Source organism: Nomascus leucogenys, unplaced genomic scaffold, assembly GCF_006542625.1.
Source record: "Nomascus leucogenys isolate Asia unplaced genomic scaffold, Asia_NLE_v1 000523F_271578_qpd_obj, whole genome shotgun sequence".
In the NCBI taxonomy this organism is placed as follows: domain Eukaryota; kingdom Metazoa; phylum Chordata; class Mammalia; order Primates; family Hylobatidae; genus Nomascus; species Nomascus leucogenys.
The window spans coordinates 139,163-208,784 of NW_022097213.1; the positions used below are offsets into that span (position 1 = coordinate 139,163).

At 53.4% G+C, this 69,622-nt stretch overlaps 3 long non-coding RNA genes, 1 other non-coding gene and 1 pseudogene across 5 annotated transcripts; 4 read left to right on the forward strand and 1 right to left on the reverse strand.

Annotated features, from left to right (window-relative positions):
* Window positions 1-5,024: 5,024 nt before the first annotated feature.
* On the forward strand, window positions 5,025-9,995 carry LOC115834198. The gene is made up of 2 exons (XR_004029221.1): window positions 5,025-7,460; window positions 9,212-9,995. It is a non-coding gene; the product is annotated as an uncharacterized LOC115834198 (long non-coding RNA).
* Window positions 9,996-17,241: 7,246 nt separating this feature from the next.
* Window positions 17,242-23,348, forward strand: LOC115834199. The gene is made up of 3 exons (XR_004029222.1): window positions 17,242-17,414; window positions 22,890-22,896; window positions 23,314-23,348. It is a non-coding gene; the product is annotated as an uncharacterized LOC115834199 (long non-coding RNA).
* A 1,371-nt stretch (window positions 23,349-24,719) lies between these two features.
* Window positions 24,720-25,699, reverse strand: LOC100582826 (annotated as a pseudogene).
* Window positions 25,700-31,139: 5,440 nt separating this feature from the next.
* LOC115834197 lies at window positions 31,140-37,373 on the forward strand. 2 transcript variants are annotated; one of them, XR_004029219.1, is made up of 2 exons: window positions 31,140-31,216; window positions 37,014-37,373. It is a non-coding gene; the product is annotated as an uncharacterized LOC115834197 (long non-coding RNA). The 2 variants fall into 2 exon arrangements; XR_004029220.1 differs by lacking the exon at window positions 31,140-31,216 and adding an exon at window positions 33,587-33,628.
* On the forward strand, window positions 33,810-33,996 carry LOC115834201. The gene has a single exon (XR_004029223.1). It is a non-coding gene; the product is annotated as a U2 spliceosomal RNA (small nuclear RNA).
* Window positions 37,374-69,622: the final 32,249 nt, after the last annotated feature.

A 69,622-nucleotide genomic window follows, 5' to 3' on the forward strand; every position in this document is an offset into this window, starting at 1 on the left:
GGGGACCCCACCCCAGATCTTCTGATTCAGTCCTGGAGGGACCCCACCCATGATCTTCTGATTCAGTCCTGGGGGACTCCACCCCAGACCTTCCGATTCAGTCCTGGAGGGACCCCACCCCAGATCTTCCGATTCAGTCCTGGGGGGACCCTACCCCAGATCCTCTGATTCAGTCCTGGGGGACCCACCCAGACTTCGATTCAGTCCTGGGGGGACCCTACCCCAGATCTTCTGATTCAGTCCTGGGGGGACCCTACCCCAGATCTTCCGATTCAGTCCTGGTTCGGCCTGAGAATTTGCATTTCTAACATGTCCAGGGACCACAGCTTGAAAACCTCCATGGCAGACATGTAATGGGATGACATGGTCCAATAAATGAAGGAAAAATAACAGGTGGCAACCTCAGGCAGCTTCATCCCAACCAGTAAGAAAGTAAATCCTTTTGTAAACTAAGAGGAAGTATTAATACGGGCGTTTGAGCAAATATTTGTGTTAGGACAAAGAATTAAAAACTAGCACAGGCACCCCTGAAGCATGATAGGATGGCAACAGAAGGGCTGATTTAGTTTCTGAGAAATAACTGACAGGCAGTGTTGTGTGTGTGTCCACTACTTAGGAACCCAAAACAAACCTTCAGACCATTTTCATGAGTACTGAGACCAAGAAAACCACTGGGCAGTGGGTGGTCTGGAAATGTAAATGTTGATGGAACTCCACTAATGAGTCATGGAACAATGCTTCATATTGAAAATGTTTTGTAAATGTGAGTTTCAAGGTTTCAATGTGAACCCGTATGTGTTAGGAGAAAGGACACACCAAAGAAGTAAAATAATTGGGTCAAGATAAAAAGTAGAATATTGCCCAGAGAGAAGATGTGGGTAATTCCTAACACGGTTCAAAGGCACCAAAAAGGTGAGCTGTGAGTAAGATATTCAGACCTGCACCGCCCCTGCAGTAGACACAGACAACATCTTGGTAGGCAACTGGGTGAAAATTCAGAGACAACCCTAGAACTATGAGGATGAAAAAAAGTTAGCATTCATGGGATGAGGCACTGAAGAACCTGAAAAGCTGGAATAACCCCATGAAATAATGAGAATAATTGTAGTACCCTGAACTGAGGTACGGGACACAGGGCTGACGTGGAAGGCGGCACGAGACTACGCGCGCGGGAAAGACCCAGGGATCACAGTGGCCCAAAGCTGGACACTTCCCAATTCTGGGGATTTGTGCTACAGGCACTCCAGGCTCCACGGTAGAACTGTGTCCAGCACGAAGGCAGTGCTGTCTCGGGGGAGACAGGGCTGCACCACCACTGGGGCAGGAAGGGGCCCCGCAGGGAGGCGCCCAGTGTTTCCAACTGCATGGGGTCGGGGGTGGCGCTGATGCAGAGCGTGAGGGTGCAGGTTAAACCTAAAGGAGGGAAGCTTTTTGGGGCAGAACAGACAACGGAGAACGCTGCACACTGCCTTTCCCATCCGAATTGTGTTTTGCCTTTTTTTTTTTTTTTTTTTGAGATGGAGTTTTGCCCTTGTTGCCCAGGCCTGGAGTGCAATGGCCTGATCTCGGCTCACTGCAACCTCCGCCTCCCGGGTTCAAGCAATTCTCCTGCCTCAGCCTCCCAAGTGGCTGGGATTACAAGCGTGCGCCCCCACACACGGCTAATTTTGTATTTTTAGTAGATATAGGGTTTCTCCATATTGGCCAGGTTGGTCTCGAACTCCCGACTTCAGGTGATCCACCGGCCTTGGCCTCCCAAAGTGCTGGGATTAGAGGCGTCAGCCACCGCACCCGGCCTGATTTTCTTTTCTTTTTTTTTGCAGAGTCTCGCTGTCCACCGGGCTGGAGTTGCCATGATCTCGGCTCCCTGCAGCCTCCAGCTCCCAGGCTCAGGCGATCCTCCCGCCTCAGCCCACGGAGTAGATGGGACCACAGGAGCCCGCCACCACGCCCGACTACTTTTTGTAATTTTTGTAGGGATGGGGTCTAGCCACGCTGCCCAGGCTGGTCCCAACTGCTGGGCTCAAGAGCTCCGCCCGCCTCCACCTTCCAAAGCGCAGGGATCACACGTGTGAGCTACCGCGCCCCGCCCAGAGTTTCCGACTGTTAGCGGGAATCATATTCACGTCAAAACTTCTTTTTATACAAGAACTAAAAGGCAAATTAAATCCCTGCTCCATCACTACCTGTCCCGGGTCGCTGCGCGGGACATTTTCTCCAAGCGCCTTCCCGGCCCCGCCCGCAGCTGGTCTGCGCGGGACGATCCCGGACAACGCACATTTCCTGCGGCCCTGGAAGTGGCGGTAACGCCAGACCCTGCCCCGGACACAGGTGGAAGCCGAGTCGCCCTGAGAGGTCTCCCGCTGCCGCAGGCGCCTCAGCCCTGCCGCGCGCCTCGGCCCTTGGCTGCCTACTCCTACCGCCCTGGCCCCGGGCGGGGCGCTGCCCGACCAGAGCTTCCTGTGGAACGTCTTCCAGAGGTGCGGGCTGGCACTGCCCCGGCACCCCCCGCCTCCGCCGCAGCCGCCCCTGACCCCTGCCCCGACCCCCGTGGCCGACCCCGACCCCTACCCCCGCGGCCGCCCCCATCCCCTGCCGGGTCCCCGCAGTCTCCCCCGTCCCCTGCCCGGTCTCCTGTGGCCGCCCCTGCCTCCTGCCCGGTCCCTGTCCTGTGCGTCGGGCCCTTCCTAAGGTGCAGAGTGCAGCCACTGCAGACCCGAGGTCGCGGCCACCGGCTCCTGGGCTAGGCCCTTTTTCTCGCCTCAGGAGCCACCAGAGGGAGGGTCTCCAGGGTGCTTGTTTGGGGAAAGGGGAAACAGACTGCCTGGGCCGCTGTTAAAATGTCAGCAGCCAAGGAAGAAGCAGCGACCTGGCGTCTGGTCGGGCCAGGTGACCTTTGTGGCGGCGCCTTCTGTCCCTGGTCGCTTTTCCACTGAATGAATGACCGAAACTGTAGTAACTCATGGCCAGGGAATGGCTTAGTTATCTGAGGGAATCTTTTCTTGTTTGTGAAAAAGGGAAACTGGTACAAATGCGAATTCAGACAGGCCAGGAGGGGAAGGAAGGGAAGGATTGAGGTGGGAAAAGAGAGAAAGATGATTGACCTCTTAGGGGAAGACCACACTTGGACGTCGGCTCCTGGGGCACTTCCCTGATTCCCCTGCACTCCTCAGCGGGATGGGAGAGGCGGAGGTTCCAGGAGGGAGCCTTCCAGAGTCGGTGCAGGGTTGACAGGAGACGTTTGTTTTGCTTTTCCTGAACTTTCGATCACCAGCTTATTTGGTCTTGATGTTGTAGGGTTGATAAAGACAGCAGTGGAGTGATATGGACACCGAGCTTAGCAAGCTGTCTCCAACCGTGAGTGGGCCAGTGGGACCTGGGCCTCCAGACCGAGAAGCCGCGAGCCTGCCCTGCTCACAGTGGGTAACTTTCTTTCTGAAGTTGATTTTCCAAGGACAAAGGAATCATTAGGACAAATTATTATTACTGCTTCATGGTGGAGATGCTTCTGGTTTATTTTGTGGCCACCACTGTTACTGCTTGGAGTGCCTCACCCAGCCAGCTAACAACTGCGTGCGTGAGCACAGGGAAAGGCTTCTTGAGAAATGAAAACTAGGCTGTAGGCTTGGGAGGGGAATAGGAAGGTTAGCTCTGTACAGCCGAAAGCCTTTTGGTAGGTTGGAGGTCCTTGAATTTCCTCGGTGACTGCATCTTGGTGACTTCTCTGAATAGACCTTCGAGGGCACTGGGGGGTGATTGTTGGAGGGCTTGGGGAGCTCAGGCAGCATTTGTGTGGGAACGTGGCTGTTACAGGAACTGCAGAAACTGGGACTGGATTCCTGGGGAAAGGATTGGGGGTGTTGGAGGTGCTGGCAGGGGAGTTATGGGGAGGTGTTCTTATCAGTGTGCGAATACCTGGCGTTCAGGCAGCGGAAAATCCGGGTCCTTGCGTGTTGTGAGCTCCCTGGAGTTACGTTCTTGCCAATTTCAGCTCAATTGATTCCCCCTCCCCTGAGCTATCATTGGATACATTTTACTTCATTGAATACCTGACTGCTGCTTTTTCTGTAATCCCTCCGGGCAGTCATCTTTTCTGATTCTGTGTATAGTTTGCCTTTCCAGATCCGTGCCATTTAAGCTAGAAATGGGGTCAGTTTTGAGATGATGTGAAAATGTTGAAAGGCTCCTTGTTATTAGTGGGAAGTATCTGATGTTGCCAGAGACTGGACCTGGGGCACGGGGAGCACTACGGCTGCTAGACACTGCCTCACTGCGCTGTGGGTAGGCGGTGCTGGATTCAGCCTTACTGCCTAATGATTTGTGAGGATTTGTGTTTTCAGAGTAACATGTTTACCTTATATTATGACATCAGTTCCTAATATGTGACGTGTGGGCCACAGATGCTGGTGTATTATTTCACATGCATTTATATAGATTGTTTTCAGGGAATTCAGAAATTCTGTTATCTCTACGCCAGTGATTGTGCTTTCTTGATTTTTCTCTTTTCATTATTCTTAAATCCTCCTTTTTATATTTGCATCTCAGTTCATTTATACTCAGGAAGTGCAAGACGTGGCTACTAGAAAGAGATGTCAAGAGAACCTGGAATCCAGTAGGCTACAATTTGGCAAATCTTAGCTTAAAACTTCCTAAATGTTGACCACAGTGGATGCAAATGGCTCTGTGCATCATCTGTTAAATATGGTCAGATGACCACCCAGGTTCAAGTGGTTTGTCACCAGGGTGATACGAGCCACACGGAGTGCCCTCCTCAGAGGCCATGTCTCAGAGACATTTGAGTGGTTTTCCAGTGAGTGATGCAAGATTTATGATCTATTTTAACAGCCTGCTTTTCATGCATTTGTTCAGATTTTTAGATTTTAGGTTTTCTGTCATACTTGCTCAACTAGGAGTGGTGGTCAAATACTGGACCTCATTAGCATGATAGCCTGCCCACCTTGGCAGGCTCCACTGGAGTGCTTGGGGCCTGCCTGGATTCTAGTCCTGGCTCTACCAGGTTTGTGTCCTCGCCGTTACTGGGAGGGAGTATTGAGGAAATGCATGCGAGGTGCTTCCCGTGATTCCTGGCACAGAGCAAGTGCTCAGTAATTGTCAGCTGTGAGTATTAGTAGTAGCTAATACACTACCATTATTCTTGGCTAAGAAGCCAGCTCAAAGCTTTGATGGTTTCCATTACCTGATGATGGTGATGATGGTTTCCACGTACTGAACACTCACACCTCTGGGCTAGGCGCTTAACCCAAATCCAAGGTCAGCATTATTGTTTGGGGTTCGGGGGAGACACCTCCTGCTCTGACTTGTGTGTTTGGGTTCCCGTATTTTCACCAGAGAGTGTTAGTCCTGCCCCAGTTCAGCTGGTCCTCAAAGCATATGTAGCTCTTTAACCATCAGCAAGTGTCAGTCAGAACATAATCTTGATTTCAGCTGGTACTAAATATCTACCAGGAGCCTGCTTGAGAGAGAGAATTGCCTGACAGGTGCTGAGTCCACCATTCCTGAGATACTTTGAAATCAGTGTCTGGCTTAACCCAAGCTGTGTATCGGGACCCTCTCACCGTGGCCCCAATGGAGTCACTTTACTTAGGCGCCCCCTTTTGCCTTGGGCTCTGAGCTTCCTCTGCCTTTCATCTCTGCAGAATGAAGCCCCACCTGCCCTTCAGGATGCAAAGCCCCCCTCTATAAAGTGCGTGCGGGGCCAGGTGCAGTGGCTCACGTCTGACCTCCCAACACTTTGGGAGGCTGAGGCAGGGGTATCGCTTGAGCCCAGGAGTTTGAGACCAGCCTGGGCAACATTGTGAGACCCTGTTCCTTGAATTGCCCTGGGAGATTTCCTCAGCTTGTGCTGGAGGCATGTGGCCCCATGAAGCCCGTAGTCACGGTTCACCCTGAGAGACGCTGGCTTTGGGGCTCACATGCCTGCTGCGGGGCAGCCCCAGGAGATGGCCACCCTGTTTCTCCTGGAGCTGGAGCTGCGCGTCTTCTCAGCAACTGTGGTGGCTGTTCTGTTTTATTTGCATCTTATAAACCGTTTGCCTGATTACATTTTCCTCTTCAATTTAGCTGCTAGAAAATTTTAAGTCAGATTGGTGGCTCGCCAGTAACGAGAGTTTAGAGGTAAACTTTATGACATAGTCTTAGACTCTTCACTTTCTCCTCAGCCAACATGATTCACAGTTACTTTATTTTGCTGTACTGTGAGTGTCTTTGTGTTTCCTGAATTCCTTCTGGAATAAGGCAGGTTGTTAGTAAGCACAGGTTTCTGGTCCATCTCGTAGCCTCAGGCAGTGGGCGGTGCCATCTGCTCCCTTTCTGGGTTACCTGTGGTAGCTCTCAAGTTGCAGGGCTGCGATTTGAAGCCTGATTTAGTACACCGTGTTTCTGTCGTGTTCTGTGGTGGTTTGCTCCTCACGTGTGAGCATTCACCCCGTGGCCCTGTTTCTCCACCGCACCTCTGCCTGGTGGCATCCTACTGGATGTCTCAGCCGAGCCACTCTGTTCTGAAGACGCCCTTGTCCTCCACCCCTTTGCTTTGGGCTCTGAGCTTCTTCTGCCTTTCATCTCTGTAGGATGAAGCCCCACCTGCCCTTCAGGATGCCAGCCTTGGCAACATTGTGAGAGCCTGTTTCTACAAAAACGAAACAAGTGTAGTGGTGCACGCCTGCAGTCCCAGCTACTTGGGAGGCTGAGATGGGAAGATCACTTGAGCCTGGGAGGTTGAGGCTGCATTGAGCTGAGATCAAGCCACTGCACTCTAGCCTGGGAGACAGAGCGAAACCCCATCTCAAAAAAACAAAGAAAGTGGATGTGCGCTGCTCCTGCCATTGGATCATCGCAGCATTTTTCTTTTCTCTGATGTGCGCCTTTTTCCTCACCGTGGGGGCTCATGTTTTCGTAGTTCCCTCTCGCTACTAGATTGTGAGCTGTGTGGAGGAAGGTTCATAATTGTGTTGTATGTACAGACACACAAAATTTGTCCTTGGATAGACACATATCAATCCGCTTCCTTCTCCTCTCTGAATTTCTTTATTTAAAAAAAAAAAGAGATGGAGTCTCACTGTCTTTCCCAGGCTGGTCTCAAACTCCTAGGCCCAAGCGATCCTCCCGCCTCTACTAATATGAATTATTAGCCTGTACTATTTGAATTCCTATACTAATATGATTGAAATTAGTTTGACTTGTATAATAATTGTTCTCCCAGATTGGGCTTCTGTTTTGATAGTAGAACTAAATTATTAGGCTATTTCAAGAAATTAATGTATTATTGGTAGAAAAACTGAAGCTACAAAATGGCCGGGTTTCTCACTTCAGTTAAATTTGTGCTTCTGAGTGCTTGTATTCTAGGTGAAACCGCACTGAGAAGGTATTTGTGGCCTGTTTGCTGAATCATTGATTAGACTTCTTTGCACAGGAGAGCTGCTAAAAATTACTGCGGTGAACAGGTATGAAGAAGAAGGCTGTTCTCTGCCCTTCTTTTTGCAATAAAATGTTACAAACTATCTTGAGTTTGATCCCTTTTCAGGTGTTTGGGTTTTTTTTAACATTCACATGTTTCTTGGAATTATAAGAAATTAACTTTGTGCTTCTGAAGTGGGTTTGCCTTAATATAACACTGATGTATTTGTAAGGGGCATTTTTAAAGCTGTACTTTAAAAAATAATAATTCTTACATTCGTTTGAAGGTTTTTTGTTTGTTTGTTTGTTTTTGAGATGGAGGCTCTCTCTGTCACCGAGGCTGGAGTGCAATGGCATTGATCTTGGCTCACTGCAACCTCTGCATCTGGAGTTCAAGCGATTCTCCTGCCTCAGCCTCCTGAGTAGCTGGGACTACAGGCACCGCCACCATGCACAGCAATTTTTTGTATTTTTAGTGGAGACGGGGTTTCACTGTGTTAGCCAGGATGGTCTCGATCTCCTGACCTCATGATCTGCCCGTGTCAGCCTCCCAAAGTGCTGGGATTACAGGTGTGAGCCAAGGGGCCAACATGGTGAAACCCTATCTCTACTAAAAATACAAAATTAGCCAGGAATGGTGGTGTGCGCCTGTAATCCCAGCTACTCGGGAGGCTGAGGCATGAGAATCACTTGATCCCGGGAGGCAGAGGTTGCAGTGAGCTGAGATAGCGCCACTGCACTCCTGCCTGGGGGACAGTGAGGTTCCATCTCAAAAAAAATATAGAATAACTTTTGTTTAGGTGTTACAAAATCCAGGCCAGACAAATCTAAACTTTAATCTCACACCCAGTTCCTAGATTAGTCCCTTCTCCAGCTCAGGTTCGGCCTAAGCCTCAGGGTTCCTCACTTGGTGGGCACCACCTGCTCCCTTCCCCACCTTTGTTCCTCTTTTTCCTCTGCTGGCTCCTCCGGGGTTGGGTGTGTTCAGTGGCGGAAACAGGCTAAAGGTCTTTGGCTTTTAGGTTCTGTTGATGGGTGAGTTCCAGATACTAGCTTTCTCTTGTAGGATATTTCATTTATTCATCAAAAATATTAGAACACACCATTCATGTGCCAGACCCTGTTCCAGGCACTGGGGCTAGGGTGATAAATGAGATCAACAAAAATACCTGCCCACATTAATCTCCTGTTCTAGGGAAGACCAAAAAGAAAGAAAATACACGTGTCCTTAGTACATTAGAAGTTTGCAAGTAGTGTAGAGAAAAATAAAGTAGGTTGGACTCGGTGGCTCACACCTGTAATCCCAGCACTTTGGGAGGCTGAGGTGGGAGGATTACTTGAGCTCAGGAATTTGAGACCAGCCTGGGCAACATGACAAATCCTGTCTCTACAAAAAAAAAAAAAAAATTAGCTGGGTATGGTGGCATGCACCTGTAGTCCCAGCCACTGGGGAGGCTGAGGAGGGAGAATTGCTTCAGCCCTGGAGGTGAAGGTTGCAGTAAGCCGAGATCGTGCCATTGCACTCCAGCCTGGGTGACAGAGCCAGACCCTGTCTCAAAAAAAAAAAAAAAAACAAAAGGAAAGAAAGAAAATGAAAAAACAAAGCAGAGATGGGGAAGCAGAGGAGAGGGCTGGTGCTGGGGTCACAGGGGAGGGGCTGGGGATGCACGGGAGGGGCTGGGGATGCAAGCTTTCCTGAGTTCCCACAGTTCTCTGCCCCTCTCCTGTCTCACGGGCAAGGGCCACCTGGGGCTTGCGGTGGTTTTACACCAAGCTAATATCTTGTTCTTCCCAACAGACAGAGGCCCATTGAGGCTTCTCTGTCCTCCATGAGGAATAGCATTGGCCTAAACCTGCAGACAGCATTGCAAAGAGAAGTCAGGCAAACCCGCTGATGAAGAATGATTCCAGTGTGCTGACGGAGGCTGACATTTCTTGCCATGGGTGATTTAATGTTGGGCCTCAATTTTTCACTCCCCCCGTAAGAGTATGACATAGCCACAACCTTGCCAGGGCCCGAGGGAGGGTGGATGGACTTATCCATGCCATAGGTGGTGCTCGTGGCTGGGTGACTTGCTTCTGCCAGTGAGATTTTCACAGACACGGCACAAGCAGAAGCCTGGAATGTGTGGGCACTGCCAGGCCTGCCCTCTGAGGCTCTTGATTTTCCCCACGAGATGCGCGTGCCCCAGGGAACGGCGGCTCTGGCTGCGGGATGAGAGGCGTGTGGAGCAGGCATGGTTCCCATCCTTAGCCTGCAGTCAAGCCCAGACTAGATCAGCCTAAGCCCAGCCATGCCACGGGTGCAGGAGTGAAGAGCAAATGCTAACTGTCCATGGAATTGACTTTCAAAGGGGCGTGTCATGTGCCTCATCCCAGCAACAGTGAAGGCATTTCCCTATCAGTCAGTTGGTAAATGATTATTGACAAACAATGTGCTGGGAAGGTGGAGTGATTTGAGTAGATTTGGCCTCTATTCTCATGGGGCTTCCTTTCTAGAGGGGCAGGCAGATGATGGATGGATAAATATAAATGATTCTAATAGGTTGGTGCAGCAGTCATTAAAAGGAATGGCAAAAAAAGAAAAGAAGAAATGGGGAGGAGCCGCTGCTGCAGTTCATTAATAGTAATGGCAAAAACCGCGATGACTTGTGCCCCAACCTAACACAGTAACCACGGGTGTGCAAAATGTGGCAATTGGGAAGTTCCGAGTGCTAGGAGAGCATCTAGCTTCCCGGCGTCAGGACACGGGGGTTGGCAACCTAACCAAGGTTAAGTCCAAGTGAGGAGGGTGGGCAGGGAGCGATATTTCAGTGGAGACTCCAAGGATGAATGGTATTTAGAGATTAAACCCCGATAGAGAGGGTGTGTGTCTGGCACAGAGAAGAGCCTGTGCAAAAGCCGGCGGGGCGAGAGGATACCGTGTGTTCATCCACCTGAGGGGCGACCAGCAGGCTGGAGCTCAGCGGGTTGAGAGGAGGATGCAGAGCCCGGGAAAGGCACCCTAGGCAGAGGGCACAGCAGGGCAAAGGCCTGGAGTCGGGCCCGAGCCTGTGTGGTTTGAGGAACGGACAGAGGCCTGTCTGGCAGGAAGGGAACGGCACAGGGGAGAGACCTTAGGCCAGAGCAGAGGGCAGGGCTGTGCTGGGCACTGTGGGCTGTGGATGGTGCTGGCATTTCAGAGGGGAGACCATAGACCAGGGCAGAGGGCAGGGCCGTGCCGGGCACTTTGGGCTGTGGATGGGAGCTGGCATTTATGCTCAGGTGATGGGAATATGTTAAAAGATTTTAAGGAAGGGAATAGCAGTTGGGATTAATGTGTATTCTGGGAATCTCAAGAAAGTAAATTCATAGTTCGAATTTTCATGAGACTTCTGCACAGGGAGAGAGAAATAAGATCGCGTCTACAGCTGTGTGATGATTTTATGTAAAAATACTACTAAGTTTTTAAACGTGATTTCAAATGGTGCGTTTCTGTTTCACATGGGACATAAGTAGGTTGCAAGGCTAATGGAAAATAGAAAAGTTAACTCATGAACATAAAAGAGATACCGATTTGAAAACAAAACATTTATTCATTTACTTCAGCTGCAGTTTTGTTGACTGCTGAATTTCATGAGAAGGGATTGTTCCGGGAGGGTCGTGGGGCTGAAGACCTGGAGAGGAGCTGGTGCTACCGCTGTTCAAATCTGAGGGTGGTGGAGATGGGGCCTTGGGGAGCAACAGGTGCTGCCTTTTAAGTCTGAGAGTCATTGAGCTGGACGTCCAGGGAGGAGCCGGTGCTGCCGCTGATGTCTTAGGTTGAGGAGCTGAAGACAATGAAGGAGCCAGTGTGGCTGTTGTGTGAGGGTCGTGGAGCTGGAGATCCAGGTGGGAGAGGTGTTCTAGCTCGGGGAGTAGCTGATGTTCTACCGTGAGGTCCCTGCAGCTGCAGACCCGGAGAGGCATTGATGTTGTAGATTGAGGGCCGTGTAGCTGGAGACCCGGTGAGGAGCTGATGTTCCAGTTTGAGGATCTTGCAGCTGCAGACGTGGAGAGGAGCCGATGTTCTAGTTTGGGGGTCTTGCAGCCGAAGACCTGGGGAGGAGCTGATGTTCCGGTTTGAGATCTTGCAGCCGCAGACCCGGGGAGGAGCTGATGTTCCGGTTTGAGGGTCTTTGCAGCCATAGAACGGGGGGGCCGGTGAGGTCCGCAACGCGGACCGGGAGAAGCTGATGTTCCGGTTTCAGAGTATTGCAGCCGCGGAGCCGTGGAGGAGCTGATGTTCCAGTTTGAGGGTCTTGCAGCTGCGACCCGGGAAGGAGCTGATGTTCTGGTTTGGGCGTCTTGCAGCCGCAGACCCGGGGAGGAGCTGATGTTCCAGTTTAAGGGTCTTGCAGCCACAGACCCGGGAGGAGCTGATGTTCCGGTTTCAGGGTCTTGCAGGCGCAGACCCGTGGAGGAGCTGATGTTCTGGTTTTAGGGTCTTGCAGGCGCAGACCCGGGGAGGAGCTGATGTTCCGGTTTCAGGGTCTTGCAGGCGCAGACCCGGGGAGGAGCTTATGTTCCGGTTTTAGGGTCTTGCAGCGCAGACCTGTGGAGGCGCGGATGTTCCGTAGTTTTGGAGGGGATGTTTGCAGGCCAGCCAGACCCTGAGAGGGCCGGTGTTTCAGTTTGAGGTTCGTGCAGCCAAAAACCCGGGAGGAGCCGATGTTCCAGTTTGAGGTTCGTGCAGCCACAGACCTAGGGAGGAGGTGATGTTCCAGTTTGAGGGTCGTGTAGCCGCAGACGCGGGGAAGAGCTGATGTTCCAGTTTGAGGGTCGTGCAGCCACATTCCCGGAGAGGAGCTGATGATCCAGTTTGAGGGTCGTGCAACCGCAGACACGGGGAAGAGCTGATGTTCCAGTTTGAGGGTCATGCAGCCGCAGACCCAGGGAGGAGCTGATGTTCCGGTTTGAGGGTCGTGCAGTGGCAGACCAAGGGAGGCAGTGATGTTCAGGTTTGAGGGTCGTGCAGCCGCAGACCCGGGGAGGAGCTAATGTTCCCGTTTGGGGGTCTTGAAGCCGCAGACCTGGGAAGGAGCTGATGTTCCCATTTGGGAGTATTGCAGCCGCAGACCCGGGGAGGAGCTGATGTTCCGGTTTGGGGGTGTTGCAGCCGCAGACCTGGGGAGTAGCTGATGTTCCGCTTTGGGGGTCTTGCAGCCGCAGACCCGGGGAGGAGCTGATGTTCCGGTTTGAGGGTCTTGCAGCCGCAGACCCGGGTAAGAGCTGATGTTCCGGTTTGAGGGTGGTGCAGCCATGGACCCGAGGAGGAGCTGATGTTCCGGTTTCTGGGTCTTGCAGCCGCGGATCCAGGGAGGAGCTCATGTTCCGGTTTGAGGATGGTGCAGCCGCGCACCCGTGGAGGAGCTGATATTCCGGTTTGAGGGTCTTGCATCTGCGGACCCGGGGAGGAGCTGAAGTTCAGGTTTGAGGGTCTTGCAGCCGCAGACCCGGGGAGGAGCTGATGTTCCGGATTGAGGGTCTTGCAGCCGCAGACCCGGGGAGGAGCTGATGTTCCCGTTTGGAGTATTGCAGCTGCAGACCTGGGGAGGAGCTGATGTTCTGCTTTGAGGGTCTCGCAGCTGCAGACCAGGGAGGAGCTGATATTCGGGTTTGAGGGTCTTACAGACCCGTGAAGGAGCTGATGTTCCAGTTGGACGGTCCTGCAGCCATGGACCTGGGGAGGAGCTGATGTTCCGGTTTCAGGGTCTTGCAGCTGCGGACCCGGGGAGGAGCTGATGTTCTTGTTTGAGGGTCTTGAAGCCGCGGACCCGGGGAGGAGCTGATGTTCCGGTTTGAGGGTCTTGCAGCCGCAGACCCATGGAGGAGCTGATGTTCCGGTTTGAGGTTCTTGCAGCCGCGGACCAGGGAGGAGCTGATGTTCCGGTTTCAGGGTCTTGCAGCCGCAGACCCGTGGAGGCGCGGATGTTCCTGTTTGAGGGTTTTGTAGCCACAGACCCGGTTAGGTGCCAATGTTCTACATTGAAGGTCGTGCAGCCGCAGACCTGGAGAGGAGCCGATGGTGTAGTTTGAGGATCTTGCAGCCAAAGACCCTGAGAGGCGCCGGTGTTTCAGTTTGAGGTTCGTGCAGCCGAAAACCCGGGGAGGAGCCAATGTTCCAGTTTGAGGGTAGTGCAGCCGCAGACCCCGGGAAGAGCAGATATTCCAGTTTGAGGGTCGTGCAGCCGCAGACCAGGGGAGGAGCTGATGTTCCAGTTTGAGGGTCGTGTACCCGCAGATCCAGGGAAGAGCTGATGTTCCAGTTTGAGGGTCGTGGCAGACCTGAGCCAGACCCAGGGAGGCGCTGATTTTCCAATTTGAGGGTCGTGCAGCCGCAGACCTCGTGTGGAGCTGATGTTCCAGTTTGAGGGTCTTGCATCCGCAGACCAGCGGAGGAGCTGGTGTTCCAGTTTGAGGGTCGTGCAGCCGCAGGCCCGGCGAGGAGCTGATCTGCTTTGAGGGTCGTGCAGCCGCAGACCCGGGGAGGAGCTGATGTTCCGGTTTGAGGGTCTTGCAGCCGCGGCCCCGTGGAGGTGCTGATGTTCCGGTTTGAGGGTCTTGCAGCCACGGACCCGGGGAGGAGCTGATGTTCCGGTTTGAGGGTCTTGCAGCTGCGGACCCGGGGAGGAGCTGATGTTCCAGTTTGACGGTCTTGCAGCCGCAAACCCAGGGAGGAGCTGACGTTCCAGTTTGAGGGTCTTGCAGCCGTGGACCAGGGAGGAGGGATGTTCCTGTTTGAGGGTCTTGCAGCCGCAGACCCGTGGAGGCGCGGATGTTCCTGTTTGAGGGTTTTGTAGCTGCAGACCCAGAGAAGTGCCAATGTTCTACATTGAGGGTCGTGCAGCCGCAGACCTGGAGAGGAGCCGATGTTGTAGTTTGAGGATCTTGCAGCCGCAGACCCTGAGAGTCGCGGTGTTTCAGTTTGAGGTTCGTGCAGCGAAAACCCGGGGAGAAGCCGATGTTCCAGTTTGAGGGTAGTGCAGCCGCAGACCCGGGGAAGAGGAGATATTCCAGTTTGAGGGTCGTGCAGCCGCATTCCCGGGGAGGAGCTGATGTTCCAGTTTGAGGGTCGTGTACGCGCAGATCCGGGGAAGAGCTGATGTTCCAGTTTGAGGGTCGTGCAAACGCAGACCCGGGTAAGAGCTGATGTTCGGGTTTGAGGGTGGTGCAGCCATGGACCCGAGGAGGAGCTTCTGTTCTGGTTTCTGGGTCTTGCCGCCGCGGATCCAGGGAGGAGCTCATGTTCCGGTTTGAGGATGATGCAGCCGCGGACCGGTGGAGGAGCTGATATTCCGGTTTGAGGGTCTTGCATCTGCGGACCCGGGGAGGAGCTGAAGTTCCGGTTTGAGCGTCTTGCAGCCGCAGACCCGGGGAGGAGCTGATGTTCCGGATTGGGGTCTTGCAGCCGCAGATCCGGGGAGGAGCTGATGTTCCCGTTTTGGAGTATTGCAGCCGCAGACCTGGGGAGGAGCTGATGTTCTGCTTTGAGGGTCTCGCAGCTGCAGACCAGGGAGGAGCTGATATTCGGGTTTGAGGGTCTTACAGACCCGTGAAGGAGCTGATGTTCCAGTTGGACGGTCCTGCAGCCATGGACCTGGGGAGGAGCTGATGTTCCGGTTTCAGGGTCTTGCAGCAGCGGACCCGGGGAGGAGCTGATGTTCTGGTTTGAGGGTCTTGAAGCCGCGGACCCGCGGAGGAGCTGATGTTACCGGTTTGAGGGTCTTGCAGCCACAGACCCTTGGAGGAGCTGATGTTCCGGTTTCAGGGTATTGCAGCCGCAGACCTGGGGAGGAGCTGATGTTCCGGTTTGAGGGTCTTGCAGCCGCAGACCCGGGGAGGAGCTGATGTTCCGGTTTGAGGGTCTTGCAGCCGCAGACCCGGGGAGGAGCTGATGTTCCGGTTTGGGGGTCTTGCAGCCACGGACCCGGGGAGGAGCTGATGTTCGGTTTGAGGGTGGTGCAATCACGGACCCGGGGAGGAGCTGATGTTCCGGTTTGAAGGTCTTGCAGCCGCGGACCTGAGGAGGTGCTGATTTTCCGTTTTGAGGGTCTTGCAGCCACGGACCTGGGGAGGAGCTGATGTTCCAGTTTGAGGGTCTTGCAGCCGCGGATCTGGGGAGGAGCTGATGTTCCGGTTTGAGGGTCTTGCAGCTGCGGACCCGGGGAGGAGCTGATGTTCCGGTTTGACGGTCTTGCAGCCGCAAACCCAGGGAGGAGCTGATGGTCCGGTTTGAGGGTCTTGTAGCCGGGACAGGGAGGAGCTGATGTTCTGGTTTCAGGGTGTTGCAGTCGCAGACCCGTGGAGGCGCGGATGTTCCTGTTTGAGGGTTTTGCAGCCGCAGACCCGGGGAGGTGCCAATGTTCTACATTGAGGGTCGTGCAGCCACAGACCTGGAGAGGAGCCGATGTTGTAGTTTGAGGATCTTGCAGCCGCAGACCCTGAGAGGCGCCGGTGTTTCAGTTTGAGGTTCGTGCAGCTGAAAACTCGGGGAGGAGCCAATGTTCCAGTTTGAGGGTAGTGCAGCCGCAGACCCGGGGAAGAGCAGATATTCCAGTTTGAGGGTCGTGCAGCTGCATTCCAGGGGAGGAGCTGATGTTCCAGTTTGAGGGTCGTGTACCCGCAGATCCATGGAAGAGCTGATGTTCCAGTTTGAGGGTCGTGCAACCGCAGACCAGGGGAGGAGCTGATGTTCCAGTTTGAGGGTCGTGTACCCGCAGATCCGGGAAGATCTGATGTTCCAGTTTGAGGGTCGTGCAGACCACAGCAGACCAGGGGAGGAGCTGATGTTCCAGTTTGAGGGTCGTGTACCCGCAGATCCGGGAAAGATCTGATATTCCAGTTTGAGGGTCGTGCAGCCGCAGACCCGGGGAGGAGCTGATGTTCCAGTTTGAGGGTCGTGCAGCCGCAGACCCAGGGAGGCGCTGATTTTCCAATTTGAGGGTCGTGCAGCCGCAGACCTGGGGAGGAGCTGATGTTCCGGTTTGAGGGTCTTGCATCCGCAGACCAGCGGAGGAGCTGATGTTCCAGTTTGAGGGTCGTGCAGCCGCAGGCCCGGTGAGGAGCTGATCTGCTTTGAGAGTCGTGCAGCCGCTGAGGCGGGGAGGAGCTGATGTTCCTGTTTGAGGGTCTTGTAGCCGCAGACTTGGGGAAGTGCTGATGTTCCAGATTGAGGCTGTTGCAACCACAGACCCGGTGAGGAGCTGATGTTCCAGTTTGAGGGTCGTGTAGCTGCAGACCCGGGGAAGAGCTAATGTTCCGATTTGAGGGTCGTTCTGCTGCAGACCAGGGGAAAAGCTGATGTTCCAGTTTGAGGGTCATGCAGCAGAGACCCGGGGAGGCGCTGATGTTCCAATTTGAGGGTCGTGCAGCCGCAGACCTGTGGAGGAGCTGATGTTCCGGTTTGAGGGTCTTGCGGCTGCAGACCCAGGCAGGAGCTGATGTTCCGGTTTCAGGGTCTTGCAGCCGCAGAACCGGGGAGGAGCTGATATTCCGGTTTGAGGGTCTTGCAGCCGCCGACCCAGGAGGAGCTGATGTTCCGGTTTGAGAGTCTTGCAGCCGCGGAGCCGTGGAGGAGCAGATGTTCCGGTTTGAGGGTCTTGCAGCCGGACTCAGGAAGGAGCTGGTGTTCCGATTTGAGGGTTTTGCAGCCGCGGACCCGGGGACGAGGTGATGTTCCTGTTTGGGGTCTTGCAGCCGCGGACCCGGGGAGGAGCTGATGTTCCGCTTTGAGGGTCTCGCAGCCCGAGACCAGGGAGGAGCTGATGTTCGGGTTTGAGGGTCTTACAGACCCGAGGAGGAGCTGATGTTCCGGTTTGAGGGTCTTGCAGCCGCAGACCCGTGGAGGAGCTGATGTTCCGGTTGGACGGTCTTGCAGCCGCGGACGCGGGCAGGAGCTCATGTTCCAGTTTGGGCGTCTTGTAGCCTTGGACCCAGGGAGGAGCTGATGTTCCGGTTGGAGGGTCTTACAGCCGCGACCCGTGGAGGAGCTGATGTTGCGGTTTGAGGGTTTTTTTTTTTTTTTTGGTTAGAAATAATTTAATTCAACTTCCTTTGATTTACATATGAAAAGATTGAAGTTTATCCAAGGCCACACAGGTAATGTTTAGAATCCAGAACAACAATTGGATTTTCTGCTTTCCAGGATCTTTAGCTCATCTTTCTTCCTTTCTACTTATGTATAATGCAGGAGCTGGGAAGTAGAGCTCTTTTAACTCTGTTTTGTTGTCGCTGGGTTGGTTGGTTGGTCTGTTGTATTTTTCATATGTTTCGCCATGTTGGCCATGCTGGTCTCGAACTCCTAGCCTGAAGTGATCAACCCGCCTCGGCCTCCCAGAGCGCCGGGACTACAGGCATGAGCCACCACGTCGAGCCCCCACATTGCTTCTGGCCTCCGTGGTAGACCTCCCAGACGGGGGGTCGGGCAGAGGCACTCCGCACATCCCAGACGGGGCAGCCGGGCAGAGGCGCTCCTCACTTCCCAGACGGGGCGGCCGGGCAGAGGCGCTCCTCACTTCTTCCCAGACGGGGCGGCCGGGCAGAGGCGCTCCTCACTTCCAGACGGGGCGGCCGGGCAGAGGCACTCCTCACTTCCCAGACGGGGCAGCCAGGCAGAGGCGCTCCTCACTCCTTCCCAGACGGGGCGCCGGGCAGAGACGCTCCTCACTTCCTAGACGGGGTGGTGGCCGGGCAGAGGCGCTCCTCACTTCCCATACAGGGCGGTTGGGCCGAGGCGCTCCTCACTTCCAGACGGGGCAGCCGGGCAGAGGCGCTCCTCACTTCCCAGACGGGGCGGCCGGGCAGAGACGCTACTCACTTCCTAGACGGGGTGGTGGCCGGGCAGAGGCGCTCCTCACTTCCCATACAGGGCGGTTGGGCCAAGGCGCTCCTCACTTCCCAGACGGGGCGGCCGGGCAGAGGCGCTCCTCACTCCCAGACGATGGGTGGCCGGGCAGAGGCGCTCCTCACTTCCCAGACGATGGGTGGCCGGGCAGAGGCGCTCCTCACTTGCCAGACGGGGCGGCCGGCAGAGGCGCTCCTCACTTCCCAGACTTAGCGGTCGGGCAGAGGCACTCCTCACTTCTTCCCAGATGATGGGCGGCCGGGCAGAGGCGCTCCTCACTTCCCAGACGATGGGCGGCCGGGCAGAGGCGCTCCTCACTTCCCAGACGGGGCGGCCGGGCAGAGGCGCTCCTCACTTCCCAGACGATGGGCGGCCGGGCAGAGGCGCTCCTCACTTCCCAGACGATGGGCGGCCGGGCAGAGGCGCCCCTCACTTCCCAGACGGGGAGGCCGGGCAGAGGCGCCCCTCACTTCCCAGACGGGGCGGCCGGGCAGAGGCGCCCCTCACTTCCCAGACGGGGCGGCCGGGCAGAGGCGCCCCTCACTTCCCAGACGGGGCGGCCGGGCAGAGGGGCCCCTCACTTCCCAGACGGGGCGGCCGGGCAGAGGGGCCCCTCACTTCCCAGACGGGGCGGCCGGGCAGAGGCGCCCCTCACTTCCCAGACGGGGCGGCCGGGCAGAGGCGCCCCTCACTTCCCCGACGGGGCGGCCGGGCAGAGGCGCCCCTCACTTCCCCGACGGGGCGGCCGGGCAGAGGGCCCCTCACTTCCCGACGGGGCGGCCGGGCAGAGGCGCCCCTCACTTCCCCGACGGGGCGGCCGGGCAGAGGGGCCCCTCACTTCCCAGACGGGGCGGCCGGGCAGAGGGCCCCTCACTTCCCAGACGGGGCGGCCGGGCAGAGGGCCCCTCACTTCCCAGACGGGGCGGCCGGGCAGAGGGGCCCCTCACTTCCCAGACGGGGCGGCCGGGCAGAGGCGCCCCTCACTTCCCAGACGGGGCGGCCGGGCAGAGGCGCCCCTCACTTCCCAGACGGGGCGGCCGGGCAGAGGCGCCCCTCACTTCCCAGACGGGGCGGCCGGGCAGAGGGGCCCTCACTTCCCAGACGGGGCGGCCGGGCAGAGGGGCCCCTCACTTCCCAGACGGGGCGGCCGGGCAGAGGCGCCCCTCACTTCCCAGACGGGGCGGCCGGGCAGAGGCGCCCCTCACTTCCCAGACGGGGCGGCCGGGCAGAGGCGCCCCTCATTCCCAGACGGGGCGGCCGGGCAGAGGGGCCCTCACTTCCCAGACGGGGCGGCCGGGCAGAGGGCCCCTCACTTCCCAGACGGGGCGGCCGGGCAGAGGCGCCCCTCACTTCCCAGACGGGGCGGCCGGGCAGAGGGGCCCTCACTTCCCAGACGGGGCGGCCGGGCAGAGGGGCCCCTCACTTCCCAGACGGGGCGGCCGGGCAGAGGGCCCCTCACGTCCCAGACGGGGCGGCCGGGCAGAGGGGCCCCTCACGTCCCAGACGGGGCGGCCGGGCAGAGGGGCCCCTCACGTCCCAGACGGGGCGGCCGGGCAGAGGGGCCCCTCACGTCCCAGACGGGGCGGCCGGGCCGAGGCGCCCCTCACGTCCCAGACGGGGCGGCCGGGCCGAGGCGCCCCTCACGTCCCAGACGGGGCGGCCGGGCAGAGGCGCCCCTCACGTCCCAGACGGGGCAGCCGGGCAGAGGCGCTCCTCAACCATGGTCTGGGAAGTGAGGAGCGCCTCTGCCTGGCCACCCATCGCCTGGGAAGTGAGGAGCGCCTCTGCCCGGCCGCCACCCCGTCTGGGAAGTGAGGAGCGTCTCTGCCCGGCCGCCCCATCTGGGAAGTGAGGGGCGCCTCTGCCCGACCACCCCGTCTGGGGAGAAGTGAGGAGCGCCTCTGCCCGGCCAGCCATTGTCTGGGAAGTGAGGAGCGCCTCTGCCTGGCCACCCATCGTCTTGGAAGTGAGGAGCGCCTCTGCCCGGCCACCCATCGTCTGGGAAGTGAGGAGTGCCTCTGCCTGGCCACCCATGGTCTGAGGAGTGAGGAGCGCCTGTGCCCGGCCACCCATCGTCGGAGAAGTGAGGAGCACCTCTGCCCGGCCGCCCCATCTGGGAAGTGAGTAGCACCTCTGCCCGGCCACCCATCGTCTGGGAAGTGAGGAGCGCCTCTGCGCAGCCGCCCCGTCTGGGAAGAAGTGAGGAGCGCCTCTGCCCGGCCATCCATCGTCTGGGAAGTGAGGAGCGCCTCTGCCCGGCCACCCCGTCTGGGAAGTGAGGAGCGCCTCTGCCTGGCCACTCATCGTCTGGGAAGTGAGGAGCGCCTGTGCCCGGCCACCCATCGTCTGGGAAGTGAGGAGCACCTCTGCCTGGCCACCCATCGTCTGGGAAGTGAGGAGCACCTCTGCCCGGCCGCCCCATCTGGGAAGTGAGGAGCACCTCTGCCCGGCCACTCATCGTCTGGGAAGTGGGAGCGCCTCAGCCCGGCCACCCATGGTCTGAGGAGTGAGGAGCGCCTGTGCCTGGCCACCCATCGTCGGGAAGTGAGGAGCACCTCTGCCCGGCCGCCCCATCTGGGAAGTGAGTAGCACCTCTGCCCGGCCACCCATCGTCTGGGAAGTGAGGAGCGCCTCTGCGCAGCCGCCCCGTCTGGGAAGAAGTGAGGAGCGCCTCTGCCCGGCCACCCTGTCTGGGAAGTGAGGAGCACGTCTGCCTGGCCGCCCCATCTGGGAAGTGAGGAGCGCCTCTGCCTGGCCACTCATCGTCTGGGAAGTGAGGAGCGCCTGTGCCCGGCCACCCATCGTCTGGGAAGTGAGGAGCACCTCTGCCTGGCCACCCATCGTCTGGGAAGTGAGGAGCGCCTCTGCCCGGCCGCCCCATCTGGGAAGTGAGGAGCGCCTCTGCCCGGCCACTCATCGTCTGGGAAGTGGGGAGCGCCTCTGCCCGGCCACCAATCGTCTGGGAAGTGAGGAGCACCTGTGCCCGGCCGCCCCATTTGGGAAGTGAGGAGCGCCTCTGCCTGGCCACCCATCGTCTGGGAAGTGAGGAGCGCCTCTGCCCGGCCGCCCCGTCTGGGAATTGAGGAGCGCCTCTGCCTGGCCACCCATCGTCTGGGAAGTGAGGAGCACCTCTGCCCGGCCACTCATCGTCTGGGAAGTGAGGAGCGCCTCTGCCCGGCTGCCCCTTCTGGGAAGTGAGGAGCGCTTCTGCCCGGCCGCCCCGTCTGGGAATTGAAGAGCGCCTCTGCCCGGCCGCCCCGTCTGGGAAGAAGTGAGGAACGCCTCTGCCCGGCCACCCATGGTCTGGGAAGTGAGGAGCGCCTCTGCCCGGCCGCCCCGTCTGGGAAGTGAGGAGCGCCTCTGCCCGGCGCCCCATCTGGGAAGTGAGGAGCGCCTCTGCCGGGCCGCCCCGTCTGGGAAGTGAGGAGCTGTTTGAGGGTTTGCAGCCGCGGACCCGGGGAAGAGTTGATGTTCCGGTTTGAGGGTCTTGCAGCTGCAGACCCGGGGAGGCACTGATGTTCCAATTTGAGGATCGTGCAGCCACTGACCCGGGGAGGAGCTGATGTTCCAGTTTGAGAGTCGTGCAGCTGCAGACCCGGGAAGGAGCTGACGTTCTGTTTTGAGTGTCGTGCAACCCCTGACCCGGGGAGGGGCTGATGTTCCGGTTTGAGGGTCCTGCAGCCGCATACCCCGGGAGGAGCTGATGTTCTGGTTTGGGGGTCTTGCAGCAGCGGACCAGGGGAGGAGCTGATGTTCTGGTTTGAGGGTGGTGCAGCCGCAGACCCGGCAAGGAGCTGATGTTCTGGTTTGAGGGTGTTGCAGCCGCAGGCCCGGAGTGTAGCCGATGTTCTGCTTTGAGGGTCGTGCAGCCGGAGACCCGGCGAGGAGCTGATGTTCTGGTTTGAGGGTCTTGCAGCTGCAGACCTGGAGAGGACCTGATGTTGAGCTGATATTCCAGTTGCAGTTTGAGGGCCGGGGAGCTGATGTTCCAGTTTGAGGGCCGTGCAGCTGGAGACCGGGGTTGGAGCTGATGTTCCAGTTGTAGGGCGGTGCAGCTGGAGACCCGGGGGGAAGCTGATGTTGCAGTTGTAGGGCCGTGCTGCTGGAGACCTAGGGGTGGAGCTGATGTTCCAGTTTGAGGGCCGTGCAGGATGACCCGGCGGGGAGCTGATGTTCAAGTTTGAGGTCTGTGCAGCTGGTGACCCGGGGGGAAGTGAGGAGCGCCTCTGCCCGGCCACCCATCGTCTGGGAAGTGAGGAGCACCTCTGCCCGGCCACCAATCGTCTGGGAAGTGAGGAGCACCTCTGCCCCGCCGCCCCATTTGGGAAGTGAGGAGCGCCTCTGCCCGGCCACCATCGTGTGGGAAGTGAGGAGCGCCTCTGCCCGGCCGCCCCATCTGGGAAGTGAGGAGCGCCTCACTTCCCGGGGGAGCTGATGTTCCAGTTGTAGGGCTGTGCAGCTGGAGTCCCGCGGGGGAGCTGATGTTGCAGTTTGAGGGCCGTGCAGCTGGAGACCCGGCAGGGAGCTGATGTTCCAATTTGAGGGCTGTGCAGCTGGAGACCTGGCGTTGAGCTGATATTCGAGTTTGAGGACCGTGCACCTGGAGACTCAGCGGGGAGGTGATGTTCCAGTTTGAGGGCCGTGCAGCTGGAGACCCGGTGGGGAGCTGATGTTCCAGTTTGAGTGCCGTGCAGCGGAGACCCGGTGGGGAGCCAGTGTTGCAGGTTGAGGGCCGTGGAACTGGAGACCCCGGGGGAGCTGATGTTCCAGGTTGAGGGCTGTGTTGCTGGAGACCCAGCGGGGAGCTGATGTTGCAGTTTGAGGCGGTGCACCTGGAGGCCCAGGGGGGAACTGATGTTGCAATTTGAGGGCCGTGCAGCTGGAGACCCTGTGGGGAGCTGATGTTCCTGTTTGAGGGCCATGCAGCTGGAGATCTGGTGGTAAGCCGATGTTCCAGTTTGAGGGCCGTTCAGCTGGAGACCCGGCGGGGAGCTGATGTTCCGGTTTGGGGGTCTTGCAGCCGCAGACCCCGGGAGGAGCTGATGTTCCGGTTTGAGGGTCTTGCAGCCGCAGATCTGGGCAGCAGCTGATGTTCGCTTTGGGGTTCTTGCAGCCGCAGACCCGGGGAGGAGCTGATGTTCGGTTTGGAGGTCTTGCAGCCGTGGACCCGGGGAGGAGCTGATGTTTTGGTTTGGGGGTCTTGCAGCCCAGACCCTGCGGTCAGCTGATCTTCCGGTTTGAGGGTCATGCAGCCACAGACCTGGGGAGGAGCTGATGTTCGGGTTTGAGGGTCGTGCATCCGCATACGCAGAGAAGAGGTGATGTTCCAGTTTGAGAGTCGTGTAGCCACAGACCCAGGAAGGAGCTGATGTTCTGGTTTCACGGTCTTGCAGGCGCAGATTCATGGAGGAGCTGATGTTCCGGTTTGAGGGTCATGCAGCCGCAGACCCAGGAAGGAGCCGATGTTCCGGTTTGAGGGTCGTGCAGCCGCAGTCCCGGGTTGGAGTTGATGTTCCGGTTTGAGGGTCGTGCAGCCGCTGACCCGGGCAGGGGCTGATGTTCCAGTTTGAGGGTCTTGCAGGCACACACCCGGGGAGGAGCTTATGTTCCGGTTTGAGGGTCGTGCAGCTGCAGACCCGGGGAGGAGCTGATGTTACGGTTTGGGGGTCTTGCAGCCGCAGACCCGGGGAGGAGCTGATGTTCCGGTTTGGGGGTCTTGCAGCCGCAGACCTGGGGAGGAGCTGATGTTCCAGGTTTGGAGGAGTGGTCGTTTGGGCTGCAGCCGCTGACCTGGGGAGGGGATGATGTTCTGGTTCGAGGGTCCTGCAGGCAGAGACCCAGGGAGGAGCTCATATTCCGGTTTGAGGGTCGTGAGCCGCAGACCCGGGGAGGAGCTGATGTTCTGGTTTTGGGGTCTGGCAGCCGCAGACTCGGGGAGGAGCTGATATTCGGATTTGAGGGTCTTGGAGCCGCAGACACGGGGAGGAGCTGATGTTCCCGTTATAGGGTCTTGCAGCCTCAGACCCGGGAGGAGCTGATGTTTCAGTTTGGGGATCGTGCAGCCGCAGACCTGGGGAGGAGCTGATGTTCCTGGTTTGAGGGTCTTGCAGCCGTAGACCTGGAGAGAGCTGATGTTGAGCTGATATTCCAGTTGCAGTTTGAGGGCCGGGGAGCTGATGTTCCAGTTTGATGGCCGTGCACCTGGAGACCCAGAGAGGAACATCTAACTGGAACATTTGCTCCCCGCAGTGCCTCCAGCTGCATCGCTCCCAAACCGGAACATCTGTTCCCACCCGGGTCTCCAGCTGCACGGCCCTCAAACTGCAATATTGTCTACCCTCAAGTCTCCAGTTGCAACGCCCTCAGAATTGAACATGAGCTCCCCACCGGTCTGCAGCTTCACGGCCCTCAAACTGGACTGGAGCATCAGCCTCAACTGGAACTTCAGCTTCCCACCGGGTATCCAGCTGCATGGCCCTCAAACTGGAACATCAGCTCCCCGCCAGGTCTCCAGCTGCTGGGGGCTGACAAACCTTTCGTTGATTAAGTGGCCTGGGTGTCCCAGGCCCATTTATATTAGACCTCTCAGTATAGCTTGGTGCATTTCCAGGAAACATAACACCATTCATTCGATTTAAACTATTGGAATTGTTTTTCTCTGAAGAAGGATAAACACAGCTAACAACCATCACATTCTTTTCGACTCCTCTGAGAAGTTTGTCTGTTCCTGTATAGTTTCTCCTTGGATCTGTTAACAATTCACCTAGTCACTGAATAGTAAAAGGGATACCTTAAATCCAGTGACAATTTTCAGTATTCTTTCCTTCATTTCATCAAAGGGAATATATTCGACATTAGGGTTGGGAGGACCTCTTGCCTCAGGAGCTGAAGTTCTGAAATCATCCATCACTTTCTCCTGTTTGAAAATAAAATAGTCTTTAAATTGGGACCACTGAATCTGTTTCTCCAGTCTTGGCTACATGACAAAGAAACTGATCCAGGACAGGACAAGCTTTCTTTTTCCCCCTCTTCTCAAAATCTTCCAGTGCCTCCTGGAGCCCTCGACGTCCATGGCTTCCCGGAGTCCCTCACAGCCTCCGCCTCCCTCCGCGGGTCTCTTGGGGACCGGAACGCCTCCCCCCACCCCCGACGTCCTCCCACTCCCTCGCACACACTCCAGCACGCAGGGCAAGTGGGGTGGGGGGGAACGAAGGGAGCCAGGGGAAGCGTGTGAGAGAGTGAGACCGACAGAGCGAGCACCTCCCCAAGCCGCTACCACCAACCCTCCAACATGGCGCCTGGCACGTCAACCTAAAAAGTTATTTCTTGGAGAAGCGATGGATGACAGAGATTAATCTGAGAGTTACTGTTAATGGAGAAACTTAGAACTTACCATTTTTCCTGTGAGGTTTTGGTGCTCATACTGCTGTTCTGTGAGTTCTGGCAATTGAGTCCGTTCACACAGCCTGGTGATGCAGCAGGTGCCACAGAAGGACCCTGTCCCGGCTGGCCTGCTCCACTTCTATGATGGTGTGGCCTCTGTGATGGCCTCTGTGATCACTTCTATGATGGTGTGGCCTCCACTTCTATGATGGTGTGGCCTCTGTGATGGCCTCTGTGATCACTTCTATGATGATGTGGCCTCCACTTCTATGATGGTGTGGCCTCTGTCACAGATCTGTGACCGTGTCTTGAGGGGAGACCAGGCCCTTGATCACAAGCGTATCCATGGTGAGGTTCCGTGGATGGAACCTCCTGGATGTTCCTTCCTGATGTTCATCTGCCACCTTGCTGTTTAGTGCATCTTGTTTATAACTGTCTTCTAAATATTGAGTAGAAATAAAGCATTTGTACAGTATGGGTAAGGTATACAGAATATTGACACGTTGGACACAGAGGACCGCCACCAAGTTTAGGGAGTAGAATCTCAAGAGACATCACTTTGGATGCTCCCTGGAGGCCCTGCCTGAGTCCCGGTCCCTTCCCTTCTCCTACGGAGGGAATCACTTCCTGCTTTAGTCTTTATTATTCCCACACTTTCCTTCATAGTACGTTTCTTTCACCATGTGTGTACATCCCTAAAAAATGTGCCATTTAGTTTTTAAACTTTGTTTTCTTTTTGAGGCAGGGTGTTGCTCTGTTGCCTCAGCTGTAGTTTTGAACTTTGATGTGAGGAAATTCTCCTGGCTGCCCCTGCGTGGCTCTGAGCATCTGCTCTGGTCTGTTTTTTCCTCCATTCTCTCCCTGAGACCCACCCACACTGACATGGTTCATTTCATTGCTGCGTGATCTCCCGTCGTCTGAGGGGAACATGGGAAATGTCTTCATCTTCCTGTGGATGAGTGTTTGGCCAGGTTGGGGCCCTTAGGACTGTGTTTTGTTGGGAACGTTCTTGGGCGTTTCTTTTGTACACAAGTGCAAGTTTCTTCTGGTCAGTAGCTTTCAAGTTTTAAAATTTCATCCCAGGTAAGAAATGTAATTTTCCTCATAACCCACAACACACACTCTTTCATATACAAGCATAACAGAAATATACTTCACAACCGTTCTTAGCAGTGCCTGGTGTTCCTGCTTCTCTCCATTCTCCCCAACACCGGCATGGATTGGGTGGTGGGATTTTTGCCCATCTGGTGGGTGTCACGTGATATCTCCCCCTGTTAGGCTGAGCCCCTCTTCCTGTTTTCATTAGCCATTCCTCCACATTTCCTCTTCTGTGGAGGGCCGGTTCAGCTCTTTTGCCCAGTTTCTGTTGCTTGAATTTTTGCACTTTTCCTTTGAGACAGAGTCTCACTCTGTCACCCAGGCTGGAGTGCGGTGGCGCGATCTCAGCTCACTGCAACCTCCACCTTCTGGGTTCAAATGATTCTCCTGCTTCAGCCTCCTGAGTAGCTGGGATTACAGGTGCATGCCACAACACCCGGCTAATTTTTGTATTTTTACTAGAGATGGGGTTTCCACCATGTTGGCCAGACTGGTCTGAAACTCCTGGCCTCAGAATATTTTCACTGGATATACTATTCTGGGATGAGTTTTTTTTCCTTCAGTTCTTTAAATATGCCATGCCTCTCTCTCCTGGCTTATAAGGTTTCCACTGAAAAGTCTGCTCCAAGATATATGGGAGCTCCTTCTATGTTATTTGTTTCTTTTCTCCTTCTGCCTTCAGAATTTTTTCTTCATCCTTGACTTTTGGGAGTTTGATTATTAAATGCCTTTGAGGTCGTCTCCTTTGGGTTAAATCTACTTGGTGTTATACAATCTTCTTGCATTTGAATATTGATATTGTTATCTAGGTTTGGGAAGCTGTTACTATCTCTTTGAACAGATTTTCTATGCTGATCTCTCTACCTCCTCTAATGCTTAGGTTTGTTCTTTTGAGGCTATTTTCTAGATCTTGTAGGTGTGCTTCATTGTTTTTATTTTATTTCTCGCTTTATAGTTTTTTATTCTTTTTTCTTTTGTCTTCTCTGACTGTGTATTTTCAAATAGCCTGTCTTCAACCTCACTAATTCTTTCTTCTGCTTGATCAGTTCTGCTGGTAAGAGATCTCATGCATTCTTCAGTATGTCAATTACATTTTTCAGGTCAAGAATTTCTGCTTGATTTTTAAAAATTATTTCAATCTCTTCATGAAATATATTTGATAGGATTCTGAATTCCTTCTCTGTGTTGTCTTGAGTTTCACTGAACTTCCTCTAAACAGCCATTTTGAATGTTTTCTCTGAAAGTTCACATGTCCATCACTCTGAGATTGGTCACTCCTGCCTTCTTTAGTTCATCTTGTGAGGTCATGTTTTCCTGGATGCTCTTGATGCTTGTGGATGTTGGTCAATGCCTGGGCATTAAAGAATTAGTTATTTATTGTAATCTCCACAGTCTGTGCTAGTGTGTACCCATCTTTCTTTCTTTGTTTCTTTTTTTCTGAGACAGAGTCCCACTCTGCCACTCAGGCTGGAGTGCAATGGCATGATCATGGCTCACTGCAGCCTCAGCCTCCTGGGCTCAAGCGATCCTCTCACCTCACCCTCTCAAGTAGCTGGGACTACAGGCACATGCCACCATGTCCAGCTGATTTTTGTATTTTTTGTAGACACAGGGTCTCAGTATGTTGCTCAGGCTGGTCTTGATCTCATGGATTCAAGTGATCCTCCCTCCTCGGCTTCCCAAAGTGCTGGAATTATAGGCATGAGCCACCACGTCTGAGCTTCTTCTTCTTCCTCTTCTTCTTTTTCTTCTTCTCCTCCTTCTCCTTCTTCTCCTCCTTCTCCTCCTCCCTCCTTCTTCTCCTTCTCCTTCTTCGTCTTTCCTCCTCCTCCTCCTCCTCCTCCTTCTCCTCCTTCTTCTTTCTTCTTCTTTTTTGACAGAGTTCCACTCTTGTTGCCCAGGCTGGAGTGCAGTGGTGCAATCTCAGCTCACTGCAACCTCCACCTCCCGGGTTCAAGTGATTCTCCTGCCTCAGCCTCCTGAGTAGCTGGGATTACAGGCATGTACCACCACACCCTGCTAATTTTTTATTTTTATTAGAGATGGGGTTTCTCCATGTTGGTCAGGCTGGTCTCGAACTCCCGACCTCAGGTGATCCACCCACCTCAGCCTCCCAAAGTGCTGGGATTACAGGCGTGAGCCACCGCGCCTGGCCTCCCATCCTTCTTGAGAAGGCTTTCCCGTATTCAAAGAGAACTGAGGGTTGTGATCTAAGTCTTTGGTCACTGCAGTCATATGTGCATTAGAGGCACCTCAAGCCCAGTAACACTGTGACTCTTGCAGACTCATAGAGGGACCACCCTGGTGGTCTTAAGTAAGATCTAGGAGAATTCCCTGGATTACCAGGCAGAGCCTCTTGTTCTTTTCCTTCACCTTCCCCCAAACAAATGGAGTCTTTCTCTCCATGCTGAGCTGTCTGGAGTTAGGGGAAGGGTGACACAAGCACTCCTGTGGCCACCAGCACTGGGACTGTAGCAGGATGAGCTGCAGACAAAACCTCTCAGACACCAGGTTAAAGAAGGAAGAGGCTTTATTCGGCCGGGAGCGTCGGCAGACTTGCATCTCAAGAATGAAGCTCCTTGAAGAAAGAGTTCCTGGCCCTTTTAAGGGCTTACAACTCTAAGGGGTGCACGTGAAAGGGTGGTGATAGATTGAGACCTATAGAGGGCACATGTGGTTAGAGTGGGGGGTTAATCTTTAACCTCAGGCCTGGTCATCAGTGTGCCAGCTGGTCTTGCCACTGACTTCCTTCCTGTTGTTTTTCAGCTTTTACTTCCTCCTTCTCTTCAGAGACAGGAGACAGTAAGAGAAATGGTCTCTCTCCGCAGGACCATGCTGGGTCAGACCTGAAGCCAGCCCAGCACTGGGTCTCTCCCACAGCCTGCGGCAACTATGGCTTCACTCCCACTGATGTTAGTAAGGCCCAAGTGCTCTTTGCTGAGCAGGAGGTGAATGCAGCCAGGCTTGTCTTTCTCCTTTCAGGGTGGCAGGTTCCCTTCTGGCCCAGGGTGGGTCTAGAAATCAGGGTGAATCTCGAAATGCTTTCCGGGAGCTAGGGCCTAGAATTGGGAATTTTTGGAATCTACTTGGTGCTTGATTTTACTGTGGGTGTGCTGACACCCGAGTTAAAGACAGCGTCATTTTCACTCTTCCCTCTTCTTTCCCCAAGCAGGAGTCTCTCCCCGTGGCCGCTACCACCCCAGGCCTGTGGCAAGAACTGCTTGGCGACCGCTGATGTTTCTTCAAGCCCTAGGGGCTCTTCAGTCAGCAGGTGGCAAGTGCAGCCAGGCTTGTGTCTTTCTTTTCAGGGCGGCAGATTCCCTTCCAGCCCAGAGCAGGTGCAGAAATGCCATCCAGGAACTAAGGCCGGGAATCTGGGACTTCAGGAATCTGCTTGCTGCTTTATTTACTATGGCTGAGCTGGTACCCCCAGTGTGAGACAAACTCCTCTTTACTCTCCTCTCCCTTTTTCTCAAGGAGAAGGAGCCTCTCTCTGTGGCCACCACAGCTGGAGATGTGCTGGGTCACACCTAAAGCCAGTGAGGCTTTGAGTCTCCCCCAAGGCCAGTGGCGAGTGCTGCCTGCCTGGGTACTGCTGATATTTATTTAAGGCCCAAGGGCTATTGAGTCGGGAGGTGAAGAAGGCTGCTGGGATGGACCCTTTCCTTCCAGGCGGCAGGTTTCCTTCTGGCCCAGTATGTGTCTAGAAATGCTGTCCAGGGGCTGGGGCCTAGAACAGGGGAGCTTCAGGACTCTGCTGGGTGAGTTATTTCACTGTGGCTGAGCTGGTACCAAAGTGGCAAGACAAAGTCCTCGTTATCCTCCTCCCTCCTCTCATCCAGTAGAAGGAGGGAGTCTCTCCCAGTGCTGTGAGCGGCACAGCCTGGGGGTGGGTGAGGGTTGACACAAGCACTCCCTGGGCTGCCCCCACTGGTGTCTCACTAGGTCATGTGCACCCCAAGTCCACTGGCTCCAGGGCATTTCCAGGAATTGCAGTCCCTGTGGCCTAGGCTGCCTTTCAGGTTTATTTAGGACCCCAGAGCCCTTTAGCCAGCAGTGTGTGGCTTGCTAGAATTCAGGTTCACACCACTGAGATTGAGGATTTGCCTTTGCTAGGGCTGGTGTAAATGCTGTGTCTGTGAGTGCTGCTCTGTGTTGTTTTTCACTGTAACTGGGCAGCACCGAGTGCCAATGCAAGGTCCTATCATCGCTGTGCTCTACCTCCCCCAGCACACAGATTCTCTCTCCATGCCGTGCAAAGTCCTATCATCGCTGTGCTCTACCTCCCCCAGCACACAGATTCTCTCTCCGTGCCGTGGGACTGCTGCCGTGGGATAGGAGATGGGTGATGTTAGCATTTCAAGATCATCTTTCCTGTCCTCTTCAGTGCCTCTTTTCTTGAGATGATATGAAAACCAGATACAGCAATTGTTCATCTGATTTTCGGTTCTTATGCAGGTGCTTTCTCATCTTGAGAGCTTTTGGTTTAGTGGTCCTGGGTGGGGGGGGGGTGCGGTGGGGGGTGGTGTGGGTGGGCAGAGGTGGGGTGGGGGGTGATTGCTGGAGGGCCCTACTTGAGCATCTTGCTCCACTTTCCCCTCACACCTTTTCAACATTGTTGGGAAGGCCCTAGCCAATGCGATAAGATTAGAAAAAGAAAGAAAAGGTATAATGATCAGAAATAGTTATAATTGGGCCAGGCGCGGTGGCTCACGCCTGTAATCCCAGCACTTTGGGAGGCCAAGGCGGGAGGATCATTGAGGTCAGAAGTTTGAGACTAGCCTGGTCAACACGGTGAAACTCCATCTCTACTAAAATTACAAAAATTAGCCAGGCTTGGTGGTAGGCACCTGTAATCCCAGCTACGCAGGAGGCTGAGGCAGGAGAATCACTTGATTCTACATGGAGGCTGCAGTGAGCCAAGATTGTGCCACTGCACTCCAGCCTGGGTGACAAAGGGAGACTCTGTCTCAATAAATAAATAAATAAATAAATAAATAAATAAATAAATAAATAAAATGTAGCCATGAAAAAGAATGAGTTCATGTCCTTTGCAGGGACATGGGTGAAGCTGGAACCCATCATTCTCAGCAAACTAACACAGGAACAGAACACCAAACACCGCATGTTCTCACTCCTAACTGGGAGTTGAACGATGACAACACATGGACACAGGGAGGGGAACATCACACACTGGGGCCTGTGGGGGGGGTGAGGGGCAAGGGGAGGGAGAGCATTAGGACAAATACCTAATGCATGCAGGGCTTAAAACCTCGATGGGTTGATGGGTGCAGCAAACCACCATGGCACGTGTATACCTATGTAACAAACCTGCACGTTCTGCACATGTGTCCCAGAACTTAAAGTAAATTTTTTTTAAAAAAGAAATGAGTACAATTATCTTTATTTGCAAAGTTTATGGTTGCTTCTGTATAATATCCCAAGAAATTTACAAAAACTTCTAGAACGAATAAATAAATGAATTTGTCAAGGTCACGGGATACAAGATTGCTATATTAAGATGATTTGTATTCTTGGTTGGGAGCCGTGGCTCATGCCTGTAATCCCAGAACTTTGGGAGACAGAGGCGGGAAGAATGCCTGAGCTCACAAGTTCAAGACCAGCCTGAACAATGTGGCAAAGCCCTGTCTCTACAAAAAAATAAATAAAATCATTTGTATTATGTAATGGCATCAAATAATTATTAAAAATTAATTTACAATAGTGCTAAAGAACATGGAATGCTTAGGAAAAAATTTAACAAAAGATGTTAAAATTTTTAATGCTGAAAACTACAAAATGTTGATGAGAGAAATTAAAGATTTCAATTAATATACCAAATTTCTGAATTGGCAAAAATATATCTCATGAATTGGAAGATTCAGTATGATTGTCTTAATCTGTTTGGGCTGCTACAGCAATATGATTAGGTGGCGTAAACAGCAAACATTTATTTCTCATGTTCTGGAGGCTGGTGAGTATAAGATGGAGGCAGCAGAAGATTTGGTATCTGGTGAGCACTGGCTTCCCGGTTGATAGACAGCTGTCTTCTTATTGTGTCCTCACATGGCGGAGGGAGTGAGGGAGCTCTCTTGGGTTTCTGCTGTAAGGACACAAATCCCATTTATGTGGGCTCGATCCTCATTACCTTATCATCTCCCAAAGTCCCCTCGTCCAAATACCACCACATTGGGTATCAGGTTTCAACATGTACATTTGGGAGGCGGGCAAAGACATTCAATCGATAGCAATTGTTAAGATGTCAAATTTTCCCAAATTGATCTGTAGAGTTAACACAACCCCATACAATATTTAAGGCTTTTTTACATAAATTGACAACATGATACTAAAAGTTATATGGAAATATGTAGGACCTAGACAAGCGTTTTTTTTTTTTTTTTTTTGAGACGGAGTCTTGCTGTGTCGCCCAGGCTGGAGTGCAGTGGCATGATCCCGGCTCACTGCAACCTCTACCTCCTGGGTTCAAGGGATTCTCCGACCTCAGCCTCGCCAGTAGCTGGGATAACATGTGCCTGCCAGCATGCCTGGCTAATTTTTGTATTTTTAGTAGAAACAGAGTTTTGCCATGTTGGCCAGGCTGGTCTTGAACTCCTGACATCAGGTGACCCACCCACCTCAGCCTCCCAAAGTGCTGGGATTACAGGCATGAGCCACTGCGCTTGGTTGCAATTTTTTATTTTATTTTGTATTGTTTGTTTATTTTTGAGATGGAGTCTTTCTCTGTTGCCCAGGCTGGAGTGCAGTGACATAATCTCAGCTCACGGGAACCTCCGCCTCCCAGGTTCAAATGATTCTCCTGCCTCAGCCTCCCGAGTAGCTGGAATTACAGGTGTCTGACACCACACTCAGGTAATTTTTGTATGTTTAGTAGAGACAGGGTTTTGCCACATTGGCCAGGCTGGCCTTGAACTCCTGACCTCATGTGCTCTGCCTGCCTGAACCTCCCAAAGTGCTGAGATTACAGGTGTGAGCCACCGTGCCCAGCCAGAAGCAGTTTTTTTTTTGTTGTTTGTTTTTTTAGAGAAGGACAATTCTTTCTCAGCCTTTTGGCAAAGATTAAGTGTAGTCTATATTATTAGTTTAGTATTTGATATGTCCTCTATCTGAGGACAATATATTAAACGGGTGTCTAGAGCAAGAAAATAGAATAGGAGCTTGTTCTGTCCATTCCACTCATTAATCTGGTGTTGCAGTATCTGGTGCCTGGAGAAGGAGATGGAGAAGTAGGAGCAGAAGGAGGAGAAGGAAGGAAAGAAGAACAAAGCTAGAGGTATTACCCTACCTGATTTCAAAGCTTATAAACTCTCAGGAACCAAGACAGTTTGGTACAGGCGAAAAAACAGATATATAGGCCGGGTGCGGTGGCTCACACCTGTAATCCAGCACTTCAGGCCAAGGCGGGTGGATCACCTGAGGTCAGGAGTTCAAGACCAGCCTGGCCAAATGGTAAAACAAAAATACAAAACAAAATACAAAAATAAGCTGGGCGTGGTGGCTTGCACCTGTAGTTCCAGCTACTTGGAAGGCTGAGACAGGAGAATCACTTGACCCTGGGAGGCGGAGGTTGCAGTGAACCGAGGTTACGCCACTGCACTCAAGCCTGGGCAAAAGAGCAAGACTCCATCTCAAAAATAAAAATAAAAATAAAAAATAGATACATAGATTGACATAACAGAGTCCAGGTATAAACCCATTCATATATGGCCAATTGATTTTTGACAAATGTGCCATGGCAATTCAATGGGGAAAGGCAAGTTTTTGTAACAAATGGTCCTGGATCAACTGGATATCTATAGGGGCAAAAAAGTAAACATTGACCCTTACCACATACCATCCACAAAAACTAACTCAAAAAGTCATGGACCTCCCTGTAAAATCTAAAATTATGAAATTTTCATAAAACACATAGGAGAAATCTTAGGGAGGCAAACTTCTAGTAGAAAAAAGAAAGAAAGTAGACTTCGGCGGACGCGGTGGCTCACGCTGTATCCAGCACTTGGGAGGCTGAGGCGGGCAGATCACGAGGTCAGGAGATCGAGACCATCCTGGCTAACGTGGTGAAACCCCATCTCTACTAAAAATACAAAAAATTAGCTGGGCGTGGTGGCAGACACCTATAGTCCCAGCTACTGGGGAGGCTGAGGCAGGAGGATGGCGTGAACCCGGGAGGCGGAGGTTGCAGTGAGCCGAGATCACACCACTGCACTCCAGCCTGGGCGGCAGAGCGAGACTCCGTCTCAAAAAAAAAAAAAAAAAAAAAAGGTTAGACTTCATCAAAATGAAAAACTTGCTTTTCAAAAGATACTGTTTAAAAAATGAAAAGGCAAACCACAGATGGGAAGAAAATATTTGCAAATCATATATCTAATAATGTATATCCAGAATAGATAAAGATCTCTTATAGCTCAAGACAAGCAAAATTTTTAAAAAGGGCAAAATATTTGAATAAAGACTTAATAAAAGATGCACAAATGAGCACTAAGTGCATGGAAGATGTTCAACGTTGTTAGTGGTCAGGGAGATGCAAGTGAAGCCACAGCGAGATGCCGCTACGTGCTCATTAAAAGGGCCAGAATTGAAGAGACAGACTATACTAAGTATTAGTGAGGATGTTGAGCCACTGGAATTTTACATGCTGCTGATGGGAATATAAACTGTTGCTACTACTTTAGAATACAATTTGGTAGTTTCCTTAAAAAATAAATACCCAATATGTGACTAGCCATGCTATGTCTAGGGCTATCCGTGAGAAACGAAAGCTTGCATCCACACAAACGCTTGTGCTCAGAGGTTCATGGAAGCTTTATTTGCAATAGCTCAAAAGTGGGAACAATGAACTAATTTAGAAACAGAAAGTCATGAGGTGGGCAGATCACTTAAGGTCAGAGTTCAAGACCAGCCTGGCCAACATGGCAAAACCCCGTCCCTATGAAAAATAAAAAAAGTGATCCGGGTGTGGTGGTGTGCACCTGTAATCTCAGCTACTCAGGAAGCTGAGGCGAGAGGATCGCTTAAATCCGGGAGGCGGAGGTTGCAGTGAGCCGAGATTGCACCACTGCACTCCACCCTGGGTGACAGAGTGAGACTCAGTCAAAGAAAGGAAGGAGAGAAGAGGAAAAAGAAAGAAGAAAGAAGAAGAGGAGGAGAAGGAAGAGAGGAAGGGCAGGAGGGTGGGAAGGAGGGAGTCCAATACTGCATGTTCTCACTTGTAAGTGGGAGCTAAACAGTGGGTAGATATGGTCATACAGACGGAATGACAGACTCTGGAGACTCCAAAAGATGAGAAAGTGGGAGGCCGGTGAGGGCTGGAAAACCACCTTTTGGGTAAAATGTTCATTATTCAGGTGATGGAAGCACTACAGCCCAGACGTCACCACTATGCAATGTGTGCACATAAGAAGCCTACACTTGTACCCTCTAAATATAGATATATTTTAAAAAGTGGAAACAACCCAGATAGCTATCAGAATGTGTTACAGCTATACAATAGACTACTACTTAGCTATGAAAATGAACTATTGGTTCCATTTATATAAAATTCTTGAAAATGCAAATTAATTGATAGTGGCAGACAGAAAATCGCTGGTTGCCTGGCGACAGGTAGCGGCACTGGAGGATGTGAGCAGTTGTGGAAGGGAGAGATGCCCAAGATGCACAAAGAAACTTTTGCAGGTGATGGACACGTGATAGTGGGGATGGGATGGTGTCACAGTGTGCGCCCTTCTCGAATCCATCGAGTTATCTATTTTAAATTGTGTAGTGCATTGCACATCAATTATACCTCAATAAAATAGTAAAATTAAAAGTGTACCTATACACCATAGCATCTTGCTTTGTTCACTTAATTACAGATCTTGACTGATTCATATCTAGATGAATCTATTCTTTAAAAATACTGGATATTAGACATTACATAGATATGCCATATCTTTTTAAAAATCATTCCCCTTTTAAAGAACATCTAAGTAGGTTGAACCATTTTGCTACTGCATGTTATATTTAACAGAGTGCCTATGATTTGTGTGTGTATGTATGTGTATGTTTCTATTTATTTATCTTTGTGCACAAGTAGAGGGTTTTTCCATAGGATAAATACCTAGAAATAGAATTTCCAGATCAAATGGCTTAGGCATTTAGAATTTTGTTAGGTAACTTTTAGGTTGATCCCCAAAGATGTTAGACCAACTTATACTCCCATCAGCAATGTATGAATACACTTCCATTTCTTCCCCAGGCTCATCAGTGAACTGTGTGACCAAACAGAACAGAAGCTTGTTTTTCATTCATGCTACCTACTCCTCCCGGAGCTGGCAGGAGTTCTTGTCCACATTGTCAAGCGGGGTCATTGACGACTGAATTTCCCACATTTTGTGACAGCTGCATCTAGAATATGCAGCACTCTCCATCATCACGTGAGAAAAAGAGATTGGAGAATCACCCAGAGCTCTTTATTGCCTCAGCCAAATAAGTGACATATGTCATGTCTCATGATTCATTGGCCAGAACTAGGCCCGTGGCCCTGTCTAACTGCAAGGGAGCTGGAAAATGTGGAGAAGCAGATGGAATATTGGATATTTAAATACTACTGCTTTAATACAGTGGTTAAGAGTAAAGTATTTGAAGTTACAAGGAGGTTGGTTCAAAAAATAATGACTTTGCAGACAGGCGCGGTGGCTCACGCCTGTAATCCCAGCACTTTGGGAGGCTGAGGCAGGCAGATCACTTGAGGCCAGGAGTTCAAGACCAGCCTGGCCAACATGGTGAAACCCCGTCTCTACTATAAAAACCAAAAAAAATTAACCGGTTGTGGTGGCACAGCTACTCGGGAGGCTGAGTCAGGAGAATCATTTGAACCCGGGAGGCAGAGGTTGCAGTGAGCTGAGATGGCGCCACTGCACTCCAGCCTGAGTGACAGAGTGAGATTCTGTCAAAAAAAAAAAAGACTTTGCCATCAACTCCTGGTGTGTCCTTGGGCAACTTACTTAGGTTCTCATGGTTTCTTCTGTCTTTTTTTGAGACAGGGTCTCACTCTGTCACCCAGGAGGAATGCAGTGGCACGATCACAACTCACTGCAGCCTCCACCTCCCGGGCTCAAGCGATCCTCTCCTACCTCAGCCTCCCGAGAGCTAGGACTACAGGAATGCACCTCCACACCTGGCTAATTTTCTTTGTTATAGAGACGTGGTCTCACTATGTCTCCCAGGCTAACTAGTCTCAAACTTCTGAACTCAAGCAATCCTCCGCCTTGGCCTCCCGAAGTGTTAGGATTACAGGCATGAACCACTACACCCAGCCAGTTTCTTCTTTTATAAAATAAACAATTTAAGCTTCCTAGAAACAGCTCCTATAGGCCAGGCATGGTGGCTTACACGTGTAATCCCAGCACTTTGGGAGGCTGAGGCAAGTAGATCACTTGAGGCTGGGAGTTCGAGACCAACCTGGCCAACATGGTGAAATCCCATCTCTACTAAAAAAAAATAGAAAAATTAGCCAGGTGTGGTGGTGCGCCTGTAGTCTCAGCTACTCAGGAGGCTGAGGCAGGGGAGTTGCTTGAACTTGGGGGAGGTTGCAGTGAGCCAAGATCGCACCAGTGCACTCCAGCCTGGGCGACAGAGCGAGACTCCATCTCAAAACTTTTTTTAAAAAAGAAGCCGCTACCATATCTGACTTGCTCACTCCTGGATTTACAGCCAGCCCAATACTGAGTGCGTAGAAGAAAGTCAATATGTATTGATTGAGAAGTATCTACTTCAAAAAACTGTTTCAAGGATTAACTGAAATAATGCAGGTAAAAAGCATTATTATAATGCCTGATATATATAACATTTTCAAATTATAACTATTGTTTTTACTTGCTATTCGTCCAATGCCTAGGATTCTCCTGTATCTTTGATTTTATGTACCTTCCTACACCTGGAAGGAAGGAAATTGACAATTATTCATCCTTTTATACTCTGGCCACTACTAGGGCTGCCTACTTTTACCTTACTGCATTAAAAAAATTAAAGTATATTTTACATACAATAAAATGAACAGTTTTTTTTTTTTTTAAGTTCTGGGATACATGTGCAGAACACGCAGGTTTGTTACACAGGCAAACGTGTGCCACGGTGGTTTGCTGCACCCATCAACCCGTCTCCCAGGTGTTAAGCCCCGCATGCCTTAGCTATTTGTCCCGATGCTCTCCCTCCCTTCGCCCCCTCCCCCTGCAACAGATCTTAAATGTAAACTTTATGAATTTTGGAAAATGTAAGAGTAACTGGCACTCAAATCAAGTATTAGCGCTTTATCACAGTATTTTCTGTTCTGTATTTTTCTGTTGGGTTCTTGAATTCCTTGATGCGGAGTCGTGCTCCTGTGTGACAGAAGTGCTCCCTCTGTTATGTGTGGCAAGTGCTTCCGGGTGTGGCTGAAGCGTTTTTCTTATACTTTGTAGAAGGAAGGATTTGTTAAGTGTCTGGGTACATAATTAACATGCAGAATGCTTCCAGGGTCAGGTGGAGGGCTGAAAGGCGAGCTCCCTTCCAACCGCGAAATTGACCGGGATGAGGACGTGGGTGGTGCCCAGCAGAGGAGCAGCATCAGAACCAATCTCACGAGCAGGTCCAACCTGATGCTGGAAGCTTTCCAGAGTGGCCTTCAAGGAAAGGAACAGAAAATTCTGTAGATGAATGCAGTGTGGCAAAGAGGTTGTGCCGTTACGCCCACGAAAGGCAAAATGATGAGTCATCAAAACGCTGAGCGTTCCTACTGGAGAAGGGCAACCTTTTCTCCCTTCGAGGAAACTAAGGAGAAACAGGAATAGGGAACAATAGAGCTGAATGTCAGAAATGCTGTCTGTCACTGCACGCGGGAGGCTTAGAGGCCCGAGGGTATCACCCCATCTCTTACCTGGTGGCATAAACTCTGGGAAAAACCTTTCACCAGTGAGGACCAGGCCCAAGGATGGCATCAGACTCTCAGTGCCAATTCAATGGCCTCAGGCTGCAGGAAAAATGTCTATAAAACAGGAAGCACAGCTGCCTTTAATAGCTCTGAAGGAAAAACACCACTCTCAGAAGGTCTCAAAGAAGCTGAGAATCTTGCCAGGTGCGGTGGTGCATGCCTGTAATCCCAGCTACTTGGGAGGCTGAGGAGGAGGGTGGCTTGAGCCCAGGAGCTCTGGGCAGCTGTGCCCTACTTTGATTGGGTGTCTGCACTCAGTTCGGCATCAATATGGTGACCTCTCAGGATGGGGGGAACACCAGGTTGCCTAAAGTGGGTGAAATGGCCCAGGTCAGAAATGGAGCCGGTCAAAACTGACTGTAGTGGGATCGCATCTGTGAATAGCCACTGCACTCCAGCCTGAGCAAGATAGTGAGACTCCCTTTCTAAAAAAACATCATAATAAATTTAATCAATGTAAGAAAAAGAAGGGAAGAATCTCCCACAAACTCATAAACGCTGATGGTGACAGTGAAAACTGATATACGCATTTTGGAAAAAGAGTTTGGCATTGCAGATGGTATCTGAAAATGCACATCATGCCTGTGACCTAGTTAAACTGGAGGAGAGGTCCGTCTGTCTTCTCACAAGGAGATGTGTATACATGATGTTCATCACAGAAGTGTTTGTAATAGCAAAAAATTGGAAACACTCAAAATGTCCCTGAATGAGGATTGAGAAAAATTGTATATTCATGCCATCGTGTATATCTGGAGGTTAAAATGAACTGTATGTTTCAGCAACGATAGATCTCAACATGCCAAATTAAAAATCCATTTGCATGACAGAACATGTAAAAAGAGTGTCATATATTCATAGTTATACATAACTGGTTTTTAAATGAAAAGGACTCAGTATGCAGGCAGAAAGCAGCATTATTTTTTATTTTTTAAGACAAGGTCTCACTCTGTCACCCAGGCTGGAGAGCAGTAGCACGATCTTGGCTCACTGCAAGCTCCACCTCCTGGGCTCAAGCGATTCTCCTGCCTCAGCCTCCCGAGTAGCTGGGATTACAGGCATGCACCACCTCGCCTGGCTAACTGTTGTATTTTTGGTAGAAATGGGGTTTCACCACGTTGGCGAGGCTGGTCTCAAACTCCTGAGGTCAAGTGATCCATCCGCCTCGGCCTCCCAAAGTGCTGGGATTACAGGCAGGAGCCGCCGCACTTGGCCTGAACTTTGTTTTTTAAACTTTTTTTTTTTTTAACTTTCTTTTTTAACTAAATGTCATTGGTTTCTTTGTTCTTTTCCCATCTTACTCCTTTACTCACTTCGCTGCCCCTGGCTCCATCCGAGATGTGGAAGAGGAGAGGAAAGAGGCAGAAAGGTCTGGCTTAGCTAGATGCTTCTCTCTGGGTGCAGCAGATGTCCAAATGCCAGTGTCCTGTTAAGGAGGGCATTTGCGTGGTCTTCAGAAATCCCTGCTGGAGATCTTTGACTCCAGCGCCCTGCAGTGCAGTCAATGTCTCTCTTAAGTCCTCGGATCTGTCAGCCCTCCTGCTTCTGGGCCTCTAGGACAAGGCACCATTCAAGACAGTCAAGTCTGACTCCCTTTGCTAGGGTCTACTCCTGCCCACCTGTGGCCATTTCCTCGCTCTGCCATTCTGCTTCATGTACGAGCTGGGTACCAGTCCCTGCATCCCCCAAATCTAGGGAACATGGGTTAAATTAGAAAAATATGTCTTTCTGGCCAGGCACGGTGGCTCACGCCTGTAATCCCCGCACTTTGGGAGGCCAAGGAGGGTGGATCACCTGAGGTCAGGAGTTCGAGACCAGCCTGGCCAACATGGTGAAACCCCATCTCTAGAAAAAAAAAGAGCTAAAGCTAGGTGGGACACCGTGACTCAGGCCTGTAATCCCAGCACTTTGGGAGGCCGAAGTGGGTGGGTCACGAGGTCAGGAGATCGAGAGCATCCTGGCCAACACGGTGAAACCCCATCTCTACTAAAAATACAAAAAATTAGCCAGGCGTGATTGCGGGCGCCTGTAGTCCCAGCTACTCGGGAGGCTGAGGCAGGAGAATGGCGTGAACCCGGGAGGCGGAGGTTGCAGTGAGCCGAGATCGCACTGCTGCATTCCAGCCTGGGCGACAGAGTGAGACTTGGTCTCAAAAAACAAAATAAAACAAAACAAAACAAAACATCAAGCAAACATCATTCTGGATATCTCTCTGTACAAATATGCAGGTAGAAGGATGACAGATGGGATATGAGATAACTAAAGTAAATTCTTTTTTTTTTTTTTTTGAGATGGAGTTTCACTCTTGTTGCCCAGGCTGGAGTGCAATGGCGTGGTCTCGGCTCACTGCAACCTCTGCCTCCCAGGTTCAAGCGATTCTCCTGCCTCAGCCTTCTGAGTAGCTGGGATTATACGCACCCGCCACCACGCCCGGCTAATTTTTGTATTTTTAGTAGAGACAGGGTTTCACCATGTTGGCCAGGCTGGTCTCGAACTCCTGAGCTTAAGTGATCCTCCTGTGTTGGCCTCCGATAGTCCTGCAATTACAGGCGTGAGCCACCGAACCTGGCTTCTTTTATGTCTTGAGAAGGGGTCTTGCTTATGTTGCCCAGGCTGGGGTGCAGTGGCAGTATCATAGCTCACTGTAACCTCAAACTCCTGGGCTCAAGAAATCTTCCGGCTTCAGCCTCCCGAGTGGCTGGGACTACAGGCGCGTGCCACCACACCCACCTAATTTTTTCTTTTATTTTTGTAGAGATGGGGTCTCGACCAGACTGGTCTTCAACTCCTGGCCTCAAGCAATCCTCCTGCCTTGGCCTCGCAAAATGTTGAGATTACAGGCGTGAGCCACTGTGCCTGGCCAAAGTACTTTTTCATCACCTGTAACCAGGCAAATCAAGACAGGGCCATATACAATCCCCATATGTAAATTCCCAAGATTCACTAACATACTTTTCTCGCGTCTGGGTTTGTTGCAGCGCAGCTTTGGCGTGGTATTTACGTGTGTATTAGAGCGTTAGAGAGTTGGGTAAGGGAGAGAGAGAGCAGAGTAGGCGCCCTGGATTTCTATCTTGGTCATGGAGATTCTAATCCAATTGCAGTCACTACCCTTCAATTGCTGTGAGTCCGTGGGTCACCCGCTCTACCCTTCAATTGCTGTGAGTCCGTGGGTCACCCGCTCTACCCTTCAATTGCTGTGAGTCCGTGGGTCACCCGCTCTACCCTTCAATTGCTGTGAGTCCGTGGGTCACCCGCTCTACCCTTCAATTGCTGTGGTCCGTGGGTCACCCGCTCTACCCTTCAATTGCTGTGGTCCGTGGGTCACCCGCTCTACCCTTCAATTGCTGTGTGTCCGTGGGTCACCCGCTCTACCCTTCAATTGCTGTGTGTCCGTGGGTCACCCGCTCTACCCTTCAATTGCTGTGAGTCCGTGGGTCACCCGCTCTACCCTTCAATTGCTGTGTGTCCGTGGGTCACCCGCTCGACCTCTCAGAGCCTGTGTCCTCACTGCTAAGTGAGTGTTAGACTTGATGTTCTCTAAGGTCTTTTCAGCTCTAACATAAAATCCCTCTCCCATTGCGAATGTACATTCCCTCCTTCAAACTTCACACCCAGATTCAATTCTACCCTTCGAATTTTTATTTATTTATTTATTTATTTATTTATTTATTTATTTTTGAGATGGAGTCTCGCTCCGTTGCCCAGGCTGGAGTGCAATGGCGCGAACTCGGCTCACTGCAACCTCTGCCTCCCGGGTTCAAGTAGTTCTCAAGCCTCAGCCTCCCGAGTAGCTGGGACTACAGGTGCCCGCCACCACATCCAGCTAATTTTTGTATTTTTCGTAGAGATGAGGTTTCACCATGTTGGCCAGGCGGGTCTCAAACTCCTGACCTCAGGTGATCCGCCCATCTCAGCCTCCCAAAGTGCTGGGATTACAGGCATGAGCCACTGCACCCGACCTAAATTTATTCTTTCGTAATCATTTCCTCCGCGTCCCAGTAACACAGAAGTGCTGTTGGTGAGACCATAGAAGCTGTGCTTATCTCGTAGGTGCCCTGCGCTCCCCTGCGAGTGTTCCTCTGGGTCTAACCACCCGGTCACCTTCTTTGGGTCTGCTAATAGTGAGGTGTCTTGGACAACTACAGCGAATGTTCCAGGAACATGCCTTTTTTCTATGGACAAGCCCGTCTCTGCAGAAGTTACAGATTAGCATCCTTGCTGAGGGTGACTTGTATCTGTGGCTTCACCTGCTTCCCTGAATTCCTGACATACTGCCTGCCTTGTCTTCTAGACATGGAATTTCCTTGAGTTTTAACCCACAGATCTGTCTTCGCTGTGGCTTTTTGTGTGTTTTGGCTTTTTGGCCCTTCTAGACCCAACTTCCCACTCTGCTACTGTGATGAATCATCCCCTAAGGGCTGCTGTGATTTGTAGAACACTTACACCTATGGGGAACGAGGGAGCAATGCTGCGTGGAACTGGGGAGCAATGCTGCGTGGAACCGGGGAGCAATGCTGCATGGAACTGGGGAGCAATGCGGAGTTCTTGAGTAAGGGAGTGACATGATGAAATGGATGTTTTAGGAAGATTAACAGGGAATTAACAAGGAGGTACAGGGACTGAAGTCAGCAAGGTCATCTACACAATGTTTGTTGTAATAATGCCATTCAAGGGTGTGAATATCATCGCATTATCTTGTGTAATTCTTACAGTCTCCGGTGAGGGATCATTTCTTAGACGCAGAGGCTGGCTAATGGAAGGATTTGATGCCACTCACATGGAAGTCACCTCATGGTTAGGTGTCTGGGATCCCAAAGGTACTTGATCACTGTTTGAAAAACGAACGTGGGGAAGCTAGGACTTGGATACAGTTTCTTTCTACATGGAATAAAGTGGTAGCTGAGGAAGTGAGTCGAGAGAGGAGGCAGGAGGATGGACCTCTGAGGTATCTGGGGCTGAAGTAGGCATGTTAGGTGCTGAAGGAGGAGATGGGTAAAGGAGGCTGCCAAGAACCTGAGTCTGCTTTCTGGGCAAATGAGAGAGCCAGGGGAGAAGGGAAGGAGAGCTGGAATTGAGAGTTTGGGTTCTGTTTCTACCTCCTAAGATGGAACAAAAGTCTGGGTGTCCACTCAACATCAGTGCTCAGGCAGGCAGCCGCAGATGCAGGGAGCTCGGTACCTGGGGGCCTCATTGGCTCAGCTGTGGGAGGGGAGGCGGGGAGTGGCAGTGGGTGGAAATGATCTTACCAAGCTGGGAGAGGGTAGCCAAAAAAGGAGCAGGTGTGGGCTTGCCTGGGAGGCTCACCATTTTAGCAGAAGGAGGAAGAACAGTTAGCTAAAGACTTGCAGTGTCTGCACTGCAAATGGGGAGATTTGCAGAAGGCAGAAGAAAGGTGCAAGAGTGACACAGTACCTCCCCATTTAAAGGCAAGCCTTGACTGCAACATTTTCCACGCTTAGTATGGTGGGTTCCAGGGGAGGCCAGATTTCAGGGAGTTAAAGAAGGAGTAGGTGAAGAATCAAAGGAGCCCGTCCTTCATATTAGTCTCGACTCCTCCACTAGAAGTTTGTTGATTTAATTTATTTATTTTTGAGACAAGGTCTCTCTCTGTTGCCCAGGGCCAGAGTGCAGTGGCATGATGGTACCCCACTGCAGCCTCGAACTGCTGGCCTCAAGCAATCCTCCCACCTCAGCCTCCTGAGTAGCTGAGATGACAGGTGCACACCACCACAACTGACTAATTTTTAAATTTTTTGTAGGTAGGGAGTCTTGCCATGTTGCCCAGGCTGGTCTTGAGCTCATGGCCTCAAGCAATCCTCCCACCTGGGCCTCCCAAAGTACTGGGATTACAGGTATAAACCACTGTGCCTAGCCTCTTTTTTAAAAATTAATTTTTTTTTGGCCAGGCGCAGTGGCTCACGCCCGTAATCCCAGCACTTTGGGAGGTCGAGGCGGGAGGGTCACTTGAGCTTAGGAGTTCGAGACCAGCCTGGCCAACATGGTGAAACCCTGTCTCTACTAAAATTCAAGTATTAGCCAGGCGTGGTGGCAGGCACCTGTAATTCCAGCTACTGGGGAGGCTGAGGCAGGAGAATCGCTTGAACCCGAGAGTCAGAGGTTGCAGTGAACCGAGATCATGCCATGCACTCCAGCGTGGGTGACAGAATGAGACACTGTCTCAAAAAAGTTAATTTTTTTGGAGACAGGGTGTCTCTCTGTCACCCAGGCTGGAGTGCAGATCATACTCACTGCAGCCTTGAACTCCTACGCTCAACTGATCCTGCTCTTCTGCCTCCCAAGCGCTGGGATTCCAGGTGTGAGCCACCGCACCACACTAGAAATTCCTTGATGGTGTGTATGGGGCCACATCTGGCATGACTGTGCCTGACACTGCCTGAACACTGATCAGGAGTAACCGAACTCACTGGTCCGTTTATTGGTTACCAACCACAACGGGGGCACTGGAGCCCAGGGCTCCATGAGGCTCTGTTTCAGAAGAGCCCATGATGACCTCAGGGTTTGTCATCTCTGGGCTCGTTTGGCTCTTGCTGTGGTTGGGCAGAGGGGGCAGGTGTGTGAGAGCAGCTGGCAGTGGCTCCTCCCAACGGCCTAGTAAGGTCTTGAAAACTGAATTGCTCGGGGGCACGTGAGCACAGCCCCCTTGGCAGCTCCAGGGACCTCCGACTTGGGCAATAGGGTGAAGGCACAGTCTGTTCTCGGTCCTGGAAGGATGTGGCCGGCGTTAGCAGATACACACCATGCCTAAGAATTCCTTCAGAAATCCGTCTCTTCACCTCCACCAGGAGGCAAGTGATGCCCTCCTGACTCAGAAATGGTGACCCTTTGTCAAGTCAGATGGTCCTGATCCCAGCCCTCCCTTCCGTGGGCCTTAGCCCGGGCCTCCTTCTAGGCAGTGAGGATGTGCTTGGGAACAGACTGGCTCCTCCTCCCCGCCGGAGTTTGCCTTCAGCCAAGCACCTCCCATGTCTGGTAGCCAGTTGGAATCACTTAAGGAGCTTTTACAAACTAAGATGCTGGCTGGGGGCAGTGGCTCACGCCTGTAATCCCAGCACTTTGGGACGCCAGGGCGGGTGGCTCACCTGAGGTCAGGAGTTCAAGACCAGCCTGACCAACATGGTGAAACCCTGTCTCTATTCAAAATATAAAAATTAGCCGGGTGTGATGTGATGGCGCGTGCCTGTAATCCCAGCTACTCGGTAGGCTGAGACAGGAGAATTGCTTGAACCTGAGAGACAGAGGTTGCAGTGAGCCAAGATCGCACCACTGTACTCCAGCCTGGGTGACAGAGACAAACAAACAAAAAAACTAAGATGCTAAGGCTGGGCGGGGTGGCTTATGCCTGTAATCCCAGCACTTTGAGAAGGCTGAGGCAGGAGAATAGCTTGAGCCCAAGACTTTGAGACCAGCCTGGGCAACATCTTGAGACCCTGTCTCTACCAAAAAACAAAAACAAAACAATAAAATGAAGATGCCAACCCCCATCCAAGAGATTCCAATTTAAGTGTTCTAGAGTGGTGCTTGGGCATCAGCACTTTTTTTTTTTTTTTTGAGACGGAGTCTTGCCCTGTCATCCTGGCTGGAGTGCAATGGAGCGATCTTGGCTCACTACAAGCTCTGCCTCCCAGGTTCAAGTGATTCTCTTGCCTCAGCCTCCCGAGTAGCTGGGATTACAGGTGCCTGCCACCATGCCCAGCTAATTTTTGTATTTTTAGTAGAGACGGGGTTTCACTGTGTTGGCCAGGCTGGTCTCGAACTCCTGACCTCGTGATCTGCCCGCCTCGGCCTCCCGAAGTGCTGGGATTACAAGCGTGAGACACTGCACCTGGCCTGGCATCAGCATTTTTAAAGCTTTCTGTGTGATTCTTGCGTGCAGCTGTATTGAGACTGTCTGCATCTAAGGCCTTGATAGTCAGAGTGTGGTCCATGGGAAGCTTGACGGAAATGCTGGATCTCAGCGCCCTCCTCCCAGTTTGCTGAATCAGAATTTACAGTTCACCAAGATGCCCCGGTGATTCAGCCGCACACAGTTCCAGAAGCCCTGAGCTAGTTCGTACAGGGTTCTTTACCCATGCTCATGTCCCTGGCCTGAATCACAGCGTGTTTGACTTGCTCAAGTTGTAGCCGTGGCTCTCAATGTTTTGACTGTGACCTACAGAAAGAAATGGACTTTACAACGATGAAACAAGAACGCCACAGAAACAATGCCTTCACCACCTGGGGTGCACTCTGCACTCTCATCCATTCAGCAGGTAGTTTTGGCACCTGCTTTGTGCCAGGCCTCGTTCTAGCTGCCTGTGTCTAGAAGAAAGCCCTGGTTTTTGGGAGGTTTTTATTCTAGGAGGAGGGCAAGGGGGTCAGAAAGTTAAAAGTAAACCATGTATATAAAGGGCGTGCTAAAAGATATTTATTAAAATCTTTTTTAAAATTACATATTTAGAGTGGGGTTCTGGGGTGCTGATTATGTTCCGTTTCTTGATCTGGGTGCTGGGTGTATTACCTGCAAGAATGCAAGCTTTTGGCACTTCTCTGGAGGTATGCTGTATGTCAATAAAAAGTTCAAAAATTACATTCTGATATTTTCTTTTTTTTTTTTGGAGAGACAGAGTCTTGCTCTGTTGCCCAGTCTGGAGTGCAGTGGCGTGATCTCAGCTCCCTGCAACCTCTGCCTCTCAGGTTCAAGCGATTGTCCTGTCTCAGCCTCCTGAGTAGCTGGGATTACAGGCGTGCACCATCATGCCCGGCTAATTTTGTATTTTTAGTAAAGACGGGGTTTCACCATGTTGGTCAGGCTGGTCTCTAACTCTTGACCTCAGGTGATCCACCTGCCTCGGCCTCCCAAAGTGCTGGGATTACAGGTGTGAGCCACCGCGCCCGGCCAAACATTCTCATATTTTCTATTCTATTATTATCCTCTTTCATAAAACAAAAAAATAGTCATTCAAAATCAACCATATTCAGTTTACCTCCCTCTAAAAGGTTGCAACAGTAGTTTTAAAAACTGCTTTATTTAAAAACAAGGTGTACGCAGTGGCTCACGCCTGTAATCCTAGCACTTTGGGAGGCCGAGATGAGTGGATTGCTTGAGGCCCGGAGTTCAAAACCAGCCTGGCTAACATGACGAAACCCTGTCTCTACTAAAAATACAAAATATTAGCTGGGCGTGGTGGCGGGTGTCTGTAATCCCAACTATTAGGGAGGCAAAGGCAGGAGAATCGCTTGAACCCAGGAGGCAGAGGTTGCAGTGAGCTGAGATTGCATCACTGCACTCCAGCCTGGGCAACGAGCACGAAACTCCATCTCAAAAAGATAAAAAAATAAAAACAAACTAGAAGCCCAATCCCTCAGCAGCACCCACCCACTCTTGGCTTAGCAGCTGCCTGCAGGTGTGAGCCAGGTGGCCCATTCCCCAGCAATGGCCTTCCTTGCCCTCTTGCTTACCTCACAGTGCAAAACAGCTCATGATGGAGTCTCTTAAGGGCACCACCCAGAGCCTCCCTCTGGCAGCCTGGCCCACCTCCGCTCCCAGCTAGACCCGACAAGCCCTTCTCCTTGCCAAGTCATTCTGCTGTGGGCAGCTCTCCTAAAGTTCCAGACGTAGGAGGAGACTGGCTCAGGCACGTTAATTGGAGGGTTGGGTTATCCCTGCGGCCACCTCCCAAGTCTCCTGAGACTCACTGTTTTTAGTCTGGGGCTCCTTCCTCATGTCAGCTCTCTGGTGGCAGAGCAGTCTCCCTCGGTGTCTCTCTGGCCACCACGATCAGTGTCACGGACACATCCCAGCATAGCCCCAGTTCTCAACCCCATGGCGGGGACTGTCCAGGAGTTGGTGAGGAACAGGGTAGGAGGGAGGAAGGGAGCAGCAGACCTCACTCTTTCCTTTGAACCTAAAGCTCCAGATAACCCTACACTAGAGGTGCATACAGGGAGTGGCGCTGGCTTCTTGAGAGAAACTAGAGAGATGGGGGGCTGGGGAAATGGGGGGCTGGGCAGCCCTAGGAGCAGGACCAACCAGGATGGAGGCGCTTTGACCCCTAGCTTTGTTTGATTTGGAGCTTGATTTACTGGAGGGGAAGTTTGCTCTAAATCAGTTGTTTGCATCTATTGACCAATAAAATCTAGTTAGTCCTGATGCTTCCTGAAGCAGGGCCCCTGGATTTGGTGTTGCTTTTTTGTGCCTCAGATTTTTTTTTTTTTTTTTTTTTTGAGACAAGGTCTGGCTCTATTGCCCAGGCAGGAGTGCAGTGGTGTATCTCTACTCAGTGCAACCTCCACCTCCCAGGCTTAAGCGATCCTCCCACCTCGGCCTCCCGAATAGCTGGGATTACAGGTGCGTGCCACCATGCTCTGCTAATTTTTGTGTTTTTTTTTTGTAGAGACAGGGTTTTGCCATGTTGCCCAGGCTGGTCCTGAACTTGGGAGCTCAAATGATTTGCCCTCTCAGCCTCCAAAGTGCTGTGATTACAGGCATGAGTCACCACATTCGGTCTGTGCCTTAGACTTTAGAGTGGGAAAACTGGATTTGAATCCTGGCTTCAGTACTACCAGCTGTATGGCGCTGAACAAGTCACTTGGCCATGTAGAACCTCAGTTCTGCCACGTGTAAAATGGGGATATTATGTGTCTCCTTGGGTTGTTGTGGGGTTGGATGAGAAGAATGCGAAGTGCAGGGCCTTGCACAGTTGGGCTCTGTGAGTCTTAGCAATGGCCATGACTGAGGCAGCATGCGGGAGACTGGGAGAAAACCTCCTGTTTCCTTCTCCCAAATCTGTTGTCTTCCCCACTTTCTTCCCTGAAGCCGGGCGACAGGGGGGTGTTCCTGGCCCAGCCTCCTGGCTCCCTGGGTAAGGGCTGCCATTACTTGCAGTGTTAGACAATTTAGTAGAAAGTTGCCCCGCCCACCTCGCAGGCAAGGCACCGCCACCCAAACCCACCCAGACTGGGCCTCGTGTAGGTTTCCGGAAGCCACCCCTTTCTCATTGCCCTACTGCGCTCTGGCCAAGGCCCCGGGACCCACTGCTGGACAGTGTGAGTGCAGAGAGACCAGCCCTACGCAGTACGTAGATCTTGCCATCTACCGCGAATTGTTTTGTTATTACACCATTTTCTAGGTGAGGGACAGTAACAAGGGCTGAGTGGCCCTGAGTCCTTGGGCTCCAAGCGCCCGCTGCCCACTCCGTTTGGGCTGGGACATGGGTCTGTGGGCTGGGAACTGGGCCTGCAGGATGCCCCGCCGCTGGGAATCAGAGCGCTGGGTTTTCTCCCTCTGGGGTGGGGCGGGGGGTGGGGCAGGGAGGAGACGGCTCAAGTGCAGGAATGATGAAGGTCCGCTTGTCTAGGGCTGTTTCTGCCCAAGTCCTCATCAGGAATTATCAGGCCTGAGACAAACCCTCCCTCCTTCAGGAGTCCTCCGTTGGCCCCGGGGAAAGAGAGGTGATGGTCCGAGTTTCTGGGCCTTTGGGGTGCCACGGTGAGATTAGGACTAGAACCCCAGCCTCACTGGCGTGACCCCAGAAACCTTCCAGTCCAACCTCCTCACTTCAACTGAGGTTGAAGCAACTGAGACCGGGTGGAAGTGACTTTTACACTCGCACAGTGCAACGGTAGCTACTCGGCATGAGAGACTCGTTCCGGCGCTCCTCCACGGCGCCCCTCGACTCGGCGGTTACTTCTTCACCCTGGGCGCCACCGTTCCTGGGCACCGCAGGAAGGCGCAGGCCGGGCCTGGGGGAGTGGGGGAAAGCGGGGTAGGGCCCCGGAGGCTGGGGGAGGAGCGGGGGCAGGAGCGATGAGCCGGGCCCTTTAAGAGGGCGGGCCGACCCCCCGCCTCCCAACCCGGGGCGACGCAGGCGCAGGCGCAGGCGGGCTCGGGGCGCTCGGCAGGAGGGACAGCGGGCGGGCGCTCACCTGCGGGGGCCGGCGCGGGGCGGGGGCCCGGCGGGCCGACGTTGACGCCCGGAGGCGAGGGCGGGGAGGCGGGCGCGGGACTCGGGGGCGGCCCGGGGCGGGAGGGGAGGGGAGGGCCGGGGCGGGCGGGCGGTGTGAGCGGGCGCCGAGGGCAGCACCATCTGGAGGGGTGGGAGCGCGCGGCCTCTGGGGGGCAAGCGAGTGCGCTGGGCCGAGCCGGTCGGGGGCCCCCGGCGGGGCGCGCAGGAGGAGCGCGGCGGGCTGAGCCCTGCGCTGCCGGAGCAGCAACCGCAGCGCGTAGGGGTTCTCAGCTGGGGCCCGCAGCAGCTCCGCGGGCTGAAGCTCGGCGTGGAGGAGCGGGGCGGGGTGGGCCCGGCGGTGCAGGAGGAGGGCGGGGTGGGCCCGGGGCTGCAGGAGCGCGGCGGCCGCGGCCACGAGCCCAGCCGGGGGGTGGTGTGGGGGCCGCCGGACGGCGCGGAGTGGGGGCGCCCGCTGCGGTGGACTGGCTCGGCGGGCTGGCCTGTGGCGCAAGAGGAGGGGCTGGGGCCCCGCGGGCAGCACCAGGAGAAGGGCGGAGGCAGCCCCGCAGTGCAGGAGCGCGGCGAGGCCCGGGCCGGGGTGCAGGAGCGCGGGGAGGGGAGCCCGCGGAGGCTGCTGCAGCAGCCCGAGCCGGCGTCCGAGTCCGGGGAAGGCCCCCGCGAGCGCAGGGAGGGGCCAGAAAGTTCCGGCGAACTGGGGGAGCGACCGTGGGAGAGCGTCGGGCGGGAGGCGGTGGTCCTGGGAGCGGCCCCGGCGCCCCGAAGCCGCCCCGAGCTGGTGGGGAGGGCCCGGCCGGTGGGGCCCTGGGGGCCTGCGGGGGAGGGGCGCCTGGGGGTGCAAGAGGCGAATTGGCTGCCCGGGGTGCAGGAGGGACAGGTGGTGCGGGCTGTCCAGGAAACCTACCTGAACGGGAAGGAGCCCCAGGAGGGAGAGGGACCTGGCGAGGGGCTCAGGCCCCGGAGGCGCCGGCGGAGGAGGAGGTGGTGACTGGCAAGCCGCCGCCCGGGCCCCACCGTCCCTCCGGGGCTGAAGGGAACGCAGGATGTAGGGGCGTGGGGAGTCGGGCGCAGAAGAGTGCGGGGAACCGGTGAGCTCTGGGAGCTACTGCCTGAGGGCAGGCCGCGGCCCGCGGGAACCTCTTCTATCTCAGCCTGGGCGTCGCTGAAGCTGTGTCTGCGGGGAGGCAGCGGAAGGCGGCAGGTAAGGAATCCCAGTCCTGTTAGCTGGAGTTGGTGTGCTTGGAAGCGAGAGGCTGCAGGTCCCTGGCGAGAGGGTAGTCTCCACACTGCCCTCGTTCTCTCGGCCTTTTCATCCCTGGAGGGAGGAAGCAGTGCAGTTTTCAGCTGCAAGGCAGGACCTCTCTCCTCCCAGTACTGTGTATGGTAATTGGAGTGATAGGGCATCTTAGAGTCTAGGCAGCAGGTGGGACGTCTGGGTGGCTGCCAGGTCTGTGCAGAGGGAAGAGAGGGGTAGCCCCAGGGAGGAGCTGCAGGACGGTCACCCCTCCACTTGCCCTCCGATGGCAGTAGGGGTGCCTCCATGCCATATGCTCTGCATGGTGCAGTCAACACACGAATCCTCAAAACACGTTCCACAGAAGGGAAGAGGGCAGCGTGGGATTAACAGAACCTTATCTTGTAGCCCTGTTGGTCACGTGAGCTGAGATGTGAGTGTGACAGCTAGTGGCTTGGGTACGGCACGAGCCTGACCCGCTCCTGCCACGCCGTCCTGTCACAGCTGATTTACCCTGAGGGCCCAGAGCCAAGGATGATTAGTGGGCGGAAGGAGGGAGAGCAACTGGTGAGCCCTCCCGTCTCTGAGTGGGACTTCACGACCCCAGCGTGAGAGGGGCGGGAGAGGAGGGTGCACCTGCACCCCAGGGCTCTGGGCTGCCTCTGTGGCCCCACCCTGGGGAGGTTTGCAGATGGGCCGCTGTGGTATCATGGGCTCTGCACCTGTCAGGACGGGAGCTCCTAGCGCAGTCTAGAGGTAGGGCTTGTAGGGGCCAAGGGTGGGGGCTGTATTTGGCTTGTTGACTCCCTCGTGGCCTCGTGCCCCCGGGGGGGCTTGGCGGGCTGCTTGTGGGCCTTACTCTCCTAGAGCTGTTCACCTCTTACCTGGCACTGTCAGGTTCTTGCTTCCCCTGCCCCTGGGTGGAGATGGGTGCAGGGTTGCTGCTTGCCCAGGGCCTGAGCTAGAGGACCCCTCTCTGCCCCAGCCCGAGGTGTGGCTCTGAGTCAGATGGTCCCAGGCCCCTGTCCCGAACCAGACTGGGTGCTCTCCTGTGGGGGCAGAGGGAGTGGTGCTGCAGGTAGCAGCTGCTGGAGGAGCCGGTTAGCCTGCTCCTCATACAAACTCAAACCCGCCTGTCAGCTTCATCCCATGCCTGTCGCGCTGCCACCCAAACACTCATGCACCGGAAGTTCAGCTGCTGTGCCCACGGTGCCTGACGCTTCTGGAATGGCCAGAGTGGCTGTCACTGTCTGGCTTCAGTGGAGAGAACTGTTTTAAACACATACACACAGTCTTCACCTACTTATCTCAGGTCGGCGTTTTTGAACTTGTGGTAGATGAATGGGAGAAAGGCCTTGGCATCACACAGATTGCTTTTGGTCTGGTTACATCGCTTACGAGCTGTGTAACTTCCTTGGGCAACATAATGTCTTTAGGTTTCAGTTTCCTGGTGTCTGCAGTGGGCCAGGGCTTCCCCTGCAGTGTCGTGAGTGAAGAAACCTCAGGCCCTTTGGAGCCTGGTGCCCACCTCCCCGGAGCCCCGGCAGACATCGGGGAGGAAGTGCAGACTGTTCCCTCTGGCCCCTGAGCCCGAGATTAGGCCCCACCTTGTGCTTCGTCTAGAAGATGCAGTTTCTTTTTGTTTGTTTGTTTTAAATAACAGTTTCATTGAGATATAATGACGTATGGTAAACTGAGCATATTTAAAACATACAACTTAATAAGTTGTGGCCTATGTATATACCTGTGAAACCACCCCCACCCTCGAGATAGTGAACATCCCCCTTATTCCCCTGTCCCCAAAAGTTTTCTTGTGGAACCCCTCCATTCCCCGCTCCTCTGCCATCCCCTACCCCAGGTAACAGGCTGGTCTACTTTCTGTCACTGTATCTGAGTTTGCAGCATTTACTGTAAACAGAATCGCGTCTTTCATTCAACAGAAGTATTTTGGAGTTTGTCCACGTGGCTGTACCTATCAACAGTCATTGCAGACGTGTGCCAAAGTCTGTTTATCCATTAACCTGTTGATGGGTTTTCCGAGAAAGCTGCTGTGAACGTGTTTGTTAGTCTTTGTGTGGATGTGTGCTTTTATTTATCTGAAGTAAATTCCTAGGACTGGAATGGCTGGGTCATGTGGTAGGTATACATTTAACTTTTAAGAAACTGCCAGATTGTTTTCCAAAGTGGTTGTACATTTTATGTACTCACCCACTGTGTATCAGAGTTCTGGTTTGTCCATGTCTTTGATATGTCCACATCTTGATGTGGTCAGTCTCTAATTTTAGACATTCTCATATCTGTAGTATCTCATTATGACTTTAATTTGTATTTCCTTAATGACTCATGTTGTTAGGCATCTTCTGTGCTCATTTCCCATATGTATGTCTTTGGTGACGTGTCTGTTCAGATTGTTTGCCCATTTTTAATTATGTGGGGTTTTTTCATGTTGAGTTCTGAAGAGTTCTTGATATATTCTGGATATAAGACTTTTATCAGGCATGTGATTTACAAATCTTTTCTTCCAGCATGTGGCTTTGTATTTTGATCCCTTAACAATGTCTTCTAAAAAAATTCTCACGATCAGTAGTGCAAAATGGTGTGTTTTTGAAGAGAAGTTTTAAATTTTGATTAATTTACTAATTTGTTACTTTGTGTATTGCATTTTTGATGTCATGTCCAAGAAATCTTTGCCTGACCCAATGTCCCAACAGTTTTGCCCTGTGTTTTGTTGTAGACATTTTATAGTTTGGGGCTTTACATTGAGATCTAGGATTCACTTGGGGTTAATTTTTGTATGTGGTGCAAGGTATGAATCAATGTCCCGTTTTTTGCATGTAGAGATCTAATTGATCTAGTAGCACAATTTATTAAAAAGATGTATCTCTCTACTGAATTGCCTTTGAATCTTTGTCAAAAATCAATTGCTGGCAGGGCACGGTGGCTCATGCCTCTAATCCCAGCGCTTTGGGAGGCTGAGGCGGGCAGATCAAGAGGTCAGGAGTTCAAGGCCAATCTGGTGAACATAGTGGAACCCTGTCTCTACTAAAAATACAAAAAATTAGCCAGGTGTGGCGGGCACCTGTAATCCCAGCTGCTTGGGAGGCTGAGTCAGGAGAATCGCATGAACCCGGGAGGCGGAGGTTGCAGTGAGCCGAGGTTGCGCCACTGCACTCCAGCCCGGGCGACAGTGTGAGACTCCATCTCAAAAAGAAAAACAAAAAAAATCAGTTGTTTGTGTGTGTCTAATTCTGGATTCTGTTTTGTTCCATTGATCTATTTGTCTATCTTTATCCCGGTATCACACTATTTTGATTACTGTGGGTTTATAAACTATAGTAAGTCTTGAAATCAGGATAAGATCTCAAACTTGGTTTTGTCTTTTCAAAATTGCTTTAGCTATTCTGGGTTCTTTGTACTTCCATATACATTTTAGAATTAGTTTGTCAATTTCTACGAAAAAGCCTGCTGGGATTTTGAATGGGAGTATGATCAATTTGGGGAGAATCGATGGGTTAGCAATATTGAGCCTTCTGACCATGAACAGTGTGTATCTCTGTATTTATCTAGGCTTTGTTTACTGTCTCTCAGCAGTGTTTTGTAGTTTTTGGTATATCAGTCTTTTCCATCTTTTACTGAACATATCCTTAAATAGTACCTATTTTTATGCTGTTGTAAATGATACTGGTTTTTCCTGGTAGTATTGGTTTTTTATTTTTAAAAACTTTTAATTGTGGTAAAATATACATAATATGCTACCATTTTAACCATCTGCAATGGTGGTAAATACATTCGCACTGTTGCACAGCCATCACCAGCATCCATCTCCAGGACTTTTCTCATCTTGTGAAACTGAAACTGCACCTGTTAAACAGTAACTTCCCATTCCCTCCTCTCTCAGCCCCCAAGAACCACCATTTTACCTTCTGACTCTGAATTTGGCTCCTGTAGGTGCCCCATAGAAGGAGAATTTTACAGTATTTGTTCTTTTGTGCCTGGCTTATTTCACCTCGGCGTAGTGTATTCAAGGTTCATTTACATTGCAGCCTATGTCAGAATTTTATTCTTTTTAAAGGGTAAATAATATTCTGTTGTATGAATATACCACTTTTTGTTTATCCATTCACTTGGATTGCTTTCACCTTTTTTTTTTTTTTTAAGACAGGGTCTCACTCTGTCTCCCAGGCTGGAGAGCAGTGGTGTGATCATGGCTCACTGCAACCTCGACTTCCTGGGCTCAGGTGATCCTCCCACCTCAGCCTCCTGGGTAGCTGGGACTACAGGTGTGCACCACCATGCCTGGCAAATATTTTTTTTTTTTTGGAATTTTCTGTAGAGACGGGATTTTGCCATGTTGCCCAGGCTGATCTCCAACTCCTGGCCTCAAGGGGCTTTCACCTTTTGGCTATTGTCAGTAATGCTGTTATAAGATGGTACCGTTGCTTACACTTTACTTTCCAGTTGTTTGTTGCTAATATATGTAAATACCATTGATTTTTGTATTTTGAGCTTGAATCCTGCAGTCTTGCTAAATTGACTTATTAGTTCTAGTAAGCTTTTTTGTAACTTCCTTTGGAATTTCTACATAGAGCACCATGTCATCTGCTAATAAAGTTTTACTTCTTCCTTTCTGATCTTTATGCCTGTTATTTATTTTTCTTGCCTGATTGCACTGGCTGGATCCTCTGGTATAATGTTGTTGTTGTCGTTTTTGAGATGGAGTTTCATGCTTGTCGCCCAGGCTGGAGTGCAGTGGCACAATCTCGGCTCACCGCAACCTCCGCCTCCTGGGTTCAAGCGATTCTCCTGCCTCAGACTCCTGAGTAGCTGGATTACAGGCACCTGCCACCACACCCGGCTAATTTTTGTATCCTTGCTAGAGATGGGGTTTTACCGTGTTGGCCAGGTTGGTCTCGAACTCCTGACCTCAGGTGACCTGCCTGCCTCGGCCTCCCAAAGTGATGGGATTATGGGGGTGGGCCACTAAGCCCAGCTTCATCTAGTATAATGTTGAATAGAAGAGTAGATACCTGCTTTCTGATCTTCCAGGGAATGCATTTAGTCTCTCACCATTAAGAGTGGTGTTAGCTGGCCCAGCGTGGTGGCTCACGCCTCTAATCCCAATACTTTTGGGAGGCCGAGGTGTGCAGATCACGAGGTCAGGAGATTGAGACCATCCTGGCTAACATGGTGAAACCCCATCTCCACTAAAAATACAAAAAATTAGCTGGGTGCGGTGGCAGGTGCATGTATTCCCAGCTACTGGGGAGGCTGAGGTGGGAGAATTGCTTGAACCTGGGAGGTGGAGGTTTGAGCCGAGATGGCGCCACTGCATTCGACTCTGTCTCAAAAAAAAAAAAAAAAAAAAAAAGGTGGTCTTAGCTGGCCAGGTGCGGTGGCTCACGCCTGTAATCCCAGTACTTTGGGAGGCCAAGGTGGGTGGATCACCTGAGGTCACGAGTTCAAGACCAGCCTGGGCAACATGGTGAAACCTTGTCTCTACCCAAAATACAAAAATTAGCTGGGTGTGGTGGTATGCTCATGTAATCCCAGCTACTTGGGAGGACGAGGCACAAGAATCACTTGAACCCAGGAGGTGGAGGTTGCAGTGGGCCGAGATCGTGCCACTGCACTCCAGTCTGGGCAACAGAGTGGAACTGTCTCACAAGACAAAACAAAACAAAAAAAGTAGTATTAGCTATAGGTTTTTCATATCTGACCTTTACCAGGTTGCAAAAAGCTCACTTTTATTCCTACTTTGCTGAGAGGTGTTTTTTGTTTTTTGTTTTTTGTTTTTTTTTTTTTTTTGAGATGGAGTCTTGCTCTGTTGCCCAGGCTGGAGTGCAGTGGCGCAATCTCGGCTCACTGCAACTTCTGCCTCCTGGGTTCAAGCAATGGTCCTGCCTCAGCCTCCTGAGTAGCTGGGATTAAGGCATATGCCACCGTGCCCAGCTAACTTTCGTGTTTTTAGTAGAAACGGGGTTTTACCATGTTGGCCAGGCTGGTCATGAACTCTTGACCTCAAGTGATTCGCCCACCTTCGCCTCCCAAGTGCTGGGATTACAGGCGTGAGCCACCGTGCCTGGCCCTTACTGTCTCTTAAATAACTTTTCAGTAATCCTCTGTGTTTTAGCATTGCCCTTCTAACACTCACCTCTTCTTCCAGAGGTTGCCGGGGCTGCCAGTTCCTGGGCTTTTGAGGATTCCAGGCGGTCAGTCAAGTATCTCTCACGCTGGGATTTGTGATTTTCTTGGGTCAGCTCTCAAGTGCCACCAGCCCGTCTGCTTTCCAGCTTCCAAAGTTCTGTGGTGGTTTTTCCTCTACCATTCTCCCCCTCCCTAGGGGCCGATGGCATTCAAAACATCCTTTTTTAATTGTTCTGGTGAGGTTTCAGGAAGGAGTGACATTGTGCGGAATATACTGTTTTTTCCTGGAACCCCTGTGCCTTCTTCAGACTCCTTCACAGAATCCACATATTGACTCAGCGTTAGCGAATGACATGGTATCCACTCGGCGAGTCCGATGTGGGTTATAAGACTTCCGCTGGGACCTCCATGGCCCGCATCCTTGGGCCAAGCAGCACAGTCGTGAATGGGCTGAATTCTGGCTTTACCTTTTACTCTCTGGATGCTCTTGGCCGCCTCTCCAGAGCTTGTTTCCGCATTTGTAAAATGGGGGGATAGTCTGGGGTAGTAAGGTGGTTTTCGGTCAGCCAGCGAAGGTGCACTCTTAGTGAAGAGCGGCGCGAAGTGTCTTCCTGAAGACCCAGGCTATGACTTCTGCCCCTTCATATTCTCCCAGAAACCAGCATCGGGTGGGCACGTGGGCTGCATGGTGGGTGTCTAAGGAGGGTGAGCGGGGAGAGAGGTGTTCCTGGCCCCCCTCCTCAGCAGCTGTACCTCCTGGGTGCAGCAGCTGTACCTCCTGGGTTCCCCAGCTGGACTCTTCTGTTTCTCTCTGTCCCCTGTATACTGTGTCTGCCAATGAAACAGGGCCTCTTCTCTGGTCCCCTGACCTTGGCAGGGCTCTCCCCCTACCCCATGGCCAGAAGAGAGTCACCGTTCCCCTAACATTTGCCCTCCCCCAGATCCTGAGCCTCCATTCCCGATGACAGCTTCCTAGTGCCTTGGACCAGGCAAGCCCCTTCCCCTTTGAGGATCCCGGGCTCTTCAAGGGTCAAATGGTGAGCAGGATCCAGTGGGATTTAAGGTGTATGTCTTGAAGCCCCAGACATTTCTCTGGCTCCCAGGTTCTCCTGGGCCCTCCAGCCTGCTCTAGATGACATGTTCCCAGCTCCTGGGTCTTGGTGTAGACATGGTCCTGAGGGGATGAGCAGTGTATCTTGTAGACTGAATGTTCACTTCCCAGCTCTGGCATCTCCTCTCCACTCCTTTCCACACTCCACCTCCAGGGCCAACAATAGGCCCCTTCAGCTCTGGGCTCTTGCGTAGGGCTTGGGGGTGGGGTATGGCCTGAGCTGGCAGCGGGCAAGATGACGAGCCGGGCAGCCTCTGCCCAGCCCTGGAAGAGCTCTCTCTGGGAGTGGCTAGCTGCTGGGAGCTAGACTGCATCCTTCCCTCTGGGCCCTCGTGCCATGGCAGTGCACGGGCAGGACAGGCAACGAGAGGCAGCTCTCTGCGGCACTCGTGTCCCGGCCTCGGCACCTGGGCATGTGTGGCGTGCATGGGAGTGAGGCCCAGACAGCTGCAGCAATGTGTCCTCTGCCACCTGCTGCTGCTGGTGTCTGTTGTGGAGCGACGGTCCAGGAGCGCATTAGGCCCTCAGTGTACTGTCTCTGTGTGTCGGCGTTGACACTCCGGTCTTCAGCTGGCGGAGCATGAAACGGTTTCACAGTACTTTCAAGACGTGGTACAGATGGATGCGCTTGTCTCCACATGTCAGCCCCACCAAGTCCAGCCAGCCTCAGGTTCAGTGTGGACTGGGTCACGCTGTTTAGTCGGATCCTCGCCCCTCCTCTCTCAAGTGACGCTCCCTTCTCCACTGGAGTTGGAGGGGACGAGCATAGCAGGGCCCTGTCTGGTGTGTCTGCCTCTGCTTCTGTGCTCTGTCCTCCCACCCTGGCACCTGCCTGTTCCCCTCCTCTCTCTCGGTGAGCTGGGATCCTGACAGACGCAGGCCCCCTTCCCGTCACCCTGTGTGGCAGCCCACGCCCCAGCACCCGTCCGCAGCCCCGTGAGAAGGCACCTTCCTTAAGGCCAATGTCAGGCTCTCCCTCTGCCTGAGGGACTGGCTGAGTTGTTCTGGTTCTGAGATGGCTTTGGGGGACTGAGTCGCTTAGTGGGTCTGGGGTCGGAGTGGTTGTGATGACATTGACAGCCCCTCTTCCCAGAAGGTGCTGGTGTCTCTGGATTGGAAATCATGGGGGAGGCAAAGCCGGGGCTGGGAGAGGGCAACCAGGCTTGTTCCTGGCACCCAGTGGGAAAGCAACCTGGCAGCAGCTCATGGGGGAAGAAGCAGCCACCGTTCTCCAGTGTTCCTCACAAAGGCTGAGTCCTTCTTAGCAGACACACCCAGGGCCCCTGCCAGGCTCTCCCTTCAGGGCAACAGATGTGGACAGATGCTTCCCTTACGATGTACAAACCACAGCAGAGGTGTTCAGACGGCTCCTTCAGCACAATTATGTGCTGATACAAAGAGTTATAGGAATAGGGACCCTTTAAGGATAGGAACATGATGGATAATTTAAACTTTTAAAAATTCTTGGCCAGGTGCAGTGGCTCACGCCTATAATCTCAGCCCTGTGGGAGGCTGAGGTGGGCGGATCATGAGGTCAGGAGATCAAGACCATCCTGACCAACAGGGTGAAACCCCGTCTCAACTCTACTAAAAATATAAAAATTAGCTGGGCGTGGTGGCGCACACTTGTAATCTCAGCTACTCGGGAGGCTGAGGCAGGAGAATCGCTTAAACCCGGGAGGCAGAGGTTGCAGTGAGCCGAGATCGCACCATTGCACTCCAGCCTGGCAACAGAGCAAGACTCCATTAAAAAAAAAAATTCTTTTGACTATTTTTCACATGTATTATTGTGTAGTTTTACTGCACATGTTTTCAAGCATCCCTCCAACAAAACAGCAGAGATAACCATTTGTGGCTAGGAAATGGGAATTTACAGAAGAGATGGCATTTGACTTGGGTCTTGAGGAGTGTGTGGGAGTTTATCATGTAGACAAAGAGTAGAAGTGTCACAGACAAAAAATAGCTCAGACATTAAAATTATTTTTTATTATTTATTTATTTATTGAGACGGAGTCTCTCTGTCACCCAGGCTGGAGTGCAGTGGCACGATCTTGGCTCACTGCAACCTCCGCCTCCTGGATTCAAGCGATTCTCCTGCCTCAGCCTCCCGAGTAGCTGGGACTGCAGGTGCACACCACCACGCCCAGCTAATTTTTATATTTTTTAGTAGAGACGGGGTTTCACCATGTTGGTCGGGCTGGTCTCGAACTCCTGACCTCAGGTGATCCACCTGCCTCGGCCTCCCAAAATGCTGAGATTACAGGTGTGAGCCACCCAGCCCGGCCGCAGACATTAAAATTAAAGGGCATCCGGACATGGTGGCTAGTGCCTATCATCCCAGCTACTCAGGAGGCTGAGGTGGGAGTGTCACTTGAGCCAAGGAGTTCAAAGTTAAAATGAGCCATGGTCACACCACTGCACTCCAGCCTGGGCAACAGAGCAAGACCCAGTCTCTTAAAAACAAAAAACAAGAACCCCATAGGGAAGGGCAAACACTTGGCTGGGACATAGAGACATTTGAAGGGAATGTTAAGCGAGAGAGGTGGGGAACTAGGTGAGGAGTGGAGCGCAGAGGGCCTGTGTGCCAGCAGGGGATTGGGCCCTCAGGACTGAGGGAAGGGCCTGCGTGCCAGCCGGTAACAGTAACAGTAGGCAGCCAGGTGCTGTGCTTGACTCTTCATGACAGTTTTATGAAGGAGATTCTGTTTATCCCCACTTTACAGATGAGGAAATTGAGGCTTAGAGGTTATTTGCTCAAAAGTTGCCCAACTGGAGCGTGATAGAGTCAGGATTTCAGCCCCCATCTGTCTGACTCCTGATCTCACTGTCACCATTGGGAGGAATTCTGAGGTGGTTGAAGCAGCTGGACTGGTGTGCCTGGTGGAGAAGGTAGAGGGAGGAGGAGGAGTCTTGGTTGGGGGTCCGTGGTGGGGTGTGGTTTCTACCTCGGGTGGCTGGTGTTGGCTCGTGATGTTTTCAGCAGGATACAGGAGCGCAGAAGCAGAGTTTGAGGGGTGATGCTGAGCCCAGTTTGGATATGCAGTATGTGGTACCTGTGCAGCCTCCTGGCGGAGCTGCCCTGTAAATGTCTGGAAGCGTGGGTCTGGGGCCACAGGAATTCAGGAATGGAGACAGCACATGGTGGTAACAGGAGCCCCTGGAGGCGTAGGTGACCCCAGGGAGCAGAGCATCAGTGGAGAATAGAAGGAAACATGAGTTCAAAAGTCTTAGGAAATACCAACAGTTAAGAAGCTGGGGGCGGGGTGGGGGTGGGCAGGCGCAGTGGCTCATGCCTGCAATCCCGGCACTTTGAGAGAACAAGGCTGGCAGAATGCTGGAGCCCAGGAGTTTTGAGACCAACCTGGGCAACATGACGAAACCTCATCTCTACAAAAAATACAAAAATTAGCTGGGTGTGATAGTGCACGCCTGTAATCCCAGCTACTCAGGAGATGGAGGCAGGAGGATTGCTTGAGCCTGGGAGGCAGAGGTTACAGTGAGCCAAGATCACACCACTGCACTCCAGTCTGGGGGCACAGTGAGACCCTATTTCAAACAAACAAAGAACATGTGGGGGTGAAGAGGCTTCAGGGCTGGACCATGGGCCTAGCACTGCCAGCAGACACAGCCTTGCCTGCCCTCAGGACCTCAGCTGCCAGGCCCCCTGGGAGGGAGTGGGCCCCTGTGTCCTGGGGATGGAGAGTATGGACAGTCATGGTGTGTGTCTGAATCACTCCCTCTTCTTTCTTGGGCTCTGGCCAGCCTCCTCCCAGACCAGTGTGATGTCAGGCCCAGCTGACCTGAAGGTGCAGGGTTGCCTGGTGCAGGTTCCTCTGGGATGAGGTTCTGAGGGCACCCAGCCTGGCCTTGCTCCAGAAGCTTGGGCTCTGCGCACCGAGGGGTGAGTTAAGGCTGACCAAACTTGGTGGGGCTGACATGTGGAAGCAAGATAATCCTCTGGCTGGGGGAGGAGCTGTAAGCCCCCTTCTCTTCTTCAGTATGTTCTTTTTTCCTTCAGGGCTTGGAGAAGAGGGAGGTGGAGGTGGGAGAGGGCCGGCTGGGAGGGAGGGTTGGCGTATATTCCTGAGAATATGGTAGATGGTTTTGGAAAAACCCTCTTGGCCGGAAATTGCCTGTCATGTCTGCGCCTTGGTGTGGATTTGTCACTTCGCATGCAGTTGGAGAGGCTGGAGAGGGGAATGGACAGCAGAGCTGGGCTGGTTTCCAGCCTCTTGTTTCCTTTAGCTCTGCAGAGTGGAGATGTGAAGAGACAAGTGAAGAGCAGAGGGTCTGTACACGTGGGGTGGATTCCCGAAATCCTAGAGGTAGTTTGGATCCCGTGGATGTCTTAGGATGGTACTAGGACGCAAGAGATTTACAGGGGGAGGTGAGGGCAGGGAGAAAGCGGGAAAGGGCAGTGGTTTGGATCAGATCCTTTATCCAGCCAGGGCAAGAAGGGAGGGGCCTGGTATTTTCTGCCTTGCCTTCTACAGCCTCCCGCTTTGCAGCTACTCCCAAGACTAGTGTGTGCCTTTAGCTGCAGTAAGATGCCCGCTTCTGCACAGCATAGAACCAGGCGTTTGGGGGCTTCGCCGGCAGTCATCCACCTACCCTGGTGTGCTCGGGGTGGGGAAGGGGCTGTGTGAGGAGAGTGGGCCTTAGGGGGAGCCTCACCTAGTGCCCTAGCAGGGTCTGGCTCAGCCTTGACGCTGCGTGGGGAGGAGAGGTCGCAGCATCTGTCTGTCTGCCCCAACCCAGGGAGGGTGCCCTGAGCTCAGCCCTAAATACCCGGTACTAAAGAGTCAGTGGCTGCTTCAGATGCCACCAGAATGAGAAGTGGTGCCTTGAGGCCCCGGGGGAGAGGAAGAGCCTCTGCCCTGGGACTTCCTGTGCCGGCGATGGCCTCGCGCCAGTGCTGGGCGCGGCACCCCCGCGTGGGCCTGTGTTGGGGCGGCTTTTCAGCAGGAGTCCGGGCCCTCGTGTCACCGCTCTGAAGTCAGGGAGGTCAGTGCGTGCCCAGCGCACAGCGCGTGCGGCGTTGCGGGAGTGGCGCGCGGGGAATCGGCCGTGGGGGGCCTCGGGGCGGGGGGCGTGGCCTGCGCGGGGGGCGGGGGGCGGGCGCTGGGAGGCGGCGCGGAGCCGGCTGAGCTCAGGGCCGAGCTGCGGGGCAGGTGGGCGCCCGGCGTTCTGGGAGCAGAGCGGCCGCCGGGGCAGGCTGGGGGCGGGGTGGGCTGCAGGCCCCGGGACGCCTAGGAGGAGGGGTCTCAGATGGAGTCGGACGGAGCCCTCCCGGCTGGCCCCTTACCGTGAATACGGGGGGCTCGTGAATCCCCGAGGCCCCAGTTGGTGGCTCTGGGGCCCTGGAGGCGGGCCGAGGGCTGAGTGGAGCCCGGTTCCGCGGCCGGCGAAGGCAGAGCCCCGGCTCTCGGTGGGGGTCAGCCCGGGGCTGGCACAGCTGTCTCACTGGGAGAGGGTGGGAGCAGCGCCACGGAGAGGAGGAACGGAGCTCGGACAGCAGGAGGGAATGGCCGCAGCCCGCAGGAGGAGGAGGGGCGCGACCACCCGGCTGCCGGCCGAGGGCGGATGAGGCTGTGAGGGGCGGGGGTCACAGACTGGGGCCTCCCCCGGGGGCTGAGACGCAGTAGCGGCCCTGCGCTCCTTCTGGAGGATGCTCGAGGCCCGGCCCCCCAGGACGCAGGGCAGTGACGCTGCCGGTGCCGCTGCGGGGCGGGGGCTGCGGGCGCTGCTTCTCTCCCTGACCGCAGCCACTGGGATTTTGGGCTCCATGGGGGAGAGATCTGCTTACCAGCGCCTGGCTGGGGGCGAGGAGGGACCGCAGGTAATGGGGAAGGCTGGGGATAGCCAGATACCTGGGCACCAGACCCCTACGTCTGCTGTGAGCCGGGCCCAGCCCTGCCCTCTGCGGCAGCCTCAGGAGTGAGGGTGTCTGCTCCTGGGCCAGGGGACAGAGAGCGGTGTGTTTATGTGGGTGTGGCGGTGGTGACTTAGTGATGCTGGCATCTGTCTCTGTGCATGGATCCCCTGGGACCCTAAAAAGCTGCCCGCCGGGCTGTCTTCCATGCCCCAAGGGAGTCCAGGAAGCACTGCTAGGATTGGGGTTCAGTCTTTTAGGAGAACTGTGTCTGTATGTCCTGGGCATTCCCATTTACTGGCCTTTTGAGTATGAATATCAAGCCAGATGTCCTTGTTTGCTTTTGAAAATATGGTCACTGTGTTGATGGATGGGGCAGCTTCCCTTCCCCTTGGAGAGAAAGACTTCCTCTCCCGACCGACAGAGGGCAGTAGCCGACAGGAGAAAGGGGGTACTCGGCGGGAGCGTTGGGGCTTAAGGTCTGGCTGTTTTCCTGGGGAGGAGAAAGGGGCCTGGGCCGGGCCGGGCTGGGCCGGGCGCGGTGTCATCTCAGCACTTTGGGAGGCCGAGGCGGGCAGATCACCTGAGACCAGGACACTGAGGTCAGGAGTTTGGGACCAGCCTGGCCAACATGGCGGAAAAAAAAAAAAATTAGCTGGGCATGGTGGCAGGTGCCTGTAATCCCAGCTACTCGGGAGGCTGAGGCAGGAGAATCACTTGAACCCAGGATCACGCCACTGCACTCAAGCCTGGGCGATAGAGCAAGACTCTCAAAAAAAAAAAAAAAAAAAAGGAGGGGGGTTTCAGGAGCTGGCCTGGCTCTGACCCGCACATACTTTGCTTCTTCCCGCAGCTGGATTACTGGGCCAGTTACAGGTCTTGTTCTTACTGGACATCCAAGGAAGGGAGGGTCAGGCATGGGGTTCTGATGACTTCGAGACACATATTTCTGGGGACGTTAGAGTTTTTAATCTGGCCATTCTGATCCAGCAGACCCATTTTGAAGTAGAGGGAATAACCCTGCTTAAATTGTTCCCCGGCCCCGGTCCCTGGGTCTCCTTCCAGGCCTGCTTGGTGCCAGGGTAGGCTGTAGACTTCTCTGATGCAAGAGCACAGTCAGCCAAGGTTTGGGGAAAAGTCAGCTCCAGTGTCACGTAGGCCTGACCTTGTCCACCTGACCTCAGCCCCCACTCAGTCCACACCTGCTATCTCCAGGAGCTTTGTGGGGTGGATGGCAGGGGGATGAGGAAGAGGGACTGAAGTTGGGGTGTCCTCCCCACCTCCTGGAGTTAGACCAGGAAAATGGCTGTCCCTTTCGGCATCATCAGGGAGGTCAAGCGCTGGGAGAGGCCCTGGGAAGGGAGCCTGGGATGCTGAGTCCCCAAAGCCCTGCTCCCCAGCTGCCCACCCCTCCAGCCAGCTGAGGCTCCCTGAGCTGGTGGCCAGCTGGACAGGGACAAGAGAGCAGTGTGCAAGAAACGGGCTCCCTAGGCATGGCTCAGCGGGGAGGGGGGCGCCTGGGGAGCTGGAGAGGGCTTCCTGCAGCTGTCAGGTGTGTCTGGGGGCCGTAGCGAGGGGTGTGAGAGCAGCTGGCACCCTTTGAAGAGGGCCAGAGAGATCATTTGTCAGTTCTAGAAACATGGGGGCCCCATGGGGGCTTGATGGAGTGTCTCTAGGCCCCTTAATCTGAGGCTGTGGTCTGTGTCGGGGGCATTATACAGGAGACATCCTACAGCTTTGGGGTGGGGGCGTCCCAGCAGGAGTCTCAGGGCATATTTGTTTGTTTTGAGGGGGTTTGGGAACTTGGCCACCTGGTCTGGGTAGGAGGCACCCTGGGTGTTTGGGCAGCAGACAAGGCCACCCCGGGGAGGGGGTGGGGATCCTTACCCCACCCTACCCTTGCTCTTGGCTGGACTGCCCCACTCTGGCAGGCTGCCGGCCTCCTATTTCCGTCGGGCACCAGGGTAACAGGGCCACATTAGGGTCTGAGCCAGGAGACGCCCAGCCAAGGCTGGGACTGGGGGGTGGGGGAGGGTCTCTGAGGAGTCATCTGCAGGGCCCAGCAGGGCCTCTGGGGCCCAAGCCTCCCACTCAGGCTGTGTGTTAGTCCCCATGTCCCCACACAAGCCCATGTGGGAGTCCACAGCCCTGCTTTGTACATGCTGTTTTGAGTCACATAGCCCCCACCCTAAAGTCCCAGGAGTTGTCTGCAACTGTGAGGGCTGGGGTAGAAGCCAGAGACAGGAGCCTTGTGTATGGGGAGGCAGGGGGGCCAGTGCGGGTGGCTGGGAGGAAGAGTCCCCCCCATTCCTGCTGCCCTCTTGGCAGTGATTCAGAAAGGTCCTTTTTCAGCCAGTGTCAGAGCTGCTCAGCTGGGGAGGGAGGGAGGGAGAGAGAGAGAGAGGCAGGCAAGAGGGAGGGCAGGCAGGCAGTCGGGTGGGGAAGCCGGGGAGTAGGGCTGGACTGTGACCACTGCCCCGGAGAGAAGACAGAAACAGGACAGAGGATCCCGGCTGCAGCCAGCGTGAGGAAAGCTCCTCCGCTCCCTGCCAGACTGGCCAGCTGTGCAAACCCAGCTGAGCCTGCAGCAGAGCGGAGGAGCGCACCCCGTTCTTCCTCATTTCCCCACCCCTGGTGTGGGATTTGGGGGGCTCCTGGGCAGAGTGCGAAGCTCCGGAGCCGAGGCCGCCGGATCCCCAGTGACTGCTCAGGGGGGTCCCGCTGCGTGGAGATGCCGGCAGCTCGTCGGTTCCCTGACCTGGAGCTCTCCTTCCCTCTCCTGGCCAGACTGCGGCGACGCCTGTACACAGTGAGTGGGGGGCAGGGGCTGGACTGCTGGGGTCTGGCTGGGCTCCTCAGCACCAGCGCTTGACTGAGAGGCAGAGAGCAAGACTGGGAGCGGCTGAGGGACCCCGCCAGTGAGGCCTTGCCTCTTGTTTTGTAAACAGATGATTTTGTTGAGGATAAATGAATACAGCTTAATACTTAGAACTGTTGCTTGCATACAGTAAGTGCAGTTGAAGTGTCGGATTTTATTTTATTTTGAGATGGAGTTTTGCTCTTGTTGCCCAGGCTGGAGTGCAATGGCACGATCTTGGTTCACCACAGCCTCTGCCTCCCGGGGAGTAGAGGAAGGGGTGAGGTTCGCAGGGGCTGCCGGGAAGACCCGCAGGACACAGAAGAGCAGCTACCGCATTTGGAAGGGAGTCTCGTTTCTTACGGATAATTAGGAGCTGAATCTGAGGGTCTCTGCCTGGCTTTGCTTCTGTGCCTTCTCCGAGTTCTTCATTTCCTTCTCTGCAATGTAAACATGTGACTGCCGGAGCCCCCAATTTCTTCTGGTCCTGGGAAGCTTGGCCTTCTGGCCCCTGAGGCGAAGGTCAGTGATATTGATGGGAGGGTAGGCCGGACTCTTGGTTGCAAGTGGCAGAAACCCAAGTCAGAGCAGTTTATGCAAAAAAAAAAAAAAAAAAAAAAGGCAAGGTCTGAGAAACCTAGAAGCTTCTCTTCAGCTTCAGTACGGCTGGATCCAGCAGCTTCAACGCGATCACGGGGGCTTTCTCTTTCTCTCGCTGT